Source organism: Phoenix dactylifera, chromosome 3 (genome assembly GCF_051530095.1).
Source record: "Phoenix dactylifera cultivar Ajwa chromosome 3, Ajwa_hap1_PhDact_Kaust_v1.1, whole genome shotgun sequence".
NCBI lineage: Eukaryota > Viridiplantae > Streptophyta > Magnoliopsida > Arecales > Arecaceae > Phoenix > Phoenix dactylifera.
This window is the reverse complement of record NC_143192.1, coordinates 51618669-51689486: the sequence shown is the minus strand read 5'-3', so window position 1 is coordinate 51689486 and position 70818 is coordinate 51618669. Positions and strand designations below refer to the sequence as shown.

Genomic DNA, 70818 nt, shown 5'->3' with positions numbered 1-70818 from the left:
GAGTGGGGTTGGGTGGGAGAGGAAGAGACGGTGAGAGAGAGGTTTTTGGGAGGATTTTTTTTTTAAATGGGGGTATTTTGGTCAAAAATATAGCTTTCCGAAAAAGCTGAAAACAGCATTTTTGGAAAGCTCCAAATTGGAGCTTCCTCCCAAAAGCTGTTTTTAGTTTCCCGCAAAAGCTGAAACAGCTTTTCGGAAAATTTACCAAACACTCTTTTTTAGCTAAAAGTACTTTTGGAGGGCCAGAAAGTACTTTTTGGCCCTCCAAAAGCTCCCCCAAACAAGGCCTAAGGTGTCTGGCCAGGCTTTTTAGGCTAGAGACTTGAGAGGCTAGTGAATTGTTATCCTTGGTTACAGGCTAGCTCAATCATTCTGAAAAGGGACTCGGCCACGGTAATCAGTTGGATTCAGGGGGTTCAAAAGGTGCTGGCTTAGATCACCTCTTGCTTCAAGAGATTTAGGTGATGGTAAAAGATGGAGGGCCCTTTCAGGCTAAGTATATATTTAGAGAGGCTAACGGGGTTGCAGATTGGATGGCTGCCTACAAGGCCAGTCATTCCGAAAGTACCATATGGGCCAAAAAGGGGGAGTTGTCTCGGGCACTTCGCGATTTTTTATTTTCTGACTTTATTGTGTATATTCGTACACATAATGTATGAAACACTTGCTTTAGTAGCCAAAAAAAAAAAAAAAAAAGCGCTATTCCTGGCCTAATATAATGTAACAAGCTCGATGGCCTTGTTGTCCTCCAGCAGCAAGCCCATTTAATAAGCTGGGCTTTCTAGAGGCCTAGTTACCGAGGACAAAAGTACGTCAGCAAAACAAAGCCCAGAAACTATCCTTGGCAGCGGTTTAGAACATCAAGACCTTTGTTTGTCTTTAAGCAGAAATACATCTTAGGCGTAGAGATTTTACTAATTGTGAAGCCCACCAGAGATTTGGCCATTATGTAGCATAAGACTCTACAACATATGCACACTATCAAATTACAGTGCAAGCTCAAGTAAGAAAGAGCACGAGTTCAAATAAGCTTAGCTGCTTTATGCAAATGCAGACCCTTTTTTTCTTTACTTCTTTTTTTAAGCCAACAATTAGCTTGCACTCCTCCCCGATAGATGTATATGTTAAAAGCATAAAGTCTTAATGCAACAACCCATGACCTCATCCAAATGGCTAGCCAGAAAGTATTAATTCGAATTTTTTGATCCTGTCTAAGTACTCAAAATCTACCCAGTAAATAACTGATGTGAGACTAAACATACGTCCGCACGGATCCTCATATACTTCCCTCGTTCAAGCCCTAACGCCCTTATGAGGCTAAGGGTTCAAATCTATTCAAATTTAATGATAAACACCACGTCTACCCGTGTTCAGCCCCAATGGATCTGTGCTGCAGTATCTCCTAGTCCACGTAAGTTATGGGCTGAGTCCGCTTTGATACCATTTGTAACAACTCAGAATCTCACCCAAAATGGCTAGTCGGAAGGTATTATTTATGTTACTTGATCCTGTATAAGTACATAAGATCTACCTAGCAAATAACTGATGTGAGACTAAACACACGTCCGTACGGATCCTTACACTTAAAGACTGTATATTATTGATCGAAGGTGATCACTGGATATAGCAAAATGTATCAACAATTAATTCATGGTGGGTGGAGGATGACACCATGGATAATTTGTGATGACATGAAGGCACCTATGTACCCACAATTTTGATGCGTAGGAATCTTTTTCTTGAGCAATGTGATTACGGATAGGAAATTCGACCTCATCCCTTAGATTAGCTGGATATGAATTTGGTTTTGAGGTATTATCTTGAAACACGAGTAGAATCGTATACAACAATGGTTCATCTTATGCATAAAAATAATATGTTATCCGAACATATCGAATGCTGTTTTCATGGCAATCCTCATCTCTGTGAGTTCATCACTTCATCTCCATCTTTGCAAGGAATATGTCAACCCAGCGCTCGTAGAAATGTATTTTCCTCTCAGACGACGGGACAAAAGAAAGATGATCTTAAATACGAGAAAGGAGTAAAAAATTTTTTAAATAAATTTAGAGATAATCAAAGAGAAACTTTGGATCAAAACAACATCTCAACCGATAATCTATTCTTTCTTATTATATTTAAGCATTCATTTCATGCATCTAAGTGGCTCACACATCTAATAAGACTAAAGCCTGATTGCTTTGTTTGTAAGTGGGTCGAACAGGAGCTCACTTCGTTGAAATAACTTTGGTCTTTCCTAGATGAAGTCACTTTGGACCGTATGTTCGTTCATTTTGTGCCATTTTGGAAACCGACTCCCACTTCACTTCAAGTAATGGCGGCGATTAGCAAGTTGGGTCAAATTGGCCTCATATACCAAGGTTCATGATATCATCATTTGATAAGTCTCTTACAAACAATAATGAAAAAACATTGCTGATTAGGAACTTTTTTTGATTGACATCTATTGTGGATGAGGGAGTTGGTTGATTATGGAGTTGCAGAAATAGCAGTCGAGGGGCTTGATGAACTTTTATATTTTTTAAAAAATTTGAAAAAAAATGGGGTCTAAAAAGCTAAACTGGCTTAAAAACAACGCACTCTTGTATCCTTGCTGGAAAGCGTACTCCTCTTTCTTTGATGTCGAGAAAGCTTGACTCACGAAAGTTAGAGGAAAAGGTCCATAAAATTTTCTTGTGCCATGATCTAAATGGGGTCTATTTCTTGACCTTTTCCATAAAAAATCCATACAACCTTGAACAGGATCTGTTCTATTGGTCCGTACATGGTAGAACAAAAATTGCTATCATATCACAATTTGGATTTTTTAATATGTATAGAGGCTATTTAGTTGCCCATAGACTGCCTTCAAATATCAAAATCCATCATGCATGGCTGGTACCGCTAAAATAGAAACTCAATTTCTCTTCATCATAAAAGGACTAAACTACACTCTTAGGGTTTATTTTGATATTTTTATTATTTTTTTCATTTGTTTTTGTGTAAGTTGATGTTGGATATATTATTTGGATGATCCTAACTTTTATTTTCATATTTCTTGAAAGAAATAAATGTTTCTAACTAAAAACTCTAAATATTTTACGGACAATTTAAAAACCAAAAGAATTTCTGTCATGTATACTTGTTCAGTCTAATTTAATTTTCCTTCTAGATTTTCTAAAGAACAATAAGAAAACAAAGACAATACCAAAAAGCCCTTAAGTTCTTGTATAAATTATAATTTTTCTTTCATCTATTTGGAAAACCATATTAACATTAACATGAGGCAAACAAAAACATCTACTCCCTCAAGCCATCTTTTTTTTTCTTTTCTATTTTTTATTTTTTACTTCCTCAAGCCATCATCCGTTTTTTAGAGATTTATGGCAATTTCCTAGAGCCCTTATAGCATACAAACTTAAATATATGTGTTTCGAGAATGTAACCAAGTTTGCTGATTGTTTTGCCAATCATGGTATAGAAGAGCATTAGGAGCATGACCCACTTCCATCGAGTCTTATGTAATTAGTTTTCTGCATAAGCTTATACGTTGTTCAAGTTTTCTCTAATTAGTTACGGAACTTAGAATAATTAATTTAGGATATGTTGATTTTATGGTGTATAAGCTAAGGTTCATCAGAAGTTTGTCACCAAAGTCGGAAATAAAGTAGAAATATTAAAAAATATAGGCTCTATAAAATATTTATATACTTATTTACTTACATTTTCTACTATTTGCTGGCCCGGACCTTGGTGATTTAGTTTAATCATCCACTATTTTTAACTCGACTCCAGGACCAGTCTAATCTTTTCAAAATGCATTTTGATGAATTCTAAATACCTTTTGACCTCCAAGTCGATTGATTAAACTTGCTTTCATCATTAATTAATTTACTCTTCCTATGCAACAGTCCAAATATTGGTGCGATACGATAATGAGGGTCTTCAGTATTATTTAGCAACTCCCCAACTCCTACATTAAGAAACGGGTGGATCAACCATGTCCCCTCCTCCGTTCAGTTTGGAGCAAGCTGTTTCCTGCTCTCCGGTAAGTGGTGGCGGATCCACTGTAATTAAGCAGCTAGACCATTCTTTGTGTATTAATTCACTCTTCAGTTGATAGATGTTGCTTCTGTGGAGATGATCAAACAAACAATCCAATAGAAAAAAAAAGGAAAAATAAAGACCCATTCAAACCGTTCCTAAATTAGCGAGGCAGATAAATTGTATTTTTGAATTTATAAATGAGAAAGAACTAAATTGTATTAATATTCCCCTATGAGAGCTTGCTGCTTGTAAATGCTAGGACGACAGAGTAGATGGGTGTTAGCTGTAACGTGCTTATCATAGCAAGGAGAACCACAAGGTTTGTGGAAATAGATGGGTGGAATTGTTTCCGTATAAGTAGGAGAGAGCGTCAACCCTGAAAGAACACGGAGAGGAGTTCTTCTAAGAAAAAGAGAGAGAAGTAGAGATGACGGAGACGACGCCAAACCACACGCAGACGGTGGAAGGATGGGCGGCGATGGACTCGAGCGGGAAGATAGCGCCTTTTGTCTTCAAGAGAAGGTATGGTCTTGTCTGTTTCCGTTTAGCTGCGTGCGTTCTTGGGTTCTGTTGTTCTCTAACGTTGGTTAGACCGTCAGTAATTAATGATTTGTTCAATAAGTTGCGTGACATGGTGTTCATGGTTAGGGAGAACGGGGAGGACGACGTGACCATAAAGATACTCTACTGCGGCATCTGCCACACTGATCTCCACCAGGCCAGGAACGACTGGGGCATCACCATGTACCCCGTTGTGCCCGGGTACACGCATATTCTCTCTCTCTCTCTCTATGCCTCTCACCTCATTATTGGCATCATTTTTATTTTTTAATTTTTAAAATTTATTTATAAAAATCAGGAATTGAATTACTTTTATCATTCAAGGAACTTATGTTTTACTTCTATCTGAATCTATTTAATATGATCCCATGCTGGCTTGCTTACCTCTGGCGAATTAACCAGCAATCTGTGCTGACTAATTAATTATGCATGTCAGGCATGAGATCACTGGAGTGATCACCAAGGTGGGGAGCAACGCGACCAACTTTAAGGTGGGCGACCGGGTCGGAGTCGGTTTCCTGGCTGCGAGCTGCCTCGAGTGCGAGTTCTGCAAAGCCTCCGAGGAGAACTACTGCGACGATGTCCAATTCACTTACAATGGTTTCTTCTGGGACGGCAGCATCACCTATGGTGGCTTTTCCAAAATGCTCGTGGCTGACAAGAGGTAACCTAGCTATCATAAATTTCTTCTCCTTAGCTATATGCTCTGAAGGGATTCAGTGCTGTAATGCTGGCATGCTTTTTATATTGATGCTGCTGACAACAAAAACTTCATATTTTGCGACATGATTCAAGATACGTCGTCCATGTCCCCGATAGCCTTCCGCTGGATGCGGCAGCATCCCTGCTATGTGCGGGGATCACTGTGTTCAGCCCAATGAAACACTACATGTCCCAGCCCGGCAAGAAGCTTGGGGTGGTCGGCCTCGGAGGCCTTGGTCATGTGGCCGTCAAGTTTGGGAAGGCCTTTGGACTTCATGTTACGGCTATCAGCACGACCCCCTCCAAGGAGAAGGATGCCAAAGAAAGACTCGGCGCTGATGACTTCATTGTCAGCACCGATATCGAAAGAATGAAGGTAACATGCAGAACTCTGATTCAGTTTTTCCTCTTCTTGAAGCAGACTATATATATATATGTAAGCTCAGAAGAAGTCCTTAATCGGCATGGCATCAGAGTGGGGCGAGGAGCCTAGACTGCATCATTGACACAGTACCTGTGAAGCACGCCCTGGGGCCAATCCTGAATCTGCTCACGGTGCGTGGTACCTTGGTCTTAGTCGGAGTTCCTGATAAACCGGTGGATCTTCCTTCCTTCCCATTGATTTTTGGTGAGGAACTGAACTTAACAAACTTCCATGGTTGGTTTCTGTTTCCTACTTATCTCTTAAGCATCCCATATGTCTGTGGTTTTATAGGCAAGAGGAACGTGGCTGGAAGCATGGTCGGAGGCATGAAAGAGACGCAGGAGATGATGGACTTCTGTGGGAAGCACAACATCACCTGCGACATCGAGCTTGTGAAACCAGATCAGATCAATGAGGCACTGGATAGGATTGCGAGGAACGATGTTCGTTACCGGTTCGTGATTGACATAGATGCTAGTTCTGATCACTAGCCTCTTCGTATCAAGCTTGGTAGCCATATGATCACTCAGATGATTAATTGGAGTCGGTGTCTTCGTGTTTTATGCGTGATGTGATTTATGCCCGCAGTTTCAGACTTGGACCAGCAAATCCGAAGAAATGAAATAATCAGGTGATTAAGACCTGACATTCCTTGAATTGGGCTTGCATGGCTTAAAACAGTAATTGGGTCGGGTTCAGGTTTACATCTTATACCCGATAGGTCCAGGGGAAAAAAGTTCGAGCTTGCTCGGTACCCTGCACACGCACAAGAAGGAAAACTAATTGCGAATCCTCATGACCAAGGAATGGGCTCTCCAACCAGCATAACTAAAATGCATGTGAATCCAAAGCGCTCAATCTCCGTCAAAATATTGGTGCGATGCATCCACGATGGAAAGCATTATATCCTTAATCTTTTGCTGTTTTTCAGCTGCAGTTGATTCTCTACGTTGTGACCTTTCCAGGTCTAAGATCATGCATACCAAACACAACACTTTGGATATTCTAAAATATCCAAAATGTTTATAGATAAAATTTCGAATATTCTAAAAATATATCGTCAACAGGATGATGTTAATAATCAACGCATAGCTCGGGCATTCCCTCTAACTAAAACGCATGATTGGGCATTCAAATATTCATTATAACGCACAATAATGTAAATGCTTAACAATATGATCGATTTATTCTTGGAGACTTAGATGCCTATGCCTTTGTCTATGTAAATCAGGCTTTGAGCAGGCCATGTTACATGGTATCTGACTGATGACAGCAGACCAAACAATGGGAGAGGTCGAGACGGTTTTACATGGTGTTGGGGGAAATACAATAAGAGGACGAAACCAATCGGACTGATCAAGCACGGAAATCTCACTTTCTTTAAGGAGATTCAAGCTTTCTGCGGTTGGTAAAGCCTAGAATCCGGTGCAGCAAAAGATACTATGACTTGTCTCCTCTAGGATACAATAGCTCGACGATCGTCATATGACAAAGACTTACTCTGCACAAGTAGTCAGGCCTAAAGCCAAAAGCCTGGCCTTGAATTTGTCAATAGAACCATCCGGTTTTAGTTTTTTTCAAAGTACTCGTTTGCAACCAATAGTTTTATAACTCTGTGGTAATTCCACTAATTTCCAAGTTTGATTAGAAATTAGAGAATCCATCTCATCATTAACAACCTCTTTCCAAAAAAACAACACCAGGTGAATTTAAAGCTTCTTATAAAGTCAAAGGAGTTTCCTCTAGTCAGGGCCAAAATCTTTTTCAACTCTAACTCATTTTCTCCTTCTTAGCTCAACTTCAAGATTTTCATGGTTTTGTAAAGAAGTCGAAGAACTAGGCTCGCATAAAATTTTTTTCTCTAAAATGTTGACCCCACTATTTTTAGTTTTGAAAGGAAATTTTTCTTCATAAAAAATAGCATCACCCGACTCAAAAAGTACATTATTTTCAATATCCAAAAATCTATAGGCTGTATTGTTTGTTGCATATCCAAGAAAAGCACAACCGGTAGCTTTAACACCCAATTTTGGTCTTTTAGGATCTATTGGCCTTGCAAAAGCCAAACAGCCCCAGACCCTCAAATATTCCAAATTTGGCTTATACCCTTTTTACAACTCAAAAGGAGTTAGTTTTGTTTTCTTATGAGGCACCCTATTCATCACATGACATGCAGTCAAAATTGCTTCACCCCAAAGATTTAAGGGAGCACTTGAGTTAATCAACATGGCATTTGTCAAATTAATCAAAGTTCTATTTTTTCTCTTAGTTACACCGTTAGATGCAGGAGAGTATGGAGGACTAGTTTTATGGATAATTTTCAAAGATTGCACAAAAGTGTTAAAACCTATAGATTCATACTCACGGCCTCTATCACTTCGAAATTTTTTAATTTTTCGACCAAATTGATTTTCAACTTCCTTAAGAAATTCTTTGAATTTTTCGCAAGCATCACTTTTATTTTTTAATAAGTAAACATAAGTATATTTTGAAAAATCATAAATAAAAATGATAAAATATCTATTTCCTCCATAGGTTAAAATTCCTTCAAATTCACAAAGATAAGTATGAACCAGTTCTAACAATTCAATTTTTCTTTCAACACTTTTATGAGGCCTCTTTGCGATTTTTGCTTGACTGCAAATTTCACATTTTTCAAAATCTTTTGCCAGTCTCAGAATTAATCCCAAACTATTCATCATTCCCACGTATTTACTGTTTATATGACAAAAACGAGAATGCCAAAAATTCACAGAAGAAAGCATATAAACGCAACTAGATGATGCTTTATTATTCTCAATATTTAACTTAAACATACCATCACAAACATATTCTTTGCCCACAAATATCTCATTTTTGGTAATTACATATTGATCAGATTCCATAGTCTGTTTGAAGCCAGCCTTGTTGAGCAGAAAACTTGACATCAAATTCTTCCTCATAGACGGAGCGTGAAGCACATCTTTTAAGAGTAGCACACGTCTAGAGGTGAATTTCAGCTCAATCTCACAACTCCCAAAGACCTTTGTTTGGCTAGAATCACCAAGCATTATGGTCTTCTCATCCTTAAAGGGAGTGTAGTTTTTGAACCAATTTCTGTCATAGCAAACATGCCTATTAGCACCAGAGTCTACCCACCACCCTTCAACACACTGAACCATGTAGATGTTTGTAATTATTGATACAAGAGGTTCCTCGGTTACATTAGCCTGAGGAATAGACGGACGTTTCTGGAATCCACATGTTCGAGCAATATGCCCACTTTTGCCACATACAAAACATGCACCAAAAGAATGGTTTTGTGAAGGGGTATTTGGTTCTTATTTTTTTGACTCGGGTTTCTCCTACTGTGAGGTTTGCCATAAAATTTTATATTTTTTCTCTTTGGCTTCAAATGACTATTTTTAAGAAAATGATAATTAGGCAAAGCATTATTTGAAGGAATTAAATTTACCTTGGTAGTGGAATGTTCATTACCCTCCTGTGTAATCAGTGCATCTTGGCCTTGAGCTTCCTCCTCCACTCGGATGCGAGTGATCATGTCTTTAGGGACGTCTCCTTCTGCTTGTGCCGCATAGATTTCTGAAATTCTCTCCATGATGGTGGTAGCTTGTCAATAATACTAACCACAATTAGGCTATCCCCAATCTTGATGTCTTCATATCTAACCTCTACAACGATCATTTGAAAATCCTGTGCTGGCTCAGCAATAGATTTTCCATCCACCATATTGCTGCATATTTCTTTGTACTAGCTTCTTTAGTATCATACTTGCTCTGTACAGCTTTCCAAATGTTCTTTGTAGAAGAGTAAGTAGTATTGTAATAATCATAAAAATTATTGGCAAGGCAATTTAAGAGATAACATCGATAATTATACTCATCTCTAGTATATTTGTCCACTCTCTTGATGAGCTTGATACTCTTCATCTGTCATCTCATCGGTTGAGATCTTGGTTGAATTTTTTTCGGTGAAAATATTGAAAACATTGAGAAGACTCAAAAAGAACAACTCCTTATTTTTTCATCTCTTGAAGTGGGCTCCCTTGAAACGGAAGGGTTTGTTAAGATCTCCAACATTACCATCGTGCTTCGCAGGGATTAGCTCCATTTTCATTTTTTTTTCTCATTGAATCTCCTTAAAATTGTTGGGAGAAATGCAATAAGAGGACGAAACCAATCAGACTGAGGCACGAAATCTCGCTCTCTTTAAGGAGATTCAAGCTATTTGCGGTTGGCAAAGCCTAGAACCCGGTGCAGCAGAAATACTATGATTTGTCTTCTCCAGGATACAACAGCCCGATGATCATCATATGGCAAAGACCAACTCTGCACAAGTAGTCAAGCCCAAAGCTCTATAAAAAAAACACCTTCTTTGCCAAGAATTTTCTCAAAGTATTTTTTTTCTTTATGAGTAAAAATAAAGTGATATTGTATATGTTTGGAATGAAGGGGGAGAAGGGTTTTTATAGGTAGTTTGTAACTTTGAATTTATGAGAATAATAAAAACATAAATACACTTAAAAATTCTAAACGTAACTCTCCCACCAAAAATATTTTTCAAAATGGTTCATGAATTATTCCCATTTACTTCCCATGAATCCTTCGTCTCCCCAAATGCATGAACGTTTCATCTCCCTAAATACATGAACCATTCATGAGTCATTAAATACTTGAACCTTATGAATGATATAAATATTAAGCTTTAATATTAAAATGCACCAACACATGGTGCCCAGTTAAAGGCAAACGAATAGGTTCGGCATCACAGATATGTTCATATAGAGAAATAAATCACAGAGCTCTGCAACGAATCATGTTCTGCATCTGCTCATCCTTTTCTCTCTGTTTTCCAAGCATTGGATTCCACGGCTGGTTAACAACCAGGGCCGGCCCAACCCTTAGATGCATGATTGAGGCGGTCGCATAAGGCCCTGGCCAAAGAAGGCCCACCATAGGAAAGGCCTCAAAGACAAAATAGAAAGGAAAAAAACCTTCTTAGTGAGTTCGCTTTAGACCGGTCTACTACTGGAAAAGCCTCAAAGACAAAACGGAAAGAAAAAAAAATGTCCCTCTTAGTGAGTTCGCCTTAAGCCCTTAAATATATTGAGCCACTCCTATCCGTAACCATCAGACATGTCTGAGAACAATAAAATACAGAGAGTTTACACCATTGGACTGCTCACAAGAAGCTCCGGAGGAGAAACGAGAAGCCAATCCTTGTGCCATATCCTTTGCATCAAAATTGACCTTTTGCCGTCCAGCTGCCAAATCCTTTTCACGATCCCAGGGTTTCCAAGGGTGTTTACCCTCCCATTCCTCTTTGTCCGGCTGTTTGGATTTCTTTCTCAGACTGCTTATTTCTCGGATTAGCAAGTTGGGTCAGATCGGCCTCATATATCAAGATTCATGATATCATCATTTGATAAGTCTGTTGTGTAACAATAATGAAAAAATATTGCTGATTGGGAACTTTTCTTGATAGACATTTCTTGCGGATGAGGAAGTTGGTTGATCATGGAGTTGCAGAAACAACAGTTCTAGGGCTTGATGAACTTTTGTTTCTAAAAAATTAGAAAAAAACTGGGATATAAAAAGCTAAACTGGCTTGAAAACAACACACTCTTGTATCTTTGTTGGAAAGCGTACTCTTTTTTCTTTGTTGTCTGAGAAAGCATGACTGGCGAAAACTAGAGGAAGAGGTCCTGAAAATTTTCTTGTGCCAAGATCTAAATGGGGCCTATTTCTTGACCTTTTCCATGACAAAAATATACGACCTTACTTAAACATGATCTGTTCTATTGGCATGTACATGGTAGAACAAAATAATATTACTTCAAGTGGTGCGCGGTTTGCATTTTTTTAATATGTATATAGGTTGTTTAGTTGCCCGTAGGCTGCCTTCAAATATCAAAAATCATCATGCATGGCTAGTACTTCTAAAATTGAAACTTTGTTTTCTCTTCATAAAAAGGACTAAACTACACTCTTAGGGTTTATTTTGGTATTTTTGTTATTTTTGTCATTTGTTTTTCTGTAAGTTGATGTTGGATATAATATTTGCATGCTCCTTGCTTTTATTTTCATATTTCTTGAACGAAATAAATGTTTCCAACTAAAAACTCTAAATATTTTTACAAACAATTTAAAAACCAAAAGGATTTCTGTCATGTATGCTTGTTCAGTCTAGTTTAAGTTTCCTTTTAGATTTTCTAAAGAACAATAAGAAAACAGAGGCAATACCAAAAAGCCCTTAAGCTCTTGTATAAATTATAATTTTTCTTTCATCTTTTTGGAAAACCATATTAACATTAACATGATGCAAACAAAGACATCTACTCCCTCAAGCCATCAATTTTTTATATTTTACTCCCTCAAGCCATCATCCGCTTCTTAGAGATTTATGGCAATTTTCTAGAGCCCTTATAGCATAAAAACTTGTATATATGCGTTTTGAGAATGTTACCAGTGTGCTGATTGTTTTGCCAATCATGCTATAGACGAGGATAATGAGCATGACCCGCTTCCTTAGAGTCTTATGTAATTAATATAAGCTTATGTTGTTCAAGTTTTCTCTAATTAGTTACTAAACTTAGAATATAAAAATCATCTTAACTCCATATCTAAAAAGTGAAGACCAAATTGAGATGACAATCCGGAACAGAATGAGGCCGGATCCGGACTTTGAGAAAGTAGCAGTTGGGGGCCCGAAATCAGGACCCGTCCTTAGCCAAAGGCAGGGTGTTTTGCTTAACTGGGGCCTGGCATTGATGCTTGTCTTATATAGTCTTATTCTGGGTTAAGCTAGGATTCGAAGTAACTCGACTGTATGAGCTTTCGGCCACGACCTAGAGGGGTGAAGAGGTGCTGTTGAGCCCGACCATCCATTACATCATAATTTAGGATATGTTGATTTTATGGTGTATAAGCTAAGGTTCAACAGAAGTTTGTCACCAAATTCGAAAATAAAGCAGAAAGATTCAAAAATATAGGCTTTAATATATATATATATATATATATATATATATATATATATATATATATATATATATATACTTATTTACTTACATTTTCTACTATTTGCTGGCTACATTGTATGCAAGACATGTTGTTAAGGCCTGGCCCAAACTTTGGTGATTTAGGCCCTGTTTGGGGGAGCTGTTGGCAGTAGAGCTTTTGAAAGTAGGATTTTTATAAAAAGTCGTTTGCTGTTTAGTAACTACATTTCTAAAGTGCTGTCACTTTAACATATGTTTGGTAAACAAACTGAAAGAACTTTTGGTATAACAAAATGACCACAAAAAATATTGCATAGTATTATACAATAGAGCATAATAAAATATAATATGTATCAATACATAAATATATAATATAGTATAATATTACTGTAATATAATATAATATTATATACTATAGCATAATAATTTAATAAAATATTAAATTATTGAATATAACGTATCAATTCATTATGATATAATGTAATACAATATTATATTTACAATATAATACAATAATAAAGATATAAAATATTATAATTATTAGCGTAAATTAATTTTTCATAATATAACAAATTTTCTAGCTATGTGATAAAATTGGTTAAACAATTATTAAAGGTATATTTTGTGTAATTGTTATATTTTATCACAGATATTTTGATTAAAAAATAGCTTCCTGACTGGGCCTAAAAATGCTTTTCCGAAAAATTCGAAATGGAGCTTCTCCTAAAAAGCTATTTTTAGCTTTCTGAAAAGTTAAAACAGTTTTTCGAAATTTTTACCAAACACCTCTATTTCATCTAAAAGTGCTTTTAGAGGGCAAGAAAGTTCTTTTTGGCCGTTCAAAAACTCTCCCAAATGGAGCCTTAGTTTAATCATCCACTATTTTTTACTCGACTCGGAGACCAGTCTAATCTTTTCAAAATGCATTTTGATGAATTCTAAATACATGTTGACCTCCAAGTGGATCGATTAAACTTGCTTTCATCATTAATTACTTTACTCTTCCTATGCAACAGTTCAAATATTGGTGCGATACGGTAATGAGGGTCTTGAGTATTATTTAGCAACTCGCCAACTTCTATACTAAGAAACGGGTGGATCTCTAACATTTATTGATCAATAAATGTACTATTCAAATCATAAAATGGTTTTGGGACAAGAGTGTTGAATTCTATAACTGCACATCCCAGTAGCTAGATTTTGAACTCTTTTACTTAGGCCGGTGGGGCGCGCCTCATCAAATCTTTGCTGCTCCGGTAAGTGGTGGCGGGTCCACTGCAATAAAGCAGCACTTGACCGTCCTTTGCCCATCGATTCGCTCGCCGACCAAACAAACAAACCAATAGGGGAAAAAAAGAAGACCCATTCAAACCGTTCCTAAATTAGCGAGGCAGATAAATTGTATCTTCGAATTTATTTATAAACAAGAAAGAAATAAATTGTATTAATATTCCCCTATAAAAGCTGGCTGCTGATAAATGCTAGGACGACAAAGTAGATGGGCATTAGCTGTAACGTTTTTATCATAACCAGGAGAACCGCAAGGTTTGTGGAAATATATAGGTGGGTGGAATTTTTCTGTATATATAGGCGAGAGCGTCAACCTTGAAAGAACACAAAGAGGGCCATACACAGAGTGCGCTTCTTATCGCCGGAGTTCTTCTTAGAAAAAGAGAGAGAAGTAGAGATGACGGAGACGACGCCAAACCACACGCAGACAGTGGAAGGATGGGCGGCGATGGAATCGAACGGAAAGATAGCGCCTTTTGTCTTCAAGAGAAGGTATGATCTTGCCTGTTTCCGTTTAACTGCGTGCCTTCTTGGGTTCTGTTGTCCTCTAACATTGGTTAGACCGTCTGTAATGATTCGTACAATAAGTTATGTGACATGGTGTTCATGGTTAGGGAGAACGGGGAGGACGACGTGACCATAAAGATACTCTACTGCGGCATCTGCCACACTGATCTCCACCACGTCAAGGACGACTGGGGCATCACCAAGTACCCCGTTGTGCCTGGGTACTCTCTCTCTCTGCCTCTCATCTCATTATTGGCATCATTGTTATTTTTTTATTTTTAAAATTTATTTATAAAAATCAAGAATAAAAATCTATTTCTTATTTTTATCCTAATCTCTTAGTTTTTGAATTACTGTTATCATTCAAGGAGCTTATGTTTTACTTCTATATGAATCTATTTAATATGATCCCATGCTAGCTTGCTCACCTCTGGCGAATTAACCAGCTATTTGTGCTGACTACTTGATTTTGTCAGGCATGAGATCACCGGAGTGATCACCAAGGTGGGGAGCAACGCGACCAACTTTAAGGTGGGCGACCGTGTCGGAGTCGGTTGCCTGGCTGCGACCTGCCTCGAGTGCGAGTTCTGCAAAGCCTCCGAGGAGAACCACTGTGAAAAGGTCCAATTCACTTACAATGGTATCTTCTGGGACGGCAGCATCACCTATGGTGGCTATTCCAAAATGCTGGTGGCTGACAAGAGGTAAACTAGCTATCATAAATTTCTTCTTCCTTAGCTATATGCTCTGAAGGGATTCGGTGCTCTGAAGCTGGCATGGTTATTATATTGATGCTGACAACAAAAACTTCATATTTTGCGACATGATTCAAGATACGTCGTCCATGTCCCCGATAGCCTTCCAATGGATGCTGCAGCTCCCCTGCTCTGTGCGGGGATCACTGTGTTCAGCCCAATGAAATACTACAACATGTCCCAGCCCGGCAAGAAGCTCGGGGTGGTCGGCCTCGGAGGCCTTGGTCATGTGGCCATTAAGTTTGGGAAGGCCTTTGGACTTCATGTTACAGTCATCAGCACATCCCCCTCCAAGGAGAAGGAAGCCAAAGAAAGACTCGGTGCCGATGACTTCATTCTCAGTACCGATCCCGAAAGAATGAAGGTAACACGCAGAACTCTGTCTCAGTTTTTCCTCTTCTTGAAGCAGACTATATATACGTAAGCTCAGAAGAAGTCCTTAATCGGCATGGCATCAGAGTGGGGCGAGGAGCCTGGATTACATCATTGACACCGTAGCTGCGAAGCACTCCCTTGGGCCAATCCTGGAGCTGCTCACGGTGCGTGGTACCTTGGTCTTAGTCGGAGCTCCTGATAAACCGGTGGATCTTCCTTCCTTCCCATTGATTTTTGGTGAGGAACTGAACTTAACAAACTTCCATGGTTGGTTTCTGTTTCCTACTTATCTCTTGAGCATCCCATATGTATGTGGTTTTATAGGCAAGAGGAACGTGGCTGGAAGCATGATCGGAGGCATGAAAGAGACGCAGGAGATGATGGACTTCTGTGGGAAGCACAACATCACCTGCGACATCGAGCTTGTGAAACCAGATCACATCAATGAGGCGCTGGATAGGCTTGCGAGGAACGACGTTCGTTACCGATTCGTGATTGATATAGATGCTAGTTCTGATCACTAGTCTCTTCGTATCAAGCTTGGTAGCGATATGATCACTCAGATGATTACTTCGAGTCGGTGCCTTCGTTCTTTATGCTTTATGTGATTTATGCTGGCAGTTTCCGACTTGGACAAGCAAATCCGAAGAAATGAAATAATCAGGTTATTAGGACCTGACATTCCTTGAATTGGGCTTGCATGGCTTAAAACAGTAATTGGGTCGGGTTAAGGTTTACATCTTATACCCGATAGGTTCAGGGAAAAAAAGTTCGAGCTTGCTCGGTACCCCGCACACGTACAAGAAGGAAAACTAATTGCGAATCCTCACCAAGGAATGGGCTCTCCAACGTACGTAACTAAAATCCGTGTGAATCCAAAGCGCTCAATCTCTGTCAAATAATGGTGTGATGCATCCACGATGGAAGCATTATATACTTCGCTATTTTTCAGGTGCATTTAATCCTCTACGTTGTGACATTCCCAAGTCTAAAATATTCAAAATGTTTATAGATAAAATTTAGAATATCTAAAAATATATGATTGACAGGATGATGTTAATAATCAAGGCATAGCTCAGGCATTCCCTCTAACTAACGCATAATTAGGCATTCAAATATTCATTATAACCACAATAATGTAAATACCTAAAAATATGGTTGATTTATTCATGGAGACTTAGATGCCTATGCCTATGTAAATGAGGCTTTGAGCAGGCCATGCAACATGGTGTCTGACTGATGAGATAGTTTGATTTATGTATTATATATAGGACCTCTGCTCTGAGCCTCTGATACCATGTCGAAATTACCACTTATCTCAAAAGCTTAATGAGATAGATTTATTTATTTATTTTATATTTTCTTATAGTCCAAGCCCATTTAGTTTTGGTCTATGCTTTTAGTTTTCCTAATTTTGGAGCCATTTATGCTACAACTTATCTTGTCTTTTAGTTCTGAGCTATTGGTCAATTGATCAATAGCTCAAATATTGAATAATTTATTGAAATATATAATCAATATAGATATAAATATTTAAAATGTTTATATTATATATTCCTCCATGAAGTTTGAGGGAACTTGACTCGACTTGATCCGATATGCTATCAGGTCGAGACTGGTTGACCCATGCCCAACTTGCAAATTTGATGGGTTTGTGTAAATGCATCAGGTTAGAAATTGCCCTTAATTTTGAAACCACCAAAGCATCTGGAAAAGTTAAAATCGAATCAAATTGACTTTGGACGTCCAATTATGGACAGGCAGATAGGCCTTACATTCAAACAACTTACATAATCAGCATGACGTAGAGAAGAAAAAAAAATTCTTTACTTTTATTGAGTTCTTTTTTTTTTCTTTCCCTTGGATAAGAATTGATTTTCACAAGCGACTGAACAAGATTTCTTAATTGTTCGGATCCACACTGAAAAATATATGAGTGCATTTGCTAGATTCAAAATTCTCTGCATGATTTTAATTACCCAGATAAACTTGCCTTTTTTGTATCTGATATAGGGAACAAGAACATTCAAGCTACGCCAAACACTAAAAAAAGGCTATGGAATAGTATTCGAAAAAGTCCAAAAAGTGGACTTATTATGACGATTCTATTCAGCCAAAGTTGCAGAATAGAATTATTCCACGAATTAGAAGGTACTACTTATACTTCCAATTATAAATTTGTTCCTATTTGTTTTTTAATATATTGAAAACGAAAAGAAATTTTTATTGTTAGAATAAATCCAACTGACACATTTACTTATTTCTTCATTTATTCCTCTAATCAAATATATAAAAGATACTTATTTCATTGAACGGACTTTTCATCGCTCTTGAAAAAGAATCTACCAATTCTCTCCCGGTCTCTCGTGTCACAGTCGTGATCATTCACTGTTCCGGGACATCAGCAGAAGATTGGGAGAAACAATACAAGCTACAAAAGAAGGGGAAAAAAAAGAGGCACGGTATTCTTGATACGGCCACCTCTACCGGTGGGACTGGTCGTCGTGCAGAGATGGGAAAATCAGAGGGTATTCCCCCTGCCTCGCGAGCCCCCTTGCTCTTCTCCTCCACTATTATCATCCAAGAGTTGAAATTAAATTGAATATTGGCATATCCATATCTATTTTTGTTTTGTTTGACGAATATAAATATAAAAACGGATGTTAATCGGATGCAAAAATTCATATCTATATTTGTTTTAAACGGATACAAATACAAATTGTATACCAAAAATATAAATATAAATATGAACATAAATATGGATATAAATAAAAAACTTTATGATCATATAATCAAAAATATTACTAAGTGGATGATAAATCAAGCTAATGACATGTTAATATGGTTATATTTTTTTCTTTGTTTTGACAAAATGGTGAATCATGTTGTTCTAGCATGAGTACAACCAAGAAAGTCAGAAAAAAAAGTTGTCAAAGAGCAGGAGGGGCAACCTCATGGGTCTAGAGGACCCCATCCGAGTATTAAGCAACTAAGGAGATGACCCAGTCAGCAACCCTGCTCGTCTCTTGGTAGATATGAGTTGCCTGGAATGCGCCACAGTTTCTCATTAGCCTATAGATGTCCTGCAAAAGTGAGTAACCATTGCCGGTCCTATGCCGGCCCTAAATCTACTCGATCAGCATGGTGGAATTCCTTTCAAGTTGGATGCTATCCACTTCCAATATGAGCCTTACATAGGTAAAGCCTTCCCAAGCAGCTCTCAACTCTGCAGTAAGGATAGAACTATCAAAAAGGCATCGACCCCCGACCGTGATAAGTTTAGAATCATGACACCTAATCACAAAACCAATTCTTTTCTTGTTGCCACCACCAGTGATACCATCATCAAAGTTTACCTTAAGAAAGCTCGGGGATGGGGGCTCCTAGGATATAAAAACCATCTGGGTCACTGTAAAAGCTGAATGGGAGTCCCATATATCCCTTGCCATCCCAAGTGCTGCATAGGAAAGAGTTGAGTGATTTCAGGAGCTTGCAGTATAGCCTTGTCAGCCACGGTCCTCGGATGTTGCCTTCTATTTTCAAAGACACGGGCATTTCTATCTAGCCAAATGTGGTAGGCTACGTAAGCACACCTAACACCTCGAGCTACAGTAGTAATGCTCCTCATGGATCCCTTCAGGTAGCCAAGGAAGGCTTCAATAGAGGATTGAACTGCAAAAAGCTGGAAACACCCCAACCCCTCTCCAAACCTAAACCACCCATGGGCATCCAAATAGGATATGGGCGATGAACTCCTCAACCTCTGTACATCCATTGCAAGTAGGACTGAACCTCAACCCCTATTTGGCCAGCACACCCGTGGTTGGCAGACAGCTCCTTGCCACCTTCCAAATGAATAGGGCAATGCGAGGGTGAATGTGAAGCCTTTAGATCCAACTCCATCCATCCGTTGAGCCGCCTCAACTCTAACCAAATCACAAAGGTCACTAGCTCTCACCTTCGACCTATCGGCCGATCTCTAGACCATCCTGTCTGCAGCTCCTCAAGTGGGAATCAGTAGAGCTAGGACTCTTTCAGCCAACTGTGCCCCGAAGACTGCTGAATGGTAGCCTCGTTCCACCTTCTTTCCCTCGAGATGAACAAATCACAAACTTTGAGGCCGACCATGCTCTCGAGGTCGTTCATGGTAGACCATAGACCAAGTGGTTGCTTCATCATCCATCATATCAATCGACTGCCCATCTGATACTAGGGAGCACCAACGGGGTGTGAGCACATTTCTCCCTCCATATAAACGAGCCATGTCGCCAACCTGAAAATCGGGCACCGTAGTCCGCATGCCATATTTGGCCCTCATCAAGGTACTTCAAGACTCTCAAGTTCAAGAAGGTACCTAGCTACATATCTAGCATCAAGGAGTTCTTGCCTCAGGAGCAAGAAGTGAATGCCTAGCCCTCCACTGCTAAGAGGCTGACAAATCACCTCCCAAGCCACTAGGTAAACTCCACTTCTGCCCTCCCGCCTGCCCTAGATGAAGCTCCTGAACATATTCTCCAAGTTCCTCATGGTGCCTTGGGCACAATGGTATTATAGGTAGACCGAAATCGAACTGAGGATAGACCACACCAAGGTGACTCTTTCCATCATAGAGAGTGTGCTTGATTGCCACCCTCGAGCCTTTGCTTGATGCCCTGTTCAATGGTAGAACAGTCTGACCCGTGAAGGTGTCTTCCAATGATGGGCACACCCAAATACCTCAAAGTTTTCTCCCGCTCACCCACACCTAAAGCTTCCTTAATGATAGTCTTGAGTTGTGGCTTGATCTTTGGACTGAAACAGAAGGCTGACTTGGTTAGGTTGACCTGCTGCCCAGATACTACATAATACTCATCCAAGATCCTTTATCAGTTGTGCATTTTGCCTCATAGCCCGGGCAAATAACATGCAATCATCAGCAAAGAGGAGGTGTGAAATCAAGATGAAAGCCGATGCAGGTCTATAGACCTTAAGGACCTGAGTCGTTGAAGCTACCCAGAGGGCTCTAGATAAGGCGCCAGCACAGATAATAAAGAAGAAATGGAGAGAGTGGACAACCTTGTCGAAGCCCGATCGTAGACTCGAAGAAGAGCATAGGCATGCCATTCACTAGGATGGTGAAGGATGGAGCCTGAACACAACCTATAATCCATCTGATCCATGTCTAGCTTGACTCCCATCAAACTCCTTCGGCATGGGTCTCACTGGAGAACAAACATAAACTCCTGGGCATTGAGGACATTGTCGGAGATACTGTGACCCCTAACAAAGGCTCTCTGCTTAGGGATGATGAGTCAAGACAGGAATCCCCTCAGCCTGGACACCAGGATCTTTGTAGTGGCCTCGTAGAGGGTGGTGTACTGGCTGATCGGTCCATAGTAGCCCGGCTTCGAAGTGTCTTGCCCCTTTGAGATTAGAGTGATAAAGTACCTCTTCCAAGCCCTAGGCATCAAGGTCATCCCCAAAAACTGTTGGATGGCTACAGTCACCTCCTGCAAAATAATGGCCTAATATCTCCTAAAGAAAATTAGAAGAAACCCAACCGACCCAGAGCCTTATCCTCTGCCAAGGACCAAATAGCATCTTAAACCTCCCTGGCAATAATCAGACTGACAAGGGCAATATTTTCCTCCTCCGATACTCTCTCTGTCGATACTGGCTCGTGAAATGGCTCACTACTCTCAAGTTGAGCCGTCCACCTCAGCTTGAAAAACTACAGAAACTCCTTACTGATAGTTCTAGTATCATCTGTTACTTGACCACTGTTATCCTTGAGGCTTCCAATTTTATTCCTATCTCCTGATAATTGTCGACTAATGGAAGAATTTGGTGTTCCGATCTCTCTTCGCAATCCACTGCACCCTAGATTTCTGTCATCATAGGACCTCCTGCTAAAGAAGAAGCAAATGATGCATGGCTAACTATGCCCTAAGCTCCCCCAACTCCTCCTCAAACAAATCCTCGCCTGTTCCTCTCTAGATTGGAGGTTGGTGATAGAGGCTTCTTTCTCCTCCACCCTCTTGAAAATATTGCCTACATTCTTCCGATTCTACTTCCACAATCGACACTTCGTCCATTCCAATTTGTGGCTGACCCGATAGATGGCACCGCCTCGCACCACTATGCGCCAGGCCTCCCGCATAATATCCCATGATTGCAAATAGGAGAGCCAATTCTTCTCAAAACGACAAGGACTCCTATATGGGGTAAAGGATGAAGACTACCCAGGATGGGGCAGTAGTCCAAAGCGATACAGGGAAGGGGGCACACATGGTCGTCCGGAAAGAGCTACATTCACCTAGCTATGGTGAAAGCCCTATTGATCCTCTCCCAAACTCTCGTTCGGCCCAGAAAGTTATTACACTAGGTGAATCTCAGCTTTGTGAAACCGAGATCAACTAGGCCATTAGTCACAATAAAATTATAGAACTCTCTGACCTCAATCTTGCTGGTAAAAGAGTTAAAAAGGTCTTCTCTTATTTATTTTTTTTTCCGTTTATATTTCTATTTCGTTTCCACGTGTCATGTCTGATGTCTCCCAGTCGTCTCAAGACAACATCAACAGCTCCTCTTGTGTAACGGAGGCCCGCTTGATAGTCGTACGACCATTCCGGCCAGGCCTGGTCCGGCTCTCGTGAGTCGTGGCCCGGCCCGTAATCTATGAGGCGTGATGCCCAGCCAGCCACCGCCTCAGGCCTCGTCTTGTTAAAAGAAACGGAAGACGGCGTGTAGAGGGCGAGAAGAGATGGGAAGGGATCGCGGCAGCAACAGGAAGAGCCGGGACGATCGTAGCTCCTGCTCCTCCTCCTCTTTCTCTTCCTCTTCCTTTTCTGACAGCGAGAGCCCCGAAAGGAGGCGGAGGAGGACGAAGAAACGGGAGAGGTCGAGCCGCCAAAAAGATAGCAGCAGGCGTCGGAAGAGCGGACACCGATCTGGGAAGGACTCACGGGAGAGTTCTCGTAAGAGGAAGTCCAGGTCGGAAGAAAAAGAGGAGCGGCGGAAGAGGAGGCACAAGAAGAAGTCGCGTACAACGGCCGACTCGCCCTCGCTCTCGCCCTTTTCCAGCGATGTTTCCGACACCGAATCCTCAAAGCCAGAGGCGCTCGCTCGCCTCATCCTTCGGAGATATCCCGATGTCGCCGGCGATCTCCAACAGGTACTGCTTCTTGGCTCTATGCTTTCTTGATTACAGTCATATTTTTATTTTTGACTGTTTAATTTGAGAAGGTTGGTGCATGATATTGGCGATTCTGTAATTGTTTATAGTTGATATTTTTTCGCAGTCCGTGTGTTATGGGATTTAGGGTAAATTAGCATGCCTAATTGCTTGGGAAGTTTCACAAATTTGATATTTTTCGACTTGTTTGACAGAAATTATTATAATCTTCTCAAGGAAGGTTTTGATACAGCACCCAACATATATATAAATCGAAAGCTAGTTTGCATTTTAATGAGCTCTGATCTTTATAATGTAGCATGATGAACAAAATTGCGAACTTGTGGACCCCTTAAGGAATAGATCTATTTATTAGAAAACCATACCGAGTAGATTCTCCAAATTACTTACATAACTGACAAACAATGATCTAAATCATTACCCCTTGTCAAATGGTGCTAACGTAACTAATAATGATTATAATTTATATGAATTTAGTTATAATTTAACTTGAATCACTTCATGATTGCCTTATCACCGTCATTGTTGGATAATTTTTCTTAATGAAGGTGACCAAGCTATTGTTCATTCACTGCTTTCTTTCTAGCTACAGTTTTAGCTCTTCTTGAATATTCATCGTAGAAAAAGCTCTCCTGACAATTCTTGTTGCAATTAATTCTGTTGATCTTAGTTTCTCCAGTAAGTGTACTATTTGTTCTTTTTGCCCCCTGGGTCCCACCAGTGTGAATTGATTCAATCCACACCATGCAGGTTCATACATTGTGATAAAGGCCTGTATCTTACTTTCCTTTTTTGTTGAGGATAGTCCAAAACTCCTCCGATGATTGTTTCACTCTTTTGGCATTTTTTCGAGGATTTGGTGGTTCAATATATATGTATAAGATGTGTAGTGATGCATAATTGTCTTCAACATCAGATAAAAGGATAGAACCCATTTGTTTTAGCCTTTTGTGGTTTTCTTGGAATAGACAATTTTATTATACTTTTCTTTAATTTGAGTAGGGAATATGGAGTTTGAGGAAACTGCTCCATGATATATCACATTTCCATTTACTTTGGGTCCTAAGGATAGTTTCTTAGTACTTGGAGGCTATTACAGTGGGTTTCTAGGTGTTCCAGTTAGAAGGAGACTTGTCAATAGCAATTAGCCACAAATTAACAGGCGTTCGTCTATGTCCATGCCTTAACATCCATATTGTCATCTCAAGAATTTTTAGTACTTATTCCTTACATGATTTGTCACCCAATATATCTAATGATTGGTGTTAGATTGGAAATATCATGTGCACATGACTCATGTAGGTGGAGGTTTCATCCCCTGATGGCCATTATATGCCTACTCGATATGCCACTCTGACCATTCCCGTCCACACTAGCTCCATGTGATAGGTGTTGCAATACCTTCACTTGCCAGGTGGTTCATGTCCAAGAGAATGTGGGTAAATGGAGTATACAGAGTCCAAAAGACATGAATCAGAATTGGTACTGCTAGCACATGAGTTCCATATAATGTACAAAATCTTATATGTCTTGTGTACTGTTTACCATGGTTTGAGTTTGACAGTGTCTATTAGTGTGGACAGGGTTGTGTACTAGTTTGCAACTTTGCATGATAAAATTACTTAGGCCTACATTATTACATCGCACATAATAGCACAGACATCCAGGATGATCTTTGATATTAGATTTCTATTGGTTAGATTCAAAACATGTCTATGCTTTATGTCACAAAAATACAAGAGTCACAAATCTTAGCATGCGACTTATGATTCTTGATATCTTAATTTCCTACCATGCGCAAAGTGTGGGCATGGTACAAAGTGATGACTGGCAAGTCTTTTGTGCTGGCAAATGTTTGGAGTAGGCAAGCTTCAGAGTTTAGTCCTTGATCTCCAAAATGCTGCATGATGATCACCATTAGATTTGTTTCATTGTTGCTACAGTGTGACCTTTGATGGATCAAGACACATCCACTTGGACAAACATACGCATCTGATTGGATTGTATAGTCATGGATTCATCTGATTATTTTTGTGGTCAAATAAAGAGAGTGATTGGGGCAATGTTCTAGAATAAGAAGAGCACCGGAATTAGAAAACTTGCAAGTTGCAACTTGTTCTTGTGCCACTATTTTCATTTGGAAGTATGTCGTGTGATCCAACTATTTACGAAGTTATGAACTTTATGGAAATATTTTTAATTCTAGTTTTCTTTCATCAGGTGTCTCTAATGTGTTATTTTTATTCCAGCTTCTCCAAATGATAGACAATGGACAGGGTGTTGATATCAGTGGAATTTCTAACAACTCATTGGTGAAACTTTTGAAGAAACTTTTCTGGTCTCTAAAGCTTAAGCAAAATGAAAATGGAGTTTTTTTGCGGCCTCAAATGGGCCTTCCTACACTTAAGGTTGTTGGATCGCTATTAGGCTCACATCTTAAACCTGGAGACGGTCACCATCCAATTCCTGGATCACCAGATAGACGACGATCTTCGCCATCTGATAAGAGAAGTAAAGATGATATTGATGCTGCACAATTGGCAGAAATGCATGATAAACAGGAATCCCCAATTCCCTGTAGAAGAAGGTGATATCATTTTGTTTCTTTCAATGGTCCTATTTCAATAATGCAAAAATTTGCTTCTCTGTCAGGATAACTTTATTTTGTCCTGTCGCATTTGTAGTCTGAACTTAGTATCATTTCTGTGTGTGTACCTTGTGAAGTACAATTTTGATTGCGTTGCTCCTATATTGTGAACACTATGGTATATATTTATTTTCTGATCTCTGTCTCTCTCTCTCTCTCTCTCTCTCTCTCTCTCTCTCTCTCTCTTTTCAACCAGTATTCCCTTTTATGCATGTTTGTGCTATTACACTATAGTACTATTAAATAAGGTAAGTAGATTGGTTAAAGTTAATGCTGTCAATATTTAAAAATACTAGTTGGTTTCTTTGTAAGTCATGAATATTGCTTCACTATGCTGAGATCATCACTTAAGTGGTGCAATTCTTTTGTTAAAAACTAATCAATGCTACATGCTTGTCTATTAAACAAAAGGTTTGCACATGCACTCTTCGAGAAATTGTAAATGTAATCATCATAGTTTATCGTGCTTTCAATATTCTATTCCTGTTAGTAAGTCTTTTTCTAATTGATCTCTAGTAAGTATTGCTTTTTAGTTTTCCAAACTTAAAGTTTAAATTTTAAATGTGAGCAATATATAGACTATGCAAATATTATAATAAGTCTGCAGTAGGCTGCTTAATAGTTATTTTAAGTGCTGTAAAAACTTATGATGCATATGTTTCAATTTTTCAGCGGACAAGAGACTGTGCTATCTATTTGGTTAAAATGCCATGGTATTGGAATGTAGGTTTTAGTCATCCATATATTTTCTTTACCATTCTAGACAAAATTTTGAAGCATTTTAATCAGTTCATAAGCTACATGATATATTTTAGACTATCTCACAAGAAGAAGATTCTCTGCATTTTATTTTATTTTATTTTGTTGGAAGGGGGCAGCCTATTGGTAAATCTCCTTTTGAGTCATATACATGTTCCTTGAGTTGATGGTCATGCAGATTGTAGAAGAGGAATCATGTTGCTTAATCACTTCAAAATAGATTTATTTTTGCCAGAGATTCTGTTCTGATGAGAACATTCTTGGAAAGTACACTTTCCCTTAAATACCTGTTACTGTTTCTTTTACCTATATCTTAGCGATCTTCAACTGATCTTTTTGTCCTTGGTTTACCTAGTTATAGATACACTGATTGATGTGTCGATGAACAGAAATGAAGAGCATGGTAAATGGCATGGAAAACATGTCCATCAAATGCGACAGAGAATTAATATCTAATTTATTAGGACAATGTATAGAAATGCATCATGGGCTGAAATAGATTAGATTCATGGGAATGTTTCTAGTGTAAGTAGAGAATGCTGAATGGAGTGGGAATTGGAATCATCATCTGCAGTTGTTTTCAGGTGCTTGTATGTTGTGTAGAAATATTAGGAAAGATGAGTTATTATGATTGTACTTATAAATTTCCATATATGACAAAAGATTTAGGGAAAATATATTGAGACAACTATTAGATCTGCATACTTACATTGTTTTAAAAAATAACACTTCATAAGCTGTATAATGTATTGAAGCCACAAAGAGTGTATTTAAGAAAGAATTGAGTGCACTAATGGTAGATGAAGTGCTAGACTGTTGATTGAAATGGTTTTCATGAAGATTGAAAATTGTAGCTGCGAGGACCTAGATTTGTATTTATGTATTTATCCATGTATGATCTCGGTGTTCACACGTACACATGCATAACATACACATACATGTCTGCGGTGCATGAGTGCATTGATATATGTGTATATCTATGTATGTATATGTATATGTAGACATGCATAATATATGTACATGCATATATATGAGCGCATGTGTGTGAGTACAGTAACTTTAAGAAAAACTGATGGCAGTTTAGGGAAAAAAATTGGCAGATGCAATCTTTGTCGGGTTTCAAAATTCCTAGTTTATTATTTATAAATTCCTTGACTGTTTCTTTTCAAGTCCCCCTCCCTCCCCCTTGAGTAACACGTAATTTAAGGAATTTAGATGCCTTAAAATAATTGTCTTCCTTTCATATAAATAATTGTTCAATCGTCAAGTGTTAATTGTAGGTCATATTGCTGTTGATAGTTTTCACATTTATTCAATATAAATAACAAGAGTAGAGCAAAATTCCTGTCTCGTTCTTTTTCCTGCTAGTTCACATGCTTCAGCTGTTGTAAGTATATCTCTATATGAAATGCCAGTTTATGAAAATTGGCCAGTTTGGTAAAACAATTTGAATCGTATCTGGTATGGCGATTTGGTTCTCTGGGCCAGTTTGAAAATCCTGCTTCACATTTTCCATAATAGGAATTCAATTTCAAGTGGTGACACCACATGTTGTATGTTCGTTCCATGCAATATTTTAATTAAATTCTATTGGATGGAACAGTAGCCAATTTTACATCTGAGTACTTGGTCATGTAGTTTAATCATAATAATCTACAAATGTTTAGGTTTCGTTTCATCTCAAAATACATTTCCTTGGTCATGTGGTGTAGTCATAATAATCTACTAAATGTTTAGGTTTTGTTTCACCTCAAAATACATTTTTCTTTCATTTTTCTTTATCTTTTGTCTTTTTTCTGTTATGGTGCACCTTACATAGCTTTTCTTGATGTGTTAAGATCTAATCTTCTTTCTGGCATTAGTTTGATGACCCATTAAGATCAAATTACAATGGTCAAGATTCTTAATTTCTTTCCGTGTCTCAAACAATGTAATCAACTTCCCCTGCAGGTTAATTGGGCCTGAAATGCCATCTCGTGAGTTGCTAGATGCAGCAGCTAAATTAACAGAGGCAGATAATTTGCTGAGGTACTTACTTGTAATTGTTTCTGATATGTTTCTCCTCTAATTGTTACATTTTCTCAAATCATTTTTAGCATTACATTTTTAAAATGTGCGGTATGTTAAGGTCTTTCCTCTTGTAAACATCTTGGCTTATTTTGAGGAAAATTTTTCCATCTTCACTTTGCATTACACATTTTTGACTTGTGAAATCTGTTACTGTACTGTCTTCATATTGACCATAGTTTTTCTTTCCATTAAAGTTTTGTTGATGGACAACAAAATTTTCAGGGAAGCTGATTTGGAAGTTGACGATAATTTGCTTATAGGCCCTCCTCCACCTGCCATGGTTGCTGAAGCTGAATCTGCAAATGAAGCTGAGCGGTTTGAGGAGGTACCAGTGGCTTCTTATTTTTGTTGCTTATGAGCAGTTTCCTCTGAATTCAGGGAAACCCTAAGGGCTCGTTTGGTTCGCGGGAAGTATTTTCCCTCCTAGGAATATGATTCCTGGGAATCAGATTCCTAGGAAGAGGATACCTAGGAAAGTACTTTTGACATGTTTGGTTAACCATGGGAAAGTGACTAATTTCCAAAGTGCTTATGTTTGGTTGACCATCCACTTTCCTAGGAAAGTTATGTATAATTCCTATTATGCCCTTAATAAAAATTAGGTCTTTAATGCCTCTTTAATGCTTCTTTAATGCTGAAGGGTCTTTTTGGGAAAAAATAAAAAAGGAGTGATTCCCACCTTATGGGAAAGTAACTTTCCCATGTTTCTCATGGGAAAGACTTTCCCATGAAATGTGGGAATCATATTCCCATGGGAATACAACTTTCCCATCTCTCTCCTTTGAAAACTCCAACCAAACAAGAGGCATTTCATTACTTTCCCGTTGACCACACTTTCCCCCCTCGTTTTCCTGCGAACCAAACGAGCCCTAAAGAGTCCAGCCATACTGGTCTGCAAGAGTTTAGAAATGCCCTTGATTTTTTTTAATAGCAAAAAAATTCAGTAACTGAACGCCACCAAGGTGCAGGCAGGAGGTGGTTGTTTGCTGTATACTAGATTTACTTTGATGCTTGCTATGAAATTGACATAAAAAATTAACATTTCAAAGGTGGTTGTTTTTAAAATGTAGTAATATTAATTGATGGAGGACTTATGGGCATGCTTTTTAAATCTAAATGACATTTACATGGATATAGTATATTACTCCATATCAATTTAGCTGTGTATTTATGTTGATCAGGTGGCTCGAATTGCTGCAGCAGATGTCGATAAACCGTATGACGTACTTGGAGCAAATTGGAAAACTTCATTTGATAGCATCAAGAAAAGGTAATAATCTACTTTTTGTTGCCTAATTTATGTTTTGTGCATGAAGATGACCCTAGATCGAATTATAAACCTTATTTGCTGTTGCTGCTGGATTTATGATATGCTAGATTTACATGTCAGGGAAGTTGATGTCTTAAAGGTGAAAAGGAAGAAACTTTAGGTCAATCGTCATAATTGATAAAAGATGCCTATCAAAATTATGGGGAGAAACAGTTTTTAGTTTCAACATTATAATAAAATTGAAGCTCATTGCTGGTCCTAGTGATGCATGATGACATCTTGCACTCGAAATTGAAGAACTTCTGTGATGATAAATGATTTAACCAATCAATTTTGGTATGCATTCTGTTGGAGATAGCACAGGGAGATATCAAAGAACAGGAAGTGGAAACATCAAAACATGGGGCATAGACTTTGAAAAGAAGGGTTAGTCATCATGTAAAACATTGTAAGCTTTGTCTATATCTTGCATAGCAGAAAGATAAAAGTTTGTGACTTTGCCAACTCCCCCAAAGCCCCCCAACTCCCCTGGGAGTAAGGGTGGCAATTGGTTGGGGTTGGGACCGAGTCAAACTCGTGTCAGGTCAATAAACCCTCTACCCATAACTAACCCATTTTTTTCTTCATGGATCCATACACCATACCTAAGCTGTTAACCCAATTAGCACTTCACATGCCAATTATATGCCTGTGGGTGTGTGTAATGGCCAAACCCAAGGAATTTAGGGTTGACATCCAAATAAATTTAGAAAGCAAGGTTAAAAAAAAAGTGAAGGGAAAATGATAAATCTTTTAAACAAACTGTTCCATCCACTTCTCTTTTATCTATTTTTATTCTTTTAACCGTTAATTATACAACCTTCATAATCATCCAATTCAGTCATAGCTCATCAGGCAACTACCACTATCTTAGGGGCTTTTGGAGATGAATTATAAAGGTTTGTTCAACCTGTGGTGGCCTATCGGGTTGAAAGGGCCAAACTCCCATTTATAATCAGGTTGGTCTTGGCTAAAACGTACCCAACTCAATTACAGAATCCCTCAACCAAACCTATTTATTTCGGATAGATTCAGCTGCATTTGATGGGTCTAGGTCAAAAACCTAAAGTAAATTATTGCTCATAATACTTGATTAAACAACATGCCACAACTTATGGTTAATTAAGGAGTGTATAGTATCCTAAATATTAGGGGTCATGTACAAGCAATGGTAAGTCTTATAGCAAGGTCCGCAATCTCGGTAATGGGTACTGTATCAGTACTTTATTGGTTCGGTACGGTACGATACAGTATACCTATTTGCCGAAATAGCTTTCTAACTATTTTTCTCAATTTTCATCTTGGTACGTCTTGGTGTGGACCGGTACATACCTCGATACCCCTTGATATGGGGCGGTACACCTCGGTATGAGCGGTACAAAGCTTGTACCAATTTGAAGGTGTGTTTCATATCGGTTTTCTTCCGGTACGGTACAGTATGCCCCGTACTGTGGATCTTGGCCTATAGAGTTAAGAAATGCTATGTCTTTTGTCCAGAAAATCTATTTTCTAACAAATCCTGATAGAACTAGCGATCTTGGTTAAACATGGTCAAGCAAGGTTTTCTAGAGCATCATCTGGAATTATGGTCAGTACTTAGATGGAACTAGGGTTTGAAGATAATCTTCTTTTGGTCCTGAGAAGGGTTTGTTGGAGACATTGAGGCCTGGTTGTAATAAGATTTGGATTAATCTGGTTGGCAGGAAAAGGTAACTGTAGTGGCTAGGAAGAAATAGATGGGAGGAAGAGAATATAAAAGAAGAAAGGCAAAGGGAATGCAGTAAAGATTAGAGGAAGGGAGAAAAGGCTGGCCTAGCCTAGCCCTTCTACTAGTATCTTGTGTCAAAAATCAAGAATGCTCAGAGTGCCCAGATAATAGCCGGTTATATAATGTTTCTCCAGTTCTCTAACCTTCCTATTTGGGTCCAACTTGGTATGTTGTGATGAAAAAAGAAATAAACTTCTGATTTCTCTCTGCGCCGACCATTTCTTTTCACTTCGGCCCCTTCATTCATGATGTAAAACCAAACAATAACCAATTTTAGAAAAACCACCCATATTTCCTTGCAAAAGAACCTTCCCATTCTTTATTGATAAATTAACAATACCTTATGAGTAATCATTGGCATGTAGCAGAAACTAAATCTGCATGACATCCCTGATTTGCTGATTGAACTGGTTCCAACAGCTTCGCTTTCCTCTCTCTTTCTTCTAATTTAGCCTCAACAAGTACAAAAACCTTCTGGCAACAGTTTGTCATGAAATAAGATTCGCCGATGGGGTTGAATAACATATTTTGTATTAATGCTTGTGTTTTAGCAAAGGTGAATGATGGGTCTTTTAATTCATATGTTTTGCCGTCTAGACTTCTGGTGATAAAGTTTTTATTTTCTTGAAATTGTTCAATTTAAAAATGATCAATTTGAACTGTTATGGAGATAATTATTTCTTTTTGGGGGTTTTATATAGATCTGTTTTCATAGGTACTGGAAGTTATCTCTAATGGTGCATCCAGACAAATGCTCCCATCCACAGGCACACCAAGCATTTGTGATATTGAACCAAGCTTTCAAAGATTTACAAGATCCTGACAAGGTTTGACTTGTTATACTATGCTACATAGTTATGCGAAGAGCTAGTATTAGCTTTTGACTTCCTTTCAGTTTTGAAATTTTGTTTAGAAAGGCCGCTGCGCCAACTTTATCAATTAATGCAAATGAGTTCTTAAGTGATATTTTTTGTTAGAGACTTAAAACATAATAAAGTGTTATAGTTTTATATTTGAGATAACAAATTAGTTTATCAGAAAGGTGGAAACATATAAGAAGCTTCTGTCAAAACAAAATTTGAGAATATAAATATCATTTTATCATGGCAGCTGTCCTAGAGCTTTTCACATCATAGTATGCATATTGTCAAGATATACACATCTGGACAGGCCCTGACATTTCTGTCATTTTATTTTTATGGATAAAAAACCAATATCCAGTCAAGTTCATGCCTGAGTCTTGGCTTACGATGGTTGAAGTGATCGAACTAATCTGATAGGGGAAGGGAATAGCCTGAATAAGTATAATAGACTAGTAATAGGTCATAATTCTGATATTGCTTCGTGCAACAATATATGGACTAGACGGTGCATATTTTGCAAAATACAGCTATAGGTAGTGGATTATAAACTGTGCGCCTGCCTAGTAGGTATTAGAAGGTTAGCATTCACAAGCTGAAGCAATTATGCATGTGGTCATAATTGTTTGATGAAGTGGTAGTCAATACCAATATACTTTTCGGTCCAGTTGAAAGTCTATTATTAGCTTTTTGATTAGCATCCCATTCATCTCAATAGGAAGGAGTAGAGAGTAGGTAATCTGAGAGAGAACTTGGGTAATGATAGCAATGTTTATAAAATGAGCCATTGTGTCACACAAAACCTCCATTTGTGGTTAGAAACACTCCCTATTCTTTTAGGAGAGGAAAATATCCACCAGCAGAGCATAAATTGGGCAGACCAGCCTATGCAGTATTAGAAGGCTGAGGCTGGCTGGATGGTGGAAATGAGAGAGCAGTGATGGGCCCCTTAATGGGAAATGTGAAACAATGACGATAAAGAATGTGCAAAATGCTCTATTATGAATGGAACAGATGAATACTAACGAATAGGCTTGCAGCATTAGCATGCAACCATGGACCATCCAATGACTCTTGTTTTTTTGTAGAATCCTACTAGGTTTTTCCATTGGTAAGATAATATTTCATATTTAGGTCCCAGTAGGGTTTTGGTATAGCTTGCATCTGATAGACATGCATATATTTAAGTATTATTTGTTTCGATAACAATTTTGTCTATGAAAAATTTAACTTCAAGCTCCAAGAAGTAGAAAAGATCTACATTATTTTTTCCAAACTAACATAAGAGTTTTTACTTTATAATTCAGATTGAGAGGGTGGAAGCATGTTCACTGTGATTATGTATTTACAAAGTTTATGGTCAAAACCTCATGAGTCCTAGAACATCTCAATAGTAGCTCTGTGAAGCTGAGCGTAAAGACTCTCGAATGGAATTGCTTAAATGAGAAAAATGCTACTTGGATGAGGTTACTGGTCCATATCCAATGATAAGTATAAAGTGCTCTGTCACTATCTTGTGTGCAGCTTCATGGTGTGCCAAAATTCGTGAGTGCAACCACCTGGTCATCCTGTTTACAGATCTAGGTCTGGTTAGAAAAATTTCAAAATCATTAGAATTAAATTTCTGCAAAGTTTTGTTTGGGTATATAGATCGGGTTCTTCTGCTTTCTTTTCTTTTATGTTTATCATCTCCCTCTGTGGATGCGTATGTGTGCATGCGCATGCACACTTGTGTGTGTTTTTCAGTCTTTCTAGGAAATAGATGGTAGACCTTAAAGTTGCAGTGTTACTTCTTTTCTTCTTGGGAGAAGTGATTCACGTTTTTGACTTGCTAATTTAGGACAAGTGGTTGTTTCTTTTTTATGCTTTTCCTGTGAACTACAAAACACTCATATTGGCTTATATAATTGATTATCTATTAGTAAAATATATTAGTGACCCCTGCACCTTAAATATATCCCTTCCTTACATATTGAATTCTCCTGAAGATGATCTCAGGTTCAACAGAAAAACTCCATCTAATTGAGTTTAGCTGCTAGGTAGTATAACAAATTTTGAGAAGATTTCTAGCAAATTTAGTTTTATCAAACCTTACAACGTCCTCTGTACTAAAGCTTCATATTGTTTGATTATCCTACATAAGTGTTCAATTCTTGTTACCCTCGATGCTTTCATGCATTGAATTGTGATGCGTGAACTTGTCCTTGTCATCCTAATGCGTATTATCTTTAGATAGTTTGTTCAAGAAGCTTGGTTTGACATGTTAGTTTGTTCTTTTTTTTGTCATTGAGATTTTTTTTGATGATTTAGTTTCTAGTTAATTTTCTGCTACCTGTTTTACAGAGAAAAGCTTTGGATGAGAAAATTAAACTTAAAGAAGAACAAGAGGAGTTCAAGGTAAGATTTCTTGTGTCTAGATGCCTCCTTGGTCTACTCTCACTTAAATTGCCGATTTAGTTGAAATTCTGAATTGCTCTGCCTTTCCAAACAGCCAAGTGGAGGTTCCTTTGTTCAAATCTATTCTTAGATTTCATTGGACACATTTAACAGAAGTACCTTTGGACAATTCAGCATTCTGTTGCATGGTTATGAAGTCAATTATCAAATGCAATGTCTGTCTGAATTGAATAAATTTTACATCATCTAATATTTATAATATCTTGTAATAAATCTTGTTATTTTTATCTTTTTCTTTCCTAACCAATTTTTTTTATATTAATGTAGATTGAGTTGCAGGCACTTTGTGAAGCTGCACAATGGAGACGATCACAAGGTTAGCTATTTTATACTTGATAATCAGAATATAGCAACATAAATATTCTAATAATTTCATTTAGAATATTATCTTTCAATTTGATTGTGCTAAACATAAATGTTGATTTTTAAGATTGAACATTGGAAGGCTGATGTCTTTATCAAACAGGCAATATTAAATATGCATTAACAAGATTAAAATTTTTAAGCAGTCAATGAAAATGTTGGGCGAGAGAGATGATACAAAAGATGAGGATTGTTAGGAACATATCTGTGGTAGAACTTTATCAATAGGTAATAAATGGTACAGTTTGGGAAATCTAGATAAGATTAAAATTTTTAAGTAGTCAATGAAAATGTTGGGCGAGAAAGAGATGATACAAAAGATGAGGATTGTTAGAAGCATATGAGGAGGCATATCTTGTTAGCTGCCTGTCTCGGGTTTATGTTGAAGTGTCAGAAAAGAGGAAGATCACTTTTACTGACTAGGATAAATGTCACAGGATTTGTCATTATGTGTTAATAGAAATGTAGCCTCTATTTGAAATTCCCTAGGTATATGTACACATGCTGTCCTATATAACAAAACGAGAGAGGGAATATGCTGAAAAGATTCCATCTGCCAAAATCTGTTGAGAAAAATGCTATTAAATTAATGAATAAGACTTACTAGAAGATAATCTTATAAGGGTGTAGAGGGTATGAAGGGAACTTGCACAATTATGATGCACATGTATTTTTATTTTTTTAGAAAACTTTGTTCTAATCTGAGAGTCTGACCGAACTTCCACATAACCTCATCTATAAACAAACTCAAGCATCTGTCCAATTTAAAAAAATTAACAATAAAGATTCATTTTAGATAATAATAAGAAACCACTTAGGGGGAAACAAGACTCAAACATTTGTGGAAATCAAAATTTTAAGGGAAGATATGTTTTATTCTTATGATCTTATTTTTATTTATTATTATTTTAATGTGCAGTGCACTTGCTTGGTTGCTAGTGTGTGTATATATCAAGAGAGGGCCAAAGAGAGAACATTGTTGAGTGCATTTTCATTTTGGAACATTAAGGGTCAAACACTCTCAGAAGCACTCTAGCACTCTCTGATAGGTGAGGGGGAGAGTACATCAAATGCTAAATGTTAAATTATTGGTGAATAACTAATCATTCAGACAATCCAAATTGGAGAGGCACACAATTGATCATGGTCTACGCTGCTGGAGAAGTGCCTCTGATCTATGCATCAAGTGGATGCAGTAATGGACATTAACAATTGTGGTAATGTACTAACAAAGATAATAGGGCACGATTCATATAAGAAGATCTCCTTGTGTTTGAATTTTAAATATGTTTCATTGTAGAATATATCCTATTGATTGATGCTAATAAACATGATATTTTAGTATGCTTATTGGGTCCTAGAAAACATCATCATTTGGTTCCCAAAAGAAGGTATTTTGCTAGTCTTTTTCTTAAAACAAATGTTTGAATAGAAAAAGATAAACAGAACCTTGGAGCGTCATGAACTTCCATATGGCGCACTAACTCAAGGTTGTATCATGTTGGTAGGTATATCTATTGAGGGTGATGAGGAACTTCTTGCAATCCCTAAAGAGGCTCCAAAAAGAGAGGAGTGGATGACAACATTACCACCTGAAAGGAAGGTAAGCAGCCAGTCCACTGCTTGTCTTTATATTTCTTTTCAACTCAGTCAGCTGCAAGAATGAGTAATCTTAATTATTTCTTTCTTTTGTAGCCAGGAATGACTATGCAGTCAACATCATTTAGTAGGACAAGTAAAGAAGGACGAGGAGATACTAGCATTTGGACTGACAGCCCTCTTGACAAAGCAGACAAAGCAAAGCAAAAGTATGAATTCACAATCTTGTACATATCCGGTCAATATTTGCTATGTTTGTGCTTAATGCTAGGTTGTGGTTTATGCAGCCCTTAGGACATGATATGGGACTGAAACTAATCTGTAACAATAATGATTGTTGATAAAAAAGTGCAATAGGGTATGAGATCTGTAAAATATATTGCCATTTTTTTTATAAAAAAATAATTAACCAGATGAATACTATGAACCTATGGTTTCTCAGTACTCGCTTTGCCACACATCATTCTTTGCATCATTTTCCGCATGTCTAGTTCTCCTGGTTGCCCCATGAATTACCCTGCTTTGTCCTATGTTCCATCTGCCTGTGCAAGCAGGTCCTACCTGCTATTACTGGATACATTCAACCGACAAGGTGTGACCAAATAAGCACATAAATGTTCTACCTTCTGCAATCAATGATGTTACTTCAGATCAGCTAGTCCATTTACTGGCTTCATCATCAGTAGACTTAGTGGACAATGTAACCATGCAAAATTTTTGAAATCCTCCATTTGGTGCACTTGAATGCTGGTGTAAAAAATTTTTATCCAACCAAGAGTTGGATGATTTTGGTACTTTTTATTAGCAGTTATCCAAGGCAAACAATATGCATTTGCTCAGTCTATTATGTACTTCTCACCAATAATGTTATTCATTCTGCATGCATATCTTTTCTGGATTTAGAACTTCAAGGCAAAGAATATGCGTTTGCTCAGTCTACTGTCTAGTTTTCACTAATGTTGTTATTCGTTCTGCATGCACATCTTTTCTGGATTTAGAGTAGTAACTTGGTACTTTTACTGCAGTTATCTAGAGGCTTACAACAGAACCAAAGCACTTGCTGACGCAGATGACCAAAAGAGAGGAGCAATTTCAGATGCTGAGCTAGTTGACAAATTTAACTCTTCCAAGCGCAAGAAATCTCTTGTGCAAAAGCATACAGAAGAAATAAGTAATCCGAGAAAGAAATCCAAACAGCCGGAGAAAGAGGAATGGGAGGGTAAACACCCTTGGAAACCCTGGGATCGTGAAAAGGATTTGGTAGCTGGACGGCAAAAGGTCAATTTTGATGCGGAGGATATGGTACAAGGATTGACTTCTCGTTTCTCCTCCGGAACTTACCAGAGAAACTTCTTGTGAGCAGTCCGGTAGTGTAAACTCTCTGTATTTTATTGTTCTCAGACATGTCTGATGGTTACCGGAGTTGCCGGCTGACTAGCTGTGGAATCCAATGCTTGGAAAAGGGAGAGAAAAGGATGAGCAGATGCAGAATGGAGCTTCGGTGATTTGTTTCTCTATATGAACAGATCTGTGATGCCGAACCTGTTCGTTTGCCCTTTCCCATTGTTTGGTCTGCCGTCATATCAGTCAGACACCATGTAACATGGCCTGCTCAAAGCCTGATTTACATCGGCATGGGCATAGGCATAGGCATCTAAGTCTCCAAGAATAAATCAATCATATTGTTAAGTATTTACATTATTGTGCGTTATAATGAATATTTGAATGCCCAATTATGCGTTTTGGTTAGAGGGAATGCCTGAGCTATGCCTTGATTATTAGTATTATCCTGTTGATAATATATTTTTAGAATATTCCAAATTTTATCTGTAAACATTTTGGATATTTTAGAATATCCAAAGTGTTGTGCTCGGTATGCATAATCTTAGACCTGGGAAGGTCACAACGTAGAGGATCAACTGCACCTGAACAATAGCGAAGTATATAATGCTTCCATCGTGGATGCGTCACACCATTATTTGACAGAGATTGAGCGCTTTGGATACACGCATTTTAGTTATGTAGTTGGAGAGCCCATTCCTTGGTAAGGATTCGCAACTAGTTTTCCTTCTTGTGCGTGTGCAGGGTACTGAGCAAGCCCGAAATTTTTTCCCTGGACCTGTCGGGTATAAGATGTAAACCTGAACCCGACCCAATTACTGTTTTAAGTCAATGCAGGCCCAATTCAATTAGGGGGGGAAATGTCAGGTCCTAAAAACCTGATTATTTCATTTCTTCGGATTAGCTGGTCCAAGTCGGAAATTGCCAGCATAAATCACATCAAGCATAAAACACGAAGCCACCGACTCCAATTAATCATCTGAGTGATCATATGGCTACCAAGCTTGATACGAAGAGACTAGTGATCAGAACTAGCATCTATATCAATCACGAATCGGTAACGAACATCGTTTCTCGCAAGCCTATCCAGAGCCTCATTGATGTGATCTGGTTTCACAAGCTCGATGTCGCAGGTGATGTTGTGCTTCCCACAGAAGTCCATCATCTCCTGCGTCTCTTTCATGCCTCCGATCATGCTTCCAGCCACGTTCCTCTTGCCTATAAAACCACATACATATGGGATGCTTAAGAGATGAGTAGGAAACAGAAACCAACCATGGAGGTTTGTTAAGTTCAGTTCCTCACCAAAAAACAATGGGAAGGAAGGAAGATCCAACGGTTTATCAGGAGCTCCGACTAAGACCAAGGTACCACGCACCTTAAGCAGCTCCAGGATTGGCCCAAGGGAGTGCTTCGCAGCTACCGTGTCAATGATGTAGTCCAGGCTCCTCTTCCCACTCTGATGCCATGCCGATTAAGGACTTCTTCTGAGCTTACATATATATAGTCTACTTCAAGAAGAGGAAAAACTGAAGCAGAGTTCTGCATGTTACCTCCATTCTTTCGGGATCGGTGCTGAGAATGAAGTCATCGGCACCGAGTCTTTCTTTGGCTTCCTTCTCCTTGGAGGGGGAAGTGCTGATGACTGTAACATGAAGTCCAAAGGCCTTCCCAAACTTAATGGCCACATGACCAAGGCCTCCAAGGCCGACCACCCCGAGCTTCTTGCCGGGCTGGGACATGTTGTAGTATTTCATTGGGCTGAACACAGTGATCCCCGCACATAGCAGGGGAGCTGCCGCATCCAGTGGAAGGCTATCGGGGACATGGACGACGTACCTTGGAATCATGTCACAAAATATGAAGTTTTTGCTGTCGGCAGCATCAATATAATAACCATGCCAGCTTCAGAGCACCGAATCCCTTCAGAGCATATAGCTAGGGGGAAGAAATTTAAGATAGCTAGGTTACCTCTTGTCAGCCACCAGCATTTTGGAATAGCCACCATAGGTGATGCTGCCGTCCCAGAAGATACCATTGTAAGTGAACTGGACCTTGTCGCAGTAGTTCTCCTCGGAGGCTTTGCAGAACTCGCACTCGAGGCAGGTCGCAGCCAGGCAACCGACTCCGACCCGGTCGCCCACCTTAAAGTTGGTCGCGTTGCTCCCCACCTTGGTGATCACTCCGGTGATCTCATGCCTGACATAATTAAGTAGTCAGCACAGATTGCTGGTTAATTCGCCAGAGGTAAGCAAGATAGCATGGGATCATATTAAATGGATTCAGATAGAAGTATATGAGATGGACGGGGGCTTAAAGCTTCAGTTTGTATGTCTGCTGGTGCCGGTTAAAGTTGATAACCTGTTAGAACATCTTTATCAAATGGGTCGGATTCAAATTTAGACCTTTCACCCATCTAACCTGTTTTGATCTATTTAATAATTGGGTTGGATCCAATTATTAACTTTGCTAATTTATTAACATGATCCAACTCATTTAACCTATTTAAAACTTGTTTAATCTGTTCAAAACCTGCTAAACATATTTTTATATTATTTAACTCAACCTGTTTAACCTATTTAAATATTATTTTAATCCATTAATGACCTACTTAACTTGTTTAACTTGATTTGTTTAATAAACAAATTGTGTGGGTTAGATTGAGTTACCTGTTTAATAAATAGGTCAGATTTAGATCTAAAAGTTTGGCCTGTTTGGCAAACAGTACGGTTTAGCTTGATGAATTTTTGACCGAAGCCATATCCAATCTGACCTGTATCCGACGTGATCTGAACCGATTACCACCCCTAATTAATAGAAGAAAGTAATGAAATAATAAATATAGGGTAAACCTAACATAGTAGGGTTATGCCAAATTGTGGCTCTTGTCCCATTGAACGCATCCACCACGTAAAATATATTTCACTTTCGTCCTTTGGCCTTTAAATTCAACCAAGGCCCACAGAATTTTGTTGGCAACAGTGATAATGAATGGATGTGGCTGTATTGATAACATCGGCTAGAAAAGGGAAGTAAAATTAAAGGCTGTAGTAACATATTGGTGATAATGAAGAGATGCCAATTATATGGAAGTTGTGAGGATGATGACTGTTATATGGTGGTGAAGTTGCAGCCACAAAAATAGTAGCCACTATGGTGGTGGTGATGATAGAGATGACTACATTAGCAGCGGCCAAAGTGACTATGTTGATGGTTGAGATGATGACTATTTTAGTAGTAAAACATAAGTTCCTTAAATAATAAAAGAAATTCAAAAATTAAAAAATTAAAATAAAAACAAAAATATTTTTATTCTTGATTTTTATAAATAAATTTAAAATTTTAGACAACACACACAGAGAGAGAGAGAGAGAGAGAGAGAGAGAGAGAGAGAAGAGAGAGAGAGAGAGAGAGAGAGAGAGAGGTTACCCGGGCACAATGGGGTACATGGTGATGCCCCAGTCGTCCCTGACGTAGTGGAGATCAGTGTGGCAGATGCCACAGTAGAGTATCTTTATGGTCACGTCGTCCTCCCCGTTCTCCCTAACCATGAACACCATGTCACGCAACTTATTGAACAAATCATTACTGACGGTCTAACCAACGTTAGAGAACAGCAGAACCTAAGAACGCATGCAGTTAAATGGAAACAGACAAGACCATACCTTCTCTTGAAGACAAAAGGCGCTATCTTCCCGTTCGAGTCCATCGCCGCCCATCCTTCCACCGTCTGCGTGTGGTTTGGCGTCGTCTCCGTCATCTCTACTTCTCTCTCTTTTTCTAAGAACAACTCCTCTCCCAAAAGATGCCTAGCCAGGCGATAAGAAGCGCGCTCCGTGTATGGCCCTCTCCGTGTTCTTTTAGAGCTGATGCTCTCTCCTATTTATACAGAAAAAATCCACCTACCTCCATCTCCTGGTTATAATAAACATATGGTACCAACTACAATGTCCAGGGGGGCCCGTCTACTTTGTTTTCGTTCTTCCCAAGTGGAATATTAATTTAGTTTATTGCTTTTTTATTTCTATATCCTGAAAATTTAATTTATCTGCCTCTCTAATTTAAGAATATTCTTAACGTGTCTTTGCTTTTTTTTATTATTATTGTTTTTTTCTTTTAGTATAATGATTGCTCACGCTACTCTAGCGTGGACAAAACTAGTAAAATCAAAAAAAAAAAGTCAATTCTAAAATTTGGAGAAACAACCTCTTGGTCAAGCGAAATGATGGGCAACGGACAAGTATATTTCTATTCAACGGTCACTCGTTCCTACCGGAGGAAAGAGCCATGCGAGACACGCTACATCGCATGAGAAGATTATGGGTTCAATTTGGCCGGAGGCGACAACATGGTGGAGCTCACGAGAAGGAAAGATCTGACGAGCCCGTACGGATGGCGCGCCCCACCGTCCCAAGTAAAAGATTTCAAAATCTAGCTACAGGGATGTGCAGTTATAGAATTCAACACACCTTTTTATCATTTGAATAGTAAATTTATTGATCAATAAATGTTAGAGATGACTGCATCTTAACATAGAAGTTGGTGAGTTGCTAAATAAACCATATTTCGAGGTCAACATGTATTTAGAATTCATCAGGAGTCGAGTTAAAAATAGTAGATGGCTAAACTAAATCAGCAAAGTCTAGGCTAGGCTATGACCGCAAATAGTAGAAAATATAAGTAAATAAGTATATAAATATTTTTATAAAGCTTGTATTTTTAATCTTACTATTTTATTTCCGAGTTTGGTAATCCAATCTCGGCGAACTTATGATGAACTTGCTGGATTTTGTTTTTTTTCAAATTCTAAATTTTAACCCTAGCGGATTGTTCCACTTGCGAGTATGGTGGCAAATTGGTAATCTAATCAGAAAGTAAATTAACCAAGCCAACTGGCTTGAGTCCCAACCTACCATATTCCTTAAATAAAGTACAGAATAGAGTCCTTTTCATTTCCATAAAAAAAACAAAAACTATATTTCTGAAAGCAAAACTAGTATATTAAAATATATAAAATTAATTAAAGGAAAGGTGCATTCCCCCTTGATCTGATCCTCTGATAGGGAACCCACTATATTTCTCACAAAACAAACTATTAAATTAAAAATAGTTGTAGTCCCCCCTGACTAGACGCAATATGAACAAGCAAGACAGGAGGGGGTCCGGTTTCTTTCCACGTAAATGCCCTTGCAGAACTGGTCTAAAGTGCAAGTTTCACGAGGAATGCAATCCAAATGCCTGCAGAGTCCTACGAAATTGCTGTTTCTTGACCATGAATCCAAGATGACCCCCAAACTTCTGAGAGAGACAAACAGAGCCACTCCTTTTATTCCTGCAGAAGTCTGCATGAGGCCACAGGAACGGGTCACCAGGTGGAGCTGTAGCTGCCTCATATTCTCCAAAGAATTGCCTGGAAAAATCTCTAGGGAGTCCGTTTTGGCTCTATCTAGAGAAAGGGAATAGAGAATCCAAGGTCCATGAAGTGCTGCTAGATAGAAGATGGTCAGCTTCTAAGAGTACGCAAGGGAAGAGTCAACCAGTACCTTTCATGGAGGACTGACTTCACGAATGAACTCGAACGACCATACTTACAGGCTTGGTGTGTGTATGCTCTGTACCATGACCAGACCTGGATTCGAGGTCATTGCGACCAAGTATGAGAGGGTTGACGCGGACCAGAATAATTCTACTCAAGACTAGATGGGTGAGACCAGAGAGTGACATCAGGCTAGCTTGGGGGGGAGGCCATGGGTTTCAAGGTTTGTGCCGGATGCCACAAATTAGTGAAGCAGGGCAAGTTGGAAGAACAGTGAGAACTATATTTCATCTCGCACATAACCTCACCAAGCGTTTTTACCAGGAGTGAGAAGTTATAATTTTTTTAAAATTTATGAATAGAAAATGTATAGATATATTGACATGAGTAAATAAATATTTTTAAATTAATTATACATGTATTAGAAAATATATTTATTATTATCAATAAATTTCAGTATGTTTTAGTATGTAAATAAATATATTAATTACTAATAAATCCTATGTTAGATTTTTTTATAATATTACTAATATATTAAATATCTTATTATTTGTAGATATTTATTAATTATTATATTAGTAATATATTTATATAATTATTAATGTAATTAATTGAGGGTATTTTTGTCAAGAAATAATATTTTTAGATTACCTCCACTTAATAATTCGGCATAGAAAATAAATACCCACCTCCTTAATAGTATTTATTTTACATTCTCTATCAGGAAAATAGACACAAGACCCATCTTTTTTTTTTACCACCATTCTCATCCACTTTTGTTCCAAACATCGTAATTTAATATGAAATTTATTTTTTTATACTAGATTGTCTCTAACCAAGTGGGTCCTAAGCAACAGATGATGGCTTGAGGAAGTAGATTTGTTTCCTTCCATCTTGTTAATGTTAATATAGTTTTCCAAAAAGATGACAAAAAATATATAATTTATAAAAGAGCTTAGGGGCTTTTTGGTATTGCCATTGTTTTTTTCATTGTTTTTGAGAAAATCTAGATGGAAACTTAAAATAGACTGAACAAATACGTATGATGGAAATTCTTTTGGGTTTTAAATTATTTATAACAATATTTACAGCTTTTACCAACAAACATTTATTTCTTTCGAGAAATATGAAAATAAAAGCAAGGCATACAGATATTAATATCCAACGTCAACTTACACAGAAACAAATGACAAATATAATAAAAATACCAAAATAAACCTAAAAGTGTGGTTTAGTCCTCTATGAGGTGAAAGTAAGCTTCTATTTTAGCAGTACCTGTGATGGCATGATGCATTTTAATATTTGAAACCAAGCAGCCTCTATGCATATTTAAAAATTCTGGATTGTTATATAATAGCAATTTCCCAAATTATATGCACCACTGAGAGAAATAATCTATTCTATCATGACTTTATGTAAAAGGTGAAGAAAGAGGCCCCATTCAGATCATAGCACGAGGAAATTTTTTTAGAAAATGCAAAAGTTTATCAAGCCTCGGAACTGATGATTCTGCAACTCCATAATTAACCAACTCCCTCATGTATAAGAAATGTCCATCAAGAAAATTTTCTAGTCAGCAATATTTTTTCTATTATCGTTATACAACAGACTCATCAAATGATGATATCATGAAAAGGATTTCACATCGATAAAGATAACTACCAGTGGAGCACATTAGAACAACCGCATGTTCATGAACATCCGCTTCTTTGATCTTTTCATCGAATGAATTTTATGCCATCCATCTTCATACCCTAGTAGTCGGCTGAAGATTTGGTCCTTTCTTCGATCGCATAAGAAAATAATTGGGTGGCGGGCTACTCTAACAAAATTATAAGCATGCCTCTGCCAACCTAGATCTTGAAACTTGCATCCCTGACCTTCTAGGAGAAGTGTAGATTACTGGAGAAAGTTTGTCCAAATGCCCAATTTGATGGGGCTATATCCGGGAAGACAAGGGTCTGGCCATCAGATGTTGTTACTGTGAAAGAGAGCGACTGGCCATTTAGATAGGCGTTGGATTGCCAATTAGCACCCCAGTTTCTTGACATCACCAACCAGCCTGTGTTTGAACCTTTGATGGACATGGACTGGATGGATCCGCTGCCTCCCACATTTGATATGAGAACGAGTTCGAAGTAGTCTCGCCCGTTGATGGTGAACCTTACTCCACCTTGCTTCACACATGGGACCCTGCATTGTGAACCCACTCAAAGCAGTCAAATAGATAAGCTCCTACAGGCTAATTACGCATATTAGATCCACTTTGATGTTATTATCATTTGGAAGAATATTACAAACTAAAAGAAAAATAAGAGATAGAAGTCCAAAAAAAAAAAAAAGCAGCAGCAAATTTATGCTTATGTTTAAACTTCTAAATATGAGGGCTCGGGGGGGAAGCCTGAGTTGAACCCTCAAGAACAAGAAGGCCTGAGCCTGGCCATGTCCAAAGGTTAGATGAGGTCGTCTTGTTTTATAATTTTGTTAGCTTTTTTCTGTTGTATTTAACCTCCTAAAAGATTGGCGTTAAAACAGACCAAGAAAAAAGAGTTCTATAGAAATTATCTCAGTTAATTTACTGTTTAGAAACAATAAAAAAAAAACGCTTAAAAAAAAAAATCTTAGTTCGGATAATAATTCTTGAGGGTGGTCAGGGTCAACATTTGAGACCTAGCATCAATTATATTGATTGTCCTTGGAACACCTCTTATATCTGATACAATAACAAACAGGAAGCAAGCAGTCAAGCGGAAGGGAACGGTAAGAGTTGAAAGAAAGCACCACCTTTGGTACAAAACTGGCACAATTCCTCCTCTGTAGATACCAATCTTCTCCCACGCGGGCTGCGCCATGTCGAAGTGCCGGCGAGGCGGGTTGCACCAGCCACCATTATCATTGGGGAGGGCATAGTTTGGAGGGCAGAAGTTGGTGGCCGTGATGGTCACTGAAGTGCCCTTGATGCACCACCTGGAGTCCGACTGGTAGTCACACATGATCTTAAAGCACTGCCCGCAAGCCGCCCCATCGTCGAACAAGGCCGTGCTCAAAGCTGCAGTATCCGTCCCGTACCCCGTCGAGTATAGGTTACCATAACCACAAGCTCCACCTGCAATCGACGATCCACTGCTATTCATCTCCGTGTATTGTAGACTCAGCAAACAACTCAAGAAGCTGACAGATTAAAGAAAGTTGTAAAAAATTACACTACCCATGGTTCCAGAGGCATCACTTCCACCATAGAATGTAGCTGAAGCCTCAGTCCACCCAGAAGGTTCGAAACCTTCGACGCCACTCTGCAGGAGGCACAATGCGAGGATGATCGACAATTTGAGGAAGGCAGCCATCGTGAAGCACCCGAGCCAGATCCCAAAATCCAAAAAAAAAGAGATGGGTAGTTGTTTAACACTTCAGTGGGTGTAGAGGAATGGCTGCACCTTGGCATTGCTTAAATAGGTAGAAGAGGAGGTGATACTTGAAAGCCTATAATTTTTTTTCAGAGAAAGATTGGACTAAGAAATAACACCTATGCGATTGCCTGCACCTACCAGTCCATGACTTGCGGGATTGGTGATGACGACAAATTCCTTTCTTTATGGAATAATCTGATGTTCTGCAACCGACTTCTCATTTATATCTCTGCAACTCTGGGAAGAGCGCTTCTCATTTCCGCGTTCTCTTCATTTCGGAAAGAGTATTTTAATTTGGTAGTTCGAGTCATTGATTTCTTTTGTCACATGGTCACGTTTCTCCTGAACAGGTGAGCACATGGCTGCTGCATTATAATTTGGAGCGTCGTACGCTTGTTGGCTAAATAAATTTTTTTATATCTATTTTCAAGAGGTTGCGTTCCAAGTGCAGTGCTGAACGTAAGCAGAATTTGCTCCAGGGATAGATCTCTGGAGTCACTACTGGCCAGAGAACAAGGAACTGACTTAGAAATGCCAGGGGGCAACTCACAGTTCCTCCGCCGCAATACCAGTGAGACTTACTTGGGCCATCCACTTGATATATATATATATATATATACATACATATATAGTTTTTTTTTTTCATTTAACATTGGATCTCTGAAACCTAAGTTGTAACAATTTCCTACGTTGGGTAGATGGCAGAACCTTTGGTTGGAAGCTAGAGGAGCAACTAATAAGAGAATTGGTTTAGATCGCCATTGATGGTCAAGTGGAGCATCTTAAAGGATCGTGGACTGTGGGTTGCTAGATGAGAGATCTGAAAATGCAATGCAATGCTTGAAGATGTTGGGTTCAATCCTGCAGCCCCATGTACAGTATATCACACATCACAATTGCAACATTTGTCAAGCAAACCATGCATTTCTGCTAACAGAATATATTTACCATCTAGTTACTCTTGAATCATCCGCCTTCATGGATGATAACTGATGGTTACAAAGGTAGAAAACTATATGATTAAACACTACTAGAGCAAGGGAAAGACATCTTTTTACATAGACGCTTTGGGCATTTTTAAAACTATATGATTAAACACTACTAGAGCCAAAGGTAGAAAAGATTCACTAGTTCTCCATAATTTAAAATGCAGCCAAGAGCTTCACTTGCAAGCTGAATCTAAATATGAAAATGGAGGTCTCTCTATCTACCTTCCCTTTGCTCATGATTGGTCAAAAGCTTCATAACACCGCAAGATGGCAACATGAAGATCTCGAGAATTTGTCCACTTGGTGTTTGGTGCATCCAACATTGCTAATTTCTAAACATACCTCAAGAAGGTCAGCTCTTGAAGTGATGCTTGTTATCAGAAAGAAAGTACCTGCAGATCGCAATGCCATAATTTATATCAGCTAGAAAAGTCGCTAGGAGTTTCTATGAGCACATGATCAAGAAGGGTGGCATATGGCTGACCATGTGGCCGAACATAGCATTAGAAGCCTAGGGATGATGAAACTAAATAGAGTACCACTCCCACTTCAAGATCACTTGAGAATTCTTCGAATTGCCAGCTACCAATCAAGGGAAAGCCCTCTTTTTTTTATTTTTCATTTTTACAATAGCGGCTGACATGCGACGGGTGTGAATGCGGCCAATAAGAGAAGAAAATAAAAGAGCACACAATGGCTCAAGCACAAAAGCATGGTCCGTTCAAATAAAAGCTCCGGAATGGTGGGTAGTAAAAGAAGCAACCCAGTCGGCGGCACTATTTGTTTTTCTGTATATATGCATGGCTCGATAGGAGCCACAGTCTCCCAAGATCCTGCAGATGTCATAAAGTAGCAACCTTCCCCCAGCAGCGCAACCCCAACCCCTAATCCACTCGATCACCGTAGCCGAATTCTCTTCAAGGAGGATGCGATCCGCACCCAGCACACGCCTCGCATAGATGACGCCCTCTCATGCAACTCTGAACTCAGCGCTGACGACAGTCATGTCAAAAATCCGCCATCTCTTGCTGCCACCAGCCTGGCGTCGTGATCTCTGATAACAAAACCGGCGCCTCCATCGCTCCCTCTCTCACCAACATTACTATCAAAATTCATCTTGAGAAAATAAAAGGGTACAGGCTCCAAGAAAATAAGCACGGTAAGAAAGCAACCGGCGCCTCCATTGCTCCTCTCATGGGAGAGCCTTTCAATGCATGCCTTTTAACAAGGAGAGACCCCATTCAGCTTGCAGGCCGAATGAACAGTACGGTAACGTGTATGCGAGAACTTAAATCCACTTGTGTAATGTGAAAGGGCACATTGCTTAACTTCGCCATGCATTTTTCTCGAAGTGCTAAATGTCAAAAGCTGTGATTTTAAATAGGTAAAGAGGGGAGATATAATTGGGAATAAGTAGATGGATTTCAAATTATTGCTCCTTGGCAAATAAACCATTAGAGTCAAACTAAGCATAGCATTAGAGTTAGAATCCATTCCCTTGTAATTCAATTTGATGGCTAAATGAGATTGCCGCATGAGCTCTAGTTTCTCTACTAGGCTTGCATTGCATTATGTTTTCATGCCCATTTCTAGAACCATTCAACTAATCTGAACTTAAATGTGGCCTGGGTTCCAAAAACCATAACACTAGTCTCTACATTCTACAACGACGATAGAGATGGCACTGACATAATTTCATTTCAAAATCGGCCCGCTATACAATTACCCTCCTCTCAACAAATCTTTCTAGCAGTAGAATTATTTCAAGCAACTACCATCATCATTGTCATCGTCCAAGCCTTCTTCCTGTCTAACAATCAAAAAGCAATCTCTTCCAGATCAATGCAGATCAATGCATCCTGGACACTGGAAACTGGAAGCAATGAAGAGAGTAGGGACAAAAAAAAAAAGTAATTTCTACTTGCATTATCCTCACCAATCAAAGGAGCTTTCGAAGCACCTTTCACTCAAACAATGTAGCATCTGACAAGGTCATAATCAGAACTCATCATCATCTTCACCGGCGATATGCTTCGCGAGCTCCTGTTCCTGCTGTTGGCTCTCTCGCCTCTCCTCTGCACTTTCTTTCTCCTTATGGGAGTTGGGCGGGAACCTCAGTGCCCTCGCTGCTTCATCGTACGTGCATGTTCAGGCAGAAGACAATCCTGGAATTGAAAGCAATCTGAGGTTCATTTGTCGAGTGGATATCACCAGTTTCTTTAGAAACCATCCACCCATTTGCATGATCTATCGTTGCATCAGTCGCGCCATCTCGGATGGCCTTGGCAACCATGCTCTCAGCATCGGCCACAGGATTCTGAGGGTCCAATCTCAACTTCCTGGCTATATCAGCCAGAGATATGCGGGAATAAGAGATGCTGATATTGCAGAGCCCACTTTTTATCACACTGTGTCGCAATCTCACCATCAGGTTACGAGTCCTGTCTGAATTGAAAGTCTCAGAAAATTTCTCTGCAGCAGTCCTAAACAACCCCAAGTCCCCAATTCGCACAGCCTGAAATCAGAAAAAATAAGAACTTGGAAAAATCAAGCCATTACTGCTGTGTGCTAATGACATAGCCTAAATAATAATGCTTAGCTGACATTTTCCTCTAACTACCTGCATGTCTTACCAGAAAAAAGAATATCAAAACAACCAATAAAGGCAATGGTTTTTCTTTCCCAAACAACCATGAAGTCATCCAACCAAATATGAAAACAGGAAAAAAAAATCCTAGGAAAGACATTTTTCCTGTTGATTTGAATGCGCCTCGAAACGAGGTGCCTTCAACCTCAATTTTTCTGCCTGGTCATGTAAGTTGTAATGGATGCAATTGCGAAGCAAAAGGTTCAGAAGAGTTTCCTGCATATCAACATAATAATGAGCTAGCACCTCATGTATATCTGAAATCTGAATATCCAAGTCAATCATATAAGAAACAAACCTGACCCAACTCATCATGCCGTAATGTTGCCATTCTATGCAAGGAAATTAAGGAGGGTTCTGACAACGGGGAAAGAAAAATAAGATTTTATTCTAACACCTTCTTACAAAGGCGTTTCACCAAAAAGAAATTTGCTTGGCTCATGAGACGTGTATGGTTGTTTATTTGATATAAAGTGTCGCCATCGAATGTCAGCAAGACCATCATAAGTTCATTACTATAAGAATAATAGAAGTATGGCCAAGATGCTAGAACATCAACTGTCCTCCTGTTCATATTCTTCAGGCGAGCAATGCTAGCAGAAGAACAAGCTTTAGCCTGCAAGAGAAGTTACTGGAAAATTGAAATAGCAGATAAATTTCAGATTCAGTAAGGAAATTAAAGCATTCATTAACCATAGAAAATTACCTCGTTGTAACTCTTTTGATCAATCAGAAATATCAGAACAAGCAATAGTAGATTTCAAGCTCCGGCAAGAATACTTAGCAGGACCCCGAGCTGCTGTATCCACGTCCATATCATGTTCCTCATCCTAAAAACAAGCCAATATAAATTTGTGAAAGTGTTCTAAAAATACAGATACACAGAAAACATGATTGCAAACAGTAGCAAATGCAGCTGAACAGTATAATCCATTAATTGCATTGCATGAGAGGAATGCTTTATAAACAGATTTATGAGAATAATAGTACAATGAGGCTGATGGGAGTCAGTGGCTTCAATTTTGAAATTCCCAGGACCTGTACTGTATTGGGAGGTTTATAAGAAATCTAAAAAGTCGAAGCATTTGGTATCGAGTGATGCATGAAGGGATATTGGGGCATGATCCAATATAAGGATGCTAAGAATGCACAAAACATAGAAATGAAATTATTTTTTTTTCTAGTTTAGAAATTTGATGCCCATACTCATGGTAGCCATGTGCTTTGTGAGTAAGGGTTACATAAATAATTACAGGTACCACAATAATTTCCTGCATATCCCATGCAAAGAAGAAGACTTGGAACGATACAAAATATCATAACAAAAAATCAATAAGAGAAAGCAATTTGGTCAAGCTATGTATACAAGTCTGTGAGACAGGAATCGTAAGATGGAAACATATTGCAGTTTCGATCCAGAAGCCTCCAGGCTAGAGGCAGAGATTCAGAACACAGACAAAGTGCAAAGGACTTGGCCATAGATTTTGAAAGGAATTGGATAGCAAACATGGAGAAAAGCTGCACCAAAAAAAAAACCTTCTTATCTATTTGCTCATGTAAAAACAAGCATGGAGGAGATGGAACCATGAACCATAAGAAAAAGACCACCACCACCAGCAACTTATAACATCATAATTTTGGAATTTGTAAGGGCTTCTTAAAATAATTACGAATAATTTAAAATAAATTTTAAAATTGATGAATAGTTGACTAATTCTTAATTAATTTGATTATCTAAGAACAATTAGAATATATGTGAATCATTTGCCAAAGAAAAAAGATCAATAATATTTCATGAGTTTACAATAAGATCATCCCTTTGAGCTGCCTATGCTCTTGCATGCTCTTGGAAGGCAAGTGCCCTTTCTTTAGTAAAGTTATTATTATTCAGCTGTGGGGAATAAGATGCTTGCAAGAAATAATTATTGAAAGTGAACCTAAAGATCTTAGCTTTTCCGCTCATGTACAAGGACCGGAAAAAAAAACACTTTGCATTACAATCCACAAAGACTTGAACCTGGTTTATATATTATATGAACAAGTAATCTTAGTTTAGCCCTCCAATTTCATAGTACCTGGTTGCAGGATAAGCCCAAATAAAAGAGGGGGTAACAGGTTATCCTATCAAATGCCTTAGCTTGTTGTGGAATAGAATAACTCCAGTCAATGCAGGCGGGTTCACCTTTCAAAGAATAAGTCAAACCAAACTTATGTTTTGTCCCATCAATTATTCCTCTCGTTTCCACTTTTTACTTTTATATTACTCTTTTCATCCTTACCATTCCATTATCTGGTTGCAACCAAACAAGGTTATCCCCTGACCACAGGAAACAAGAACCTTTTTGGAGGAAAAATGAGGCCTCCCCTCCCCCAACAACCAAAAATAAAAAACAAAGTCCACTACCAAACACAATCGTAGTTTAAGTGAATGAAAATGAAGTGCACAACAAATGGATTTAAAGGTACCACTAAGGTATTATTGCAAGGATGAGAATACAACTAAGAATTTATTAAGATATCTTGTTGTATAGTTGACCACTCTTTATGCTATGTAGAACCTGAGTTCTACTACCTCTAGGATGACTTCAACCCACACATTTTATGCATTCCAAAAGAATAGTAAATTGGGCCTACAATCATGATAAGAAGTTATAGTTAGATCTGGGAACTAAAATACTTCAAAGTTTAATCACTTTTGCCTCCCCTATTTTGCAACATCCTTCTACATGCATCATCAATGTTAACCAATGCATGTGCGTGGTACACATAACTGGAGGGGATGGTGGGCAACCTAGCTAGGGGTCTCATAATGCCGTGATATAACATTGGCAGGAAAAAAAAATCTACATTGTTGCAAACCTAAAAGAAGGAAAAGCAGGAAAGAGGTTAGGGTGGCTTCAACTATTTTAATATATAAAGCTGACTCACAGCGTATAAGGCAAATCATCCACATGGCCAACCACAAAGATGTTTCTTACAAATACCCAACTTAGCCTTAAGATGATGCCTTGTATATGAAACATATTATGACATGTCTAGAACCACACAGAAATATATTAAAAATTATACATTATAGAGCTACAAATTTGAACTTAGGTTTGGGTGAAGAGTGTAGATATCCAACTTTTGGTGTTCAGTAGAGCAGTCTATAAATCTATGTATTATTGATGCCCCATGTTTCCACACTTAAAATGCACTCAAAGTCATTTTTATTACCTCTGAATTCCCTTGGCATCAATAGACTTAGTACATTCCCTTTTCCATGTGCAACATCTACAACTCAACTCAACTAAGCCTTAATCCCTAACTAGTTGGCATTAGCTACATGAATACTTTGCCTCCATTCTGCTCTATTTAGGACCATACTTTCTTAAAAATGTAGCGATATCAAGTCCTTTACTACTTGATCCCTTTTCCATGTGCAATATCATAACCAAAATAGCCTCACATGAAATCCATATCAAGTTTTCAAAAATTTCTTTTTTCTTTTAAGTTTTATCCAAATAGCTAGAATGATGCATAATGGACAAGGTATCAAGAATCTAATACATTTTAAGAATTTGAAATCAAGTTCAGAGTAGAGAGCTATTACCAATTCACAAAGTACTGTGCAGAATGCAGAAATTACATGGGATGAAGCAATTTTGGTCCAACTGCTCCTAATTTGAAGTATAAACATCCTAGCATGTCATGGACTGGTTTCCAAAGGCATCTCAAACCTTTTTAACCTTTCTTTGAAGCCAAGAAAATATATCGATATGCTCCTTTTCCATTAGTCCCAATATTGAAACCGACCGAAGTGTAATAGTGTGTAGGCATCTATAAATACTCAAAACGTCCCAGAGAGCCGGAAGGTCCTCCCCTAGTGCTAGGTTAACATGTTTTCTCAAGGAAGGTCAAATAATAACAGTTACTTTTCTGACTTTGGAGCATAGTGGAAGCTTGTGCAAAAGAACCCAGAGGTTGTGAGCTTGTCAGTTCTAGAAAGTCTTTCCCTTCCTCCTTTTCCCTTCTTTCATCACCTTTTTTCCGTATATTCTTGTAGTTTTTTGACTATTGCATCCATCTTAGTCTATTTTATTTTGTATATTTTTTTTTCTCTTTCCTAAAGTCCCTTCTTTTACATGGCTTTAGTTTTAGAGAATGAGGTAAGATCCTTCACCTTTCTCGTTCCCCACCAAGCCAATTAGATAAGTTTCTCCTTTTATTTCTCTACTTATGAGAGTAGATGCTACACTAGAATTTTGTTTACTTTCTTTTATTTCCCTTTTCTTTGTAGATAGTAGTACAAAGACCTCTAAATTGTGTATATCCCTGACATGGAGAGGAAGAACCCATACAGAATGCATGTCTTGATTGGTGTCTCAACAATCTTAATTGTCCAATGGTGATTGTGGAACCTTCAAGTAGCAATATAATCTTGCACAAAGATTAGAATATCAATAGTAGCAACAACTTTCCACCGTCGACTAGAGAGTGGTGCCACATCAGACTCCAAATTCAAACTCCACTATTTATTGAAATCAGAAAAGCATTATTGATAGGTTGGCCAAGTATGGACGCAATAAGACGAGTTTACGGCCAACACTACAGAGAGCGACAGCCCTCTGTAAGATCGGGTTCATGTAGCTCTCTGGCCAATGGAGGGTTGCCACTATTGTTGATACTTTAACATTGATGTGGGATTCTTCTGCTATTCAAAGGTTCAACAATTGCCATTTCATAGTTTTGACTGCTAAGGTGCCCCCTACCCTTCCAAGAGATGTATTCTACATGGGTCATTCATCTCTAGTTGATATATATATATATATATATATATATATATATATATATATATATATATATATATATATATATATATATATATATATATATATATATATATATATATATATATATATATATATATATATATCTACGAGAGGCCTTCATGTTGGTAGACATAAAAGAAAAAACAAAGTGCAAAAAAAAAAAAAAAAAAATCTAATGCAATTGGGAGAACTAAGAGTGCCTCTGCGACGAATCGCTTTAATACCTTGGGAAGATAGGAGGAGAGCCTCGAGTGGGCATCAGAGACCGAGGCAAGGGCATAGCTAAGGAAGGCAGAGACCACGGGCGCCCTGAGCTACCGGCGGAGCATCATGGTGAGCCGCACCGCCCGCACGATCCGCCGCACTTCCCTGGCATATGCGCCGGTCTCGATCAAGGAAGCAATCTCCTTCAGATCTGAAACCAAACCAGGATCAATAAATTTCTCTTTTAAGGCCAAAAAAATCGCAAAAAATAGAAGAAACTGTAGAGAATTAGAGAAAAAAGCAGGTTCTTTTTTAAAAAAATTCCCTTCGTCGTTAAGTTGTCGTAATCTTACGCTGAAGTGTGGAAGAAGCGGTGTCGGAGGACACGGAATTGAATGGAGCTTGAACCTCCTTCATCTCCACATCATTAATCATCTTTTTTCTTTTCTTTTTCTTCCTTTTTTCCTGATAAAAACAATCAGCAAATAGTGAAAGAAAAAAGAAGAATAAAACGCACGAACGAAGAAATCGTGGATCCAATGATGGAGAAAGGAAACAAGAGAAAAGATATTAATTCGAAAGTATGGGATTGGGAGTAGCTCACGTCGATGCGAGGACACGAAGAGGAGGACTGAACTAGGGTTTGGTCCCTCGAACACAAGAATGCCCTTTTTCTTCCCCACTTCCCGTTGGCTTCTTGAGCTCGAAGAAGAAAATATTTTAGCGCGGTGCCACGGTCAAGTGATTTCGGATCGGGTAAGGTTAAGAAGAACCCCGCTGACCTTTAACCCGAACCAAGCTGAGTTGAGTTGACCAGAGATATTGTGTTCGTTGGATATAGGATTGACACCCTAAGCAAATCTATGGGGTTCCCACCAACCAAAAAAAAAAAGGGCGTGGGCATACGTAGCCAACCCGTTAACTCCTAAGCTGGTTAAGGGCTCAAAAGCTAAGCCCAAAGGATGAATTAAACCATTCGAGATCCCGCTAACCATCACCCAGGGCGATAGTTAAGAAATATTAATTAGTCTCTAACTATCTTCAGTACATTTTTTTTTCAAGAAATAAAGTGAAATCTTTATTTAATATAATATATCCTTCCAATATTATAATAAATGGAGAGAGAAAATAAATAATAATAATCATAAAAGTAACTAGTTATTAAGAGGGGGTGGGTGCGGAAGACGAGAGGTAATAGGAGGTAAGAGACAAATAGAGCGAGGGGGGAAGAGAGCGTCACATGAGGCGTCGGCTTCCGGCGAAGAAGATAGTCGACAGTGAAGGAAGACGACGGCGGGCGGGTTCGGCGAGGAGGGAAGGAAAGAAGGATCAGAGGCAACCATGTCTCATATAATTTGAATCCCACTAATCATCCCGAGTTAAGTGATAATAATTAATCTCCAACCACCTTTATTACATTTTTCCTCGACTACTTTTTAGAAGCAATTAATATCCTTGGAACAAGTTGCGTTTTGGAAGCAATTAATATCCTTGGAACAAGCTGTCTTTTGAAAGCAATTAATATTGCTGGAGCAAATTGTCTTTTGGAAGCAATTAATATTAGGCGATGGTTATCATTTGCCTTTTTCAATATGCAGAGCATTTATTTTAAAATATCTAATAATTTATCATACCAATATTATCAATTTGATGCATAATTTCTAATAACCTTAGTATTGATATTTTAAGTAATAATGGATCACTGTGTGCCATTAAAATTTTTTTGATCTTGAATCACAAGCATCAATCAAATATCTTATCCACTCAAAATAATCAGATGCATCATGAGTAAGGATAAATTTCATAAAATAATGAAATCACAACCATCCATCAAATTCCTATTCTCTCTGAATTAGTAATGATATATGGCTTGTTGTTTGTTGATTCAGTCACCCATCGAATGGTTTTACTTTCTTTCGATTCACCGGTAAGAACATAATTATTCATCAAATGCTCTCTCTTGTTGGATCAAAATCATCATTACACATGCCATTGAATAAATTCATTTGCCTAGCACGAGTAGCTGTAAACTTTTAAAGATATTTCCATATTTATCAAGTTCACTATTCATACTGTAGTTCTTGATTATTTAAAGGACATATGCAAAAGAATACTATGAGTCAAAAGTGGAAATTTTCATCAAGTTGGAAAAAGTTTTTCATCAAAGGATAAAGTCACCCTAACTTTGGTCATTCTCATGGCACATGCCAAATACTAATGCTTACACACAAGCGAATACGAGACAGCCTGCACAGATTGCCCTTGTAATAAACTCAAGATATCAATTACCTAATGTGGATTAAGCATGTCTACGGGGGTCGAATTTGAAACAACATAAATTTAGGCTCGTGGATTGGCCTACTAACGCCCCAATAACAGAGCTTTTCATCGGAATTTTGCTGCATAAATTAAATACCAGTTAATAATTCTGGCACAGTTCCAGTTACATTATGACATAAAAGAACTCAATACTAATTACTAATAGCTTTAGAGCTTCCCAAAATCAAAATCAGCTCTTTCTAAGAGCAACCCAGCCATTGTACCGGACAAACATTTGTCCCTTAGGAAACCCATGATTGCACCGTCACTTTGTTGTATACGACCAACGACATAAGATGTGGCAATCAACTGAAAGCTCCTCCATCTTCTCTCCCTCGCATACTTGTCCAAGCCCTTCTTAATTTTGTCGTACCCTCCTTCAGCTCCTCCATTGTGCTCCGCCAAAAGGGCTTCGCTCAAGCATCTGGCCAAAACAATGCTATCTTCAAGTGCCGAGCAGCCTCCTTGACCTAAATCAGGTGTCATGGGATGGAATGCGTCTCCGGCCACACAAACATTTCCCTTGCTTATATTCCCCCACAACAAAGAAAATGGCCACCTGTATCTCAATTGAGCTGAGACCGGATTGCTGAGTTCGCTTATTTCTATGACATGTATAAATTCCTCAGGCACCTTGGAATGCTTCAACTTGCTTAACATATATTGTTTCATTTTCATTGCACTTTCTTCCACTTCCTTTTCTGTCAAATAAAACCAAACAAAAGAGTTAACATTTTCAAATTGATAAAAAAAAAAAGAGGCTTGTAGGTATGCAATGAGTAAAATTTACTTCTTGTTCTCTTTCTCGCGCTCTCTCACAAGAAATCCCTCTTTTCAGGACTCTCTCTCTCTCTCTCTCTCTCTCTCTCTCTCTCTCTCTCTCTCATTCTGTTTTTCATTTTAATCTCTCTCTCTCTCTCTCTCTCTCGTCCCTCCCAAAACCCACACTTTTTTTTTTCTTTGGCTGAGCCCACCATGCGGTTAGCATACAGCGAAAGGATTCTTCTTGAGCCACCTAGGTGGTAGGCTAGTAGTAGGGGGGCGATAATTCCGCCCAAATTGTCCGAGTTCGAAACGCACGGACGTCGATTAAATTAGGAGATCGAATGCCCCACGCTCGGATAGCTTGCTGGCGGTCGGTTATACTTTCCTTCCACTTGTACCAAAATGGCGCTGGGGTGACGTACCCACACGTAAGGCGGTGAGCCCACGAATCGGGAAAGGCATGCGAAACTTGCGACCTGTATCGAACATTTTCTAGTGAAAGGAAGGCCAGTGAGGACTGCTACACGGATGGGCTGGTCCCTCCCCCTCCCCTCCTATTCTTTTACCAAAAAAAAAAAAAAAAATTCTTTTGAGTTTCTCATAAATTGGTCATTAATTTTTTTGTGTTTATATATCTGTCTCCATTTCCATATTTATGTAAAACTCTTGCAAAGTCTTACATTTGTACGAAACATGTCTTCCTCTGGTTTTTTTGACTGAACCCTGCCAGTGTTGTAGAATGACAAATATATCATTATTTTAAGGGCAGATGAGGCCAGGGGCTCTGTGCCTCTGTCACTTCCTACTTACTTTCCCTTTTCCTTGCGATTGAGTGGCATGGGTTTAGAGGTCTGTAAGTACGAGGGCTAGAAATAAAATATCCAAAAGTAATGTAATTAGCATTGTTGGAAGAATATAAGTAGAATATTTTGTTGTCATCTAGTTAAGTTAACACGAGATACACGGATTAAATATAAATATGGAATAGGCAGGAATGAATATATAAACACAAGAAATATCAGGGACTACCTTGCAAAAAAAAACTTTTTCTTTTTAATTTGTAACTAGCTAAATCATAAATCTTTAAAATATCTGTTTTATCCTCAATAAATTTAAGAGCTGAGATTTAATATAAAAAATATTTACTATTTTTAATAAGCAAAAGCGAGCATTGATTTTATGTATTTTTCTAGCCTTTCAATTCATAGGTAATGTGAAGAAAAAATATAAAATAAATAGCCTCAAAACCATATTCTTTTGGAATAAAACATAACACATGTTTCAAGCAATTAACTGTAACACCGATGGTCCAAATTCTATGGCTATACAATCAAGGAAGATGCCGAACTATTTTTCAATTAGCTTCACTGCTCATAGCGGGGCACTATATTTAATAAGCTTGCACTGTTATGTACTTATGTTCAATGTTGAGTAAATTTTTTTGGGTCTATATTTGAGTGGAAGTGGAGCATTCTGCCTGTTCGGTCTCATTTACTTTGAGCACAAATATGCACAATAGAATGCATGCAAACATAACAAAAATTGTAGAGCTTACCTTGCTCAGAGGGAGTCCAAGTGAAAAACCAATAAACAATTCTTTCGTTACAAGGCAATAAACCTGCACGAAAGCCTTCTCCAGAGTATTGCGCGAACTCGGGTTTGAAACCATGGCCATTTGGAAACTCAGCAAAACCTCTTGAAGCTGAACGCCCCGTAAATGCGGGTTTCTTTAGGCCCAACCATCTTGCTACCACTGAATTCACTCCATCACAACCTATCAAGACCTATAACATGAAAAAGAAAAAAACAACAGAAATAGTTTTCAAATGATTCTATTAACAACTCTAGAAAGTTTATATGCCACATTGATACATATTTTACATTACAAATCATTTCATCCATGTTCCTTTCCTCTTAGAAATATGTGCACCTTTGTTTTGAGCATGGAGCCATCGGCCAAATGCAGGAGCTTAAAGTAGCCATCCTCCTCAATTGCAGCAACTTTGGAAGAGTATCTAACCGTGCCAACTGGTAACTCCTTTTCTAAGGCTTCCAACAATATAGTCCTCCTTAGGCAGCGAACTTCATGCTCCCCACTGCATCATTTTTCAATTTTTTTAGATTAGAAAACATAATTTATATAGGCAACCAAAAGATTCCACCAGAAAAGACTATAATTAAATGAATGGAACACATTACTTTCTCCCGAGAAGATATTAATGGGATACCTCGTTAGTGGTTTCTAGCAAGAGACTGATATATTTTTATTTGATCTACAAATAATTATTGCATGATCACATTACAATTATATCATATAACTAGCAAGTATGTATTCAAAATACGAGAAATATAGGTTTTGTGTGCCGATTGAAGAGATTAACTTCAATCGTCTGGTGGCTAAAGAATAATACAATGTGATAAAAAAAAAAAAAAAAATTGTTTCGTGCGTGACACAATCTACAAGCTCACATCTTCCCTCGTGCCACAAATGCCAAATTTGATGTTCTCGCTCCAGAAGTTGAGGAAGTAGCTGTCAGTCTGCACATACAAAAACATTCATTAATTTATATTTGTACATACATACACACACACACATACATACATATATATCTATACATACATACATACATACATACATACATACATACATACATATGTATGTATGTATGTATGTATGTATATGTGTGTGTGTGTATATATATATATATCTATCTATGTATGTATATATGTATATATATATATTGTTTTTCATATATGCATGAAAATGATATGCATTTGTTATTTGATCAAGTTGCATAAATATTTTTCCATAATAAACTAGCAACATCTATACGTGTAGGAACTTGGATAAATCACACATGTGCCAGTTTTAGTTATAAGTACAAAACTTTGCAATCGCCTTGAGCCTACGTATATAAGCTATCTACAGTTCTTTACTTTTTTAAATAGGATGCATATTCAACTAGCACAATTGGTAAAGTCAATAGAGACTAATTCGGTGATTTGGGTTTGAGTTATTCAACCAGGATCTTCTAATTAATATGCGGCCCATGCACCATAGAGTATTCGATGGCTTCCACTAAGAGATGGACGGCCATCGAACAATACATACCATATATGACATGGTACACATTTGTAGATTATCTTATTTGATGGCTATCTATATATGGCACGTACTTGTGGATTGTCTTATTTGATGGTTATCCATCTTTTGATGGTGGCCATCCATAGTTGTATAACACTCTGCGCTGCTACATGCACACTATAAAAGATTTGTGCTCTTAAATCATACGATCTCATCCAATTGGATATGATTGGCTTACACATCTAAAGTGCTCCAAATTCCCAAATAAAAATACGTGGATGGATGCACGAACAGAATCAAGAAAATTTGCTGGATGTATCCTAGGTAATAGGAGATGTATTGGATCTTTGATTTCTTTATTTTTTTTTAAAATTCTCTCTCTCTCTCTCTCTCTCTCTGTCTGTCTGTCTGTCTGTCTGTCTGTCTAAATTGTATTTGATCAGCTTCTTCGAAAGGCATAATAAATCGTGTGATCGATGCATGTCTTCTCAATTAAAAGGATTCAGTACTCGAGAACCGAATAACACACACACAAAAAAAGTCCTGTAACAGATGACCACCACTAGATAGTTGAGATAGCAAATCGATAATAAGAGAGAGAAAAGGTGTTGCTGCTGCTTACCCTTGTATGCGGTCATGACTCTGCCGAAGAGAGTCCCCCACCCCAAGCGCATCCAGTGCTCTCCAAGCATTGGTCCATGTGGTAATCCCGAAACCCGCCGCCCTCAGCGACTCGGACGACTCCAACACCAAGCTCCTCACTCCCTTCCTGCATCCATCTCTCAAACCACAATGTCATTTTCTCCTTCCTCCCAAGAACAATATATAGAAGATATTAATGTCACCAGGCCACACAAAAACCAGCGTATTATTGTTAATTAGTACATACCTATGGAGTCCCAAAGCTGTTGCGAGCCCAGCTATTCCGGCGCCGATGATCACGACATCCTCGATGGCCTCCATTTGATGCAATGCGAGCTGTGGATGTGCTGAGGCAGGCGAGACGAGGAAAAGAATACTTATAGCCGGAAGGGGAGAGAGAGTGGGGACTCTTGTGAGGTCATCGCTGAACGACTCTTTAGTCATCCGAACGTTAAATACAAAATTTTTGCCTGCAGCAGCTAGCAGCATGCGCTAATTAAAAGGATTGATGCGACTAGAGGATTGTCTTTTTCTTTTTTTCTTGGACCAGGGGGGACTAATCCATACTGATCCTTCTTCTCCGTTCCACTTTATTTTCATTGGAGGGTAGACCTCCAAGAAGACCGAACCTTTCAATGAACCGAGAATCCACTAATTTAGATTAAAAGGGGGTTGTTGTCATCCAAAATGGAATCCCTAACCTCTTGTTCCGAAGGTAAGAGGATATATCATGAGGGCATGATTAGAAGAGATTATAGAGCAACAATACCCTTGCGTCAAAGATAATTATTCTGCATATTATAATAAATAGTTAAATACCATAAATTTTTATATGTTATAACTTTTTGAGGGATGTTTTGACTTTTTTTTCTTCTTTTTCTAAACTATTTAGGACCTAAAGAAAGAAGGAGGAAAATTATGGTCAACAAAAAAATAAAGAAATATTTGGTTGTAGTTTTCAAAAAAGAGAGATGGAAAAGTAGCATTCTCGTGAAAATAAGATTTCAATTTATTTCCATATGGAAAAGAAAAACTTATGAAGGACATGAAAAAACTACTTTTCCACATGTTGGGAATTGGATCCTTTTTTTCCAAAAGTACTCTTAAGTCATCAAAAATTATGAGTAAAATTTTTCTTTTTATTAAGTATATAATAAATATTTCATATAACTTTTTTAGAAAAATAAATGCTCGACCAAACAGAAGTCACTTTGTAATGTGCGACTTTTTCATTATCAAAATTATTTTTTCAAACATCATATACTTAAAAAATTATCTTTTCAAAAAATATTTTAATAAATTTTTATTTTTTATGAACCAAATGAGTCCTTGCATGTGCATGGAGGGAAGTCCCGGCGTGGGCTTTGCCGAGAAAGAAATGGAAATTTATCGTAACGGAAATTCATCGAATTTTAGTTAATTTGATCACCAACCGGTTGCCCTGTGCATTGGACTCCAACCGCCGTGGAATCGCATGACGTAGCATCTTACGCCTTACGTAGTTAGCTTTGATTATTTTAGTTAGAGGCCCATGTTCGTGCTCGTACCGTCCACAAAAAAATACATATGGCTGGTCAGCCATCCCTATTCGAGGAAAGCCTGCTTGACCAGAGGTCAATAATGCTGCTGTTTTATATTTGTAGCTTGGTGGATAGTTACCATCATGAGAGGTTGTCATCATAATAATAATATTATTAAATTTGTCCTTTAATTTAATAAATTCCTTTCGATACTTTGCGCCTGCCGCTTCTCTTAAAAACTGAACATTAAAATAATTGTTATAGCATTTTCATAACAGCATATAAGGACAAAAAAAAAGAGAGTAAAAGACAATAATGGCGCATGTCTCCAATTTATTTTATTTTATTTTATTATTGATATAATGGCCGCTCACACTACTACTCTGGCGTAGATGCAACCAGTAAATCAAAAAAAAAAAAATGATGACTCAATACTAAGGAAACGACCCTCTAGTTTGTCTAGAGGATCTCTCCTGAATGCTGGCAGCATACACGGCGACCCAGTCGGCAGTTCTGTTCGTCTTCTGGTACACGTGCGCGGCTCGAAAGGTGCTACAGTCCTCCACCATCTGACGGAGATCGCAGAGCATGGGGTTGCCATCCCTCCTCCTAAATTCAATCAATCACCATCGCTCATGAGTCCCTCTCGAGGAGGATACACTCTGCCCGCAACACCCCCTTGCATAGGAGATGCCCTCTCAGGCTGTCATGAGCTCCGCTCCAGCAGCTGACAGACCCACGGTGCTTCGCCCTCTAGCAGCTATCAATCCAGAGTCATGGCTTCTGATCACGAAACCAATACCTGTCTGCCTCCATCACCGAATGCGCTACCATCAAAATTTACTTTAAGATGGCCTGGAAGTGAGGGCTCCTAAGAGAGAAGAGCGATCCTGGGCGCTGTAGCAGCATGAGGGGTCCCACAAAAAATTATCAGTTTTTAGCAATACAAAGTCTAATTTACGAGAAAAATTTGTAAAAAAATTGAAAATTGAAAAAAAAATATTTAACAAAGTATCATGCAATTATAATTACAATTATTCCTACTACATAACAGTTGTTATAATAATATAATGGTCAGATAAAGTTTGTTAGTTAAATACTCCTTTTAGCCGATGGTCATTACGAGTCGCTATATCAACAAAAAAAAAATAGTGTTATCTGACAAAGTAGTGTTCACGATTTTCAATATTTATTTCTAGTTAATAAATTATTTTATTCAAGATATACTAATATTTTCATTATTCTAGATACACTATGATCATTAACTTAATTATTGATAATTAAAAAAGAAAGCTTGGATAACTGCACTCCTTGTTATTTCTTTAATTTTTCTGGCAATGGTTGTCTCATGTAATTGTTTCAGTGCAACTTTCCAGGCTGAAACATGCATAGAAGCTAATACTGAAAGAGGATGGTTCATCTCTTAGAAATAAAACATGCAAGTAAAAGAGCCAGAAGAGCCGATGATCCAGGTATCCTTTTACAGGCCAGAAGCTCTGATTGGTTTGCTGGCAGAACGAGGACTACCATTCTGCAAGGCCTTGGCGCCTCACCTTCCGAACTACTCAGACTTGTCTTGGCAGATCAATGGAATAACTTTAAACGGAACTAGCATATGAGCATGCATTGGCACAAGTTTAGGGAAGAAGAAGAATTGTTATAAATATTTTTTTTAATCTATTTGAACAGTTTTAGTGGATAAAATTTAGAAAAAGGAGGATCAAGAGAAGGGGGAATGAGATCATATTTATTTTTCATACAAGTGCAAAGTTCACAATGTCCAAAATCAAACTGCAGGCTACGGTAGTACAAAAATCACTAACAGATTTGTAGCCGTAAGCTACTTTATAAAAGATTTCCGCTTGAATAGCTTTAAAGCTTTCCACAATCATAGTCAGCCATCTTCAATACCACTTTGCCCATGATCGCAATCAAGAATTTATCTTGTAGGAAGCTTATAACAACATTATTGCTTTGTTGTATCAAGCCCAAGATATAAGCTACGGTCGATGTGGCGAATGCGAAGCCTGTGGTCCTCAACGTCTCTGAGGACTCCAAGACCAAGCTCTTCACTCCTTTCCTACAACCATCTCTCATCTATTGCCATTTACTCCTCACTGGATTTGGCTATTGCCATTTACTCCTCAGGAAGCAGAAGGATATTGTACTTCTTGGTCGTATGTTTAGGAATGCGTTTATCTATGAAGATTGAAGGGGGACTGCGTCGGCGTGTGCGCGAATGGTAGAGGGGAGAGAGAACTGAGGTGGAGTTGACAGGCCGGGGGGATGATGGAAGAAGCAAGAGACGGTAGGATGCACTGAGGTCATTGCTTATGAAATGAGGGGCCTCAAACGACGTGTTATCTTACGTAATATCAGTCACAGCTCATGGGCAGACTTTAAAGATTCGTGCTATATGCATGGAAGAGTGGGAGTCGTTATCCAACAAAAGGAAGAGTTTCCAAGTTCGACCGTGGACAAGAATGTCCGCAGCATGGTCAACCCAATGAAGAATGTGATCGATCCAGGTCGGAGCAAGCAATCGTCGACTCAATAGCCAATTGTGATTACCACCGAGAAATCAGTCGATCCAATCTGGATTTCCCCGAGAAAACATTGGCTCAACCAATCCAGCTTTCCTCCAAAAGTTATTTGGTTCTGCCGAAGCTCGAAGGAAGGACCAAGGACAAAGATTTGATGGTACGAACACAAGAATATATAGACCAAAAGAACGACACTTTTTCTAGAACTGATCCCTAAAGCGTGGGTTGTAGCTTAAATAACAAGAAAACAACGGAAACTAATACAAGAATTTGCTCAGGCCAGATGTCAAAAGCAACAATTCCATGGAGCCATCCTCTAGAATGCAAATAAATTGTCAAGAAAGATGAGCATATAAAACATCCAAACAGACAAGTTGAAGACACATACCTCCGTCATGGTCAACTTCAGCCTGTGGTTTCACCTGATCTATGGGTAAAGGAGGTTGATATATGTGGAAAGGAATGGACTATTAAGTAAAATATGGCATAATTTGAAAAGCAAATCTAAAATCTGGGGCAACCAGACTCCAACAAGATTAACAATCTTTGCTGGCAACTAAATGAAAGTGAACACAAGTGAGAGTAGTAAAACTCTAAGTTTGCATCAATACTAATTTTAAATTGTAAAACAAATTTTACAAATCACTTATATATGTTTAGAAGTTTACGAACGGGTCCATCTTGCCATCCAACATGGTGAGTGTATTGTTTGAGCACCTCAATTTGGATAATTTATGTAATTTGGATTAGAGATCCAGGAATAGATTTATGTATATAAATTGTAAACATGATCAATACATCTATAGAATTCTAGAATAACAAATCACCACAGACATCAATTGTGCTTGCTGTTTAGCATCAGATTTTTGGAGGAAAAATGATGCCTCTCCCAAAAATTCCACTATCACATTACAAGAAAAAAGAATCTTTTCTGGCGCGTTTTGGAGCCTTTACCGACGCTCATAAACGTCAGTGTAAGCGTCGACTCATTTTGGTGTACGCCAATGCTTATAAGTATCCGCGAAAACCTACCCATTTTGGAATTTGCCGACGCTAATAACTGTCGATAGAAACTGTACAGAGGGAATAGTAGTTGGGCTTCCGCCGACGTTTGTTAGTGTTGGCCAATCTGGGCACTTTGGCCATTCTGTGTCATGCCAAATTTGTTATTGCCAACGTTTTTAAGCATCAGCAATAGTAGTAAAAGCAATTTCTTAATTTTGTATACATTATTTACCAAAATAACAAATACATAACAAAAATCATATAGATAAGAAAAGTCACATCACAAACAAGAACTTTTCATTCGAAATATTCATGTTGTCATACATGATTACATTTACAATGTGCTTCGAAAACATTAAAAACATACATATCGAATTACTAAATAAACAGTCTACAAAGTATTAGAGGTCGATAACATCATCATCATCTCTACGAGTAGTTAAAGTATCAGCAACCTATAAGAAAAAATATAGAAACTTTAGAAGTTAAGAATATGAAAGTTATTACGTTATAATTATGTAAAATATTCAAATAGATTTAGTTATTTACCTGAGGTGCAAACTTCTGCAATAAAGATGAAATCTGGTCAAGCTGAACCTACAAAGATTGTATCATTATCTCATGGCTATGCTTCAACTCCGCAATATTGGTCTTATGGCTTTGCCTTATCTGCTCAATCTTTGTCTTATGGCTCTGCCTTATCTCCTGTATCGCTTCCTCCATCATTGTCTTGAGACTACAAATCTCTACAGTGCTACTACCTTTTCTAGTATCTTGGGTATATCTGCTCACTGTAGACAACTGAGTAGAGGTAACTCGAACGCTATAAACCCTTAATTACTCGACTATAACGCTTCGGGCCATCAATTCGGCGAAGACCTGACCTTTAACACGACTGGTCGTGCCGGATGATGATGAAATCGCAAAAAATAGAAGGAACTATAGAGAATTAGATGAAAAGGCAGGTTCTTTTTTTAAAAAAATCTCTTCATTGTTAATTTATCGTAATCTTACACTGAAGGGTGGAAGAAGCGATGGCAGAGGACAAGGAATTGAATGGAGCTTGAACCTCCTTCATCTCCACATCCTTAATCATCTTTTTTCTTGTCTTTATCTTCATTTTCGTGAACAAAACAATCAGCAAATAGTGAAAGAAAAAAGAAGAATAAAACGCACGAACGAAGAAATCATGGATCCGATGATGGAGAAAGGAAACAAGACAAGCGAAATTAATTCGAAAGTATGGGATTGAGAGTAGCGCACGTCGATGCGAGGACACAAAGAGAAGGACTGAATTAGGGTTTTGTCACGCCCCGAACTCAGATCATGACACAACCGTGCTATTGCAAACTTAAGTATACAATAACACACAACCACTTCAAAACTTCAAATCAATTATAAACAATTTTATTCATGAATGTCATCAAATGTTTCATCAATAAGGATCGATATAGAGCTTCTAAAAAAATATCAGCATTCAATATTCCATTTTTTCCATAATCTTGAAACATGTCAAGCTCCTTGCTCCTAACAATCCTATTTATCTGTAAGAACATAAATGAATTGGTGTGAGCTATAAAAACTCAGTAAGTAACCATGCACAATTTTACCAGATCAAGCATAATGTACTTCATGTGAGTGCATTAATTTAAAAAATTAACGGTTATAACAAAGTAAGCATTTTATATAGCATGTATCCAAATCAGTCATAAAGCATTACATGCCAATCATGCAAGTTCATAAATATGGTTGTGCATCATAAAACATTGCCATTATTCTCTACTTTGAAAACCATGCTCTCAAATAGTAGTGTAGCTATGGTCACTATTATTACCCGTGACAGAGCCGTAATCTTTACTAACTATTATTCTCTGTTGGCAGGGTCTAAACCAAACTATTATAACCCGTTGGCGAGGATCATAATCTTTGCTAACTATTATTCCCCATTGGCAGGGTCTACACCAAGCTATTTTAACCCATTGGCGAGGGCCGTATGCCGAGCTACTATATTCGCTGGCGAGGATCGTATGCTGAGCTACTATAACCCGCTAGCGAGGACCGTATGCCGACCTACTATAACCCGCTGGCGAGGGCCGTATATAGCAATCTGAGAGTTCATAAACCATATCATGCTTTTCATAAAACTTACTTCATAAGTAGATTGAAAATTGAATAATGGCATCACAATATACCAAAAATTTATGATCATGCTACAAACTTCATTTTTCCATGCATCTTTCTACATCATCATAATCATGTGTACATAATATAATAATAATCATGATAGATGCTATTTATCCAAAATCATGCAATCATTTGCTAACATATGCTTGATCCTAATTTTCAGAAACATAGAAGTACTATACAATTTCATATCCAAATAATTTCATGTAATTGAAAATAATAAGATTGTGTCAGGGTCACTTACATTAATTCGCTCGCCAAATATTATGCTTAGATACTAATTCTCTAATACCTACCAATATCATTAAATTACATGTTACTTGCACATTTAATTTTTATTTATTTATAATCTTTTCTTAATTAAAATTATTTATAGCCCATCCATAGGATTCAATTTTATTTTCGGGTTCATAGCCTAATTCAATTTCTAGTTTAGGCCCATGGCCCAATTCAATTTCTGGGTTAGGTTTAATCTACTTTCTGGTTCGGATTTGATTCAAGTTCTGGTTTAGGTCTGGTTCACCTGCTAGCCTGGGTCTGATCCAATTTCTAGTTCGGGTCTAATCAATTTTTTGGTTCGGGTCTAATCAGTTTTCTGGTTCAGGTCTGATCCAATTTCTGGTTCGGGTCTAATCAGTTTTCTAGTTCAGGTCTAGGTCATCTATTGGTTCGAGTCTGACCCAATTTCTGATTCGGGTCTAATCAATTTTCTGGCTCAAATTTGATTCAATTATGGGTACATGTCTGATTCAGCTTCGGGTCAAACCTTATTCAACCTCTGATTCAGGTCTGATCCAGCTTCTGGTTCAGGTCTGAGCCAATTCCAACTTCTGGTTTAGACCCACTTGCCTTCTGCTTCAGGTCTGGGCCCATTTGCATTCGGACCCAAAGTTTAATTAAATTCTAGATCAGGCCCATGGCCTGATTCTGTTATTGGGCCCATTTGTATTCAGCCCAGTAACATAATTAGTTAACTTATAATTAAACCTATTAGTTTTAGTTAATTTAAAGGAAGACCATGATTCGGCCCATATAGTTTATATTCAGTTGAATCCTTCCTTTTAAGTTTGGACTCCTCAGGCCTAAGTTAGTTTTGGATTTAAAAATACTTGTCTCGTACCAGGGCCAACCCGTCTTAGACTCGTAAAATCAGAAC

The 70818-nt window shown here is 38.2% G+C and overlaps 6 protein-coding genes and 1 pseudogene across 7 annotated transcripts; 3 read left to right on the top strand and 4 right to left on the bottom strand.

The window, feature by feature from the left end:
- Nucleotides 1-4074: 4074 nt before the first annotated feature.
- On the top strand, nt 4075-6472 carry LOC103719588 (putative cinnamyl alcohol dehydrogenase 6). The gene is made up of 6 exons (XM_089929973.1): nt 4075-4569; nt 4696-4809; nt 5045-5272; nt 5404-5686; nt 5785-5938; nt 6026-6472. The coding sequence occupies exons 1-6, from the start codon at nt 4475-4477 to the stop codon at nt 6223-6225; spliced, it is 1074 nt and encodes a 357-aa protein (XP_089786099.1). The 5' UTR covers nt 4075-4474; the 3' UTR covers nt 6226-6472.
- A 7743-nt stretch (nt 6473-14215) lies between these two features.
- On the top strand, nt 14216-16348 carry LOC103719585 (putative cinnamyl alcohol dehydrogenase 6). The gene is made up of 6 exons (XM_008808905.6): nt 14216-14513; nt 14636-14749; nt 15005-15232; nt 15362-15647; nt 15742-15895; nt 15983-16348. The coding sequence occupies exons 1-6, from the start codon at nt 14419-14421 to the stop codon at nt 16180-16182; spliced, it is 1077 nt and encodes a 358-aa protein (XP_008807127.4). The 5' UTR covers nt 14216-14418; the 3' UTR covers nt 16183-16348.
- Nucleotides 16349-22235: 5887 nt separating this feature from the next.
- On the top strand, nt 22236-38397 carry LOC103719586 (DNAJ heat shock N-terminal domain-containing protein). Its single transcript, XM_008808906.6, has 11 exons — nt 22236-22811; nt 25082-25419; nt 28189-28266; nt 28531-28633; nt 29490-29578; nt 32101-32212; nt 34589-34642; nt 34970-35018; nt 36574-36668; nt 36761-36873; nt 37690-38397. The coding sequence occupies exons 1-11, from the start codon at nt 22401-22403 to the stop codon at nt 38021-38023; spliced, it is 1776 nt and encodes a 591-aa protein (XP_008807128.3). The 5' UTR covers nt 22236-22400; the 3' UTR covers nt 38024-38397.
- Nucleotides 38398-38853: 456 nt separating this feature from the next.
- Nucleotides 38854-41889, bottom strand: LOC103719587 (putative cinnamyl alcohol dehydrogenase 6). The gene is made up of 6 exons (XM_008808909.6): nt 41671-41889; nt 41435-41548; nt 39977-40204; nt 39559-39844; nt 39311-39464; nt 38854-39223 (listed from the first exon to the last, which is right to left on the bottom strand). The coding sequence occupies exons 1-6, from the start codon at nt 41763-41765 to the stop codon at nt 39024-39026; spliced, it is 1077 nt and encodes a 358-aa protein (XP_008807131.2). The 5' UTR covers nt 41766-41889; the 3' UTR covers nt 38854-39023.
- A 3208-nt stretch (nt 41890-45097) lies between these two features.
- On the bottom strand, nt 45098-46976 carry LOC103719608 (expansin-A1-like). The gene is made up of 3 exons (XM_039118145.3): nt 46750-46976; nt 46326-46647; nt 45098-45734 (listed from the first exon to the last, which is right to left on the bottom strand). Exons 1-3 carry the CDS (start codon nt 46883-46885, stop codon nt 45425-45427), a joined length of 768 nt encoding a protein of 255 aa, XP_038974073.2. The 5' UTR covers nt 46886-46976; the 3' UTR covers nt 45098-45424.
- A 2640-nt stretch (nt 46977-49616) lies between these two features.
- Nucleotides 49617-56393, bottom strand: LOC103719607 (putative 26S proteasome non-ATPase regulatory subunit 3; annotated as a pseudogene). Its single transcript, XR_016399983.1, has 7 exons — nt 56204-56393; nt 55953-56064; nt 55620-55810; nt 51291-51414; nt 51064-51200; nt 50883-50937; nt 49617-50800 (listed from the first exon to the last, which is right to left on the bottom strand). The product of XR_016399983.1 is annotated as a putative 26S proteasome non-ATPase regulatory subunit 3 (transcript).
- A 1588-nt stretch (nt 56394-57981) lies between these two features.
- On the bottom strand, nt 57982-62831 carry LOC120105575 (monooxygenase 2-like). The gene is made up of 6 exons (XM_089929768.1): nt 62658-62831; nt 62391-62537; nt 61153-61221; nt 60614-60779; nt 60239-60467; nt 57982-58619 (listed from the first exon to the last, which is right to left on the bottom strand). The coding sequence occupies exons 1-6, from the start codon at nt 62729-62731 to the stop codon at nt 58087-58089; spliced, it is 1218 nt and encodes a 405-aa protein (XP_089785894.1). The 5' UTR covers nt 62732-62831; the 3' UTR covers nt 57982-58086.
- Between the last annotated feature and the right edge of the window lie 7987 nt (nt 62832-70818).

Coding starts and splice junctions, on each gene's coding strand:
- LOC120105575 (XM_089929768.1), bottom strand. CDS start 62,731: ATGGAGGCCATCGAGGATGTCGTGATCATCGGCGCCGGAATAGCTGGG. Junction 60,780..61,152: donor TTTGTGGCACGAGGGAAGAT/GTGAGCTTGTAG, acceptor AAAATGATGCAG/TGGGGAGCATGAAGTTCGCT. Junction 58,620..60,238: donor TTGGACTCCCTCTGAGCAAG/GTAAGCTCTACA, acceptor TTTATTTGACAG/AAAAGGAAGTGGAAGAAAGT.
- LOC103719585 (XM_008808905.6), top strand. CDS start 14,419: ATGACGGAGACGACGCCAAACCACACGCAGACAGTGGAAGGATGGGCG. Junction 15,233..15,361: donor ATGCTGGTGGCTGACAAGAG/GTAAACTAGCTA, acceptor ACATGATTCAAG/ATACGTCGTCCATGTCCCCG. Junction 15,896..15,982: donor TTCCTTCCCATTGATTTTTG/GTGAGGAACTGA, acceptor GTGGTTTTATAG/GCAAGAGGAACGTGGCTGGA.
- LOC103719586 (XM_008808906.6), top strand. CDS start 22,401: ATGGGAAGGGATCGCGGCAGCAACAGGAAGAGCCGGGACGATCGTAGC. Junction 34,643..34,969: donor AAGAACAAGAGGAGTTCAAG/GTAAGATTTCTT, acceptor ATATTAATGTAG/ATTGAGTTGCAGGCACTTTG. Junction 36,874..37,689: donor GCAGACAAAGCAAAGCAAAA/GTATGAATTCAC, acceptor CTTTTACTGCAG/TTATCTAGAGGCTTACAACA.
- LOC103719588 (XM_089929973.1), top strand. CDS start 4,475: ATGACGGAGACGACGCCAAACCACACGCAGACGGTGGAAGGATGGGCG. Junction 4,570..4,695: donor CCTTTTGTCTTCAAGAGAAG/GTATGGTCTTGT, acceptor GTTCATGGTTAG/GGAGAACGGGGAGGACGACG. Junction 5,687..5,784: donor CCGATATCGAAAGAATGAAG/GTAACATGCAGA, acceptor GCATGGCATCAG/AGTGGGGCGAGGAGCCTAGA.
- LOC103719608 (XM_039118145.3), bottom strand. CDS start 46,885: ATGGCTGCCTTCCTCAAATTGTCGATCATCCTCGCATTGTGCCTCCTG. Junction 46,648..46,749: donor TGATGCCTCTGGAACCATGG/GTAGTGTAATTT, acceptor CGTCGATTGCAG/GTGGAGCTTGTGGTTATGGT. Junction 45,735..46,325: donor GTGCCAGTTTTGTACCAAAG/GTGGTGCTTTCT, acceptor TTCACAATGCAG/GGTCCCATGTGTGAAGCAAG.
- LOC103719587 (XM_008808909.6), bottom strand. CDS start 41,765: ATGACGGAGACGACGCCAAACCACACGCAGACGGTGGAAGGATGGGCG. Junction 41,549..41,670: donor CCTTTTGTCTTCAAGAGAAG/GTATGGTCTTGT, acceptor GTTCATGGTTAG/GGAGAACGGGGAGGACGACG. Junction 39,224..39,310: donor TTCCTTCCCATTGTTTTTTG/GTGAGGAACTGA, acceptor GTGGTTTTATAG/GCAAGAGGAACGTGGCTGGA.